Source organism: Amphiprion ocellaris, chromosome 1 (assembly GCF_022539595.1).
Source record: "Amphiprion ocellaris isolate individual 3 ecotype Okinawa chromosome 1, ASM2253959v1, whole genome shotgun sequence".
NCBI classification, from domain to species: domain Eukaryota; kingdom Metazoa; phylum Chordata; class Actinopteri; family Pomacentridae; genus Amphiprion; species Amphiprion ocellaris.
Genome location: NC_072766.1, coordinates 24,827,100 through 24,898,730, shown reverse-complemented (window position 1 = coordinate 24,898,730; position 71,631 = coordinate 24,827,100). Strand labels below are relative to the sequence as shown.

General features: G+C 39.5%; 4 protein-coding genes and 1 long non-coding RNA gene across 7 annotated transcripts in view; 4 read left to right on the top strand and 1 right to left on the bottom strand.

The window, feature by feature from the left end:
* Positions 1-821, top strand: part of LOC129349058 (uncharacterized) — a 1,325-nt gene extending 504 nt beyond the window's left edge. Inside the window, exons 1-2 of the long non-coding RNA XR_008601900.1 lie at positions 1-498; positions 601-821. The exon at positions 1-498 is cut by the window's left edge and continues 504 nt beyond it. This is a non-coding gene — a long non-coding RNA (uncharacterized LOC129349058). The remainder of the gene's footprint in view (positions 499-600) is intronic.
* An 11,329-nt stretch (positions 822-12,150) lies between these two features.
* On the top strand, positions 12,151-29,870 carry LOC111587413 (prepronociceptin-like). 2 transcript variants are annotated; one of them, XM_023297356.3, is made up of 3 exons: positions 12,151-12,290; positions 24,616-24,749; positions 28,112-29,870. In XM_023297356.3, the coding sequence occupies exons 2-3, from the start codon at positions 24,630-24,632 to the stop codon at positions 28,730-28,732; spliced, it is 741 nt and encodes a 246-aa protein (XP_023153124.1). In that variant the 5' UTR covers positions 12,151-12,290; positions 24,616-24,629; the 3' UTR covers positions 28,733-29,870. The 2 variants fall into 2 exon arrangements, with proteins under 2 accessions (XP_023153124.1, XP_054870132.1); XM_055014157.1 differs by having other exon boundaries at positions 12,165-12,290; positions 24,619-24,749.
* Positions 29,871-32,737: 2,867 nt separating this feature from the next.
* On the top strand, positions 32,738-45,444 carry pdpr (pyruvate dehydrogenase phosphatase regulatory subunit). Of its 2 annotated transcripts, none has more exons than XM_023297347.3 (18): positions 32,738-32,890; positions 33,556-33,835; positions 34,129-34,262; positions 34,784-34,865; positions 35,139-35,302; positions 35,494-35,615; positions 36,090-36,207; positions 36,583-36,732; positions 38,449-38,641; positions 38,869-38,993; positions 39,256-39,411; positions 40,034-40,167; positions 40,496-40,644; positions 40,730-40,842; positions 41,178-41,272; positions 41,382-41,471; positions 42,283-42,465; positions 43,137-45,444. In XM_023297347.3, exons 2-18 carry the CDS (start codon positions 33,573-33,575, stop codon positions 43,542-43,544), a joined length of 2,679 nt encoding a protein of 892 aa, XP_023153115.1. In that variant the 5' UTR covers positions 32,738-32,890; positions 33,556-33,572; the 3' UTR covers positions 43,545-45,444. The 2 variants fall into 2 exon arrangements, with proteins under 2 accessions (XP_023153115.1, XP_035798397.1); XM_035942504.2 differs by lacking the exon at positions 32,738-32,890 and adding an exon at positions 32,942-33,112.
* Positions 45,445-46,862: 1,418 nt separating this feature from the next.
* Positions 46,863-52,524, bottom strand: mrps11 (mitochondrial ribosomal protein S11). Its single transcript, XM_023297359.3, has 6 exons — positions 52,330-52,524; positions 52,040-52,135; positions 51,772-51,870; positions 49,479-49,608; positions 48,685-48,750; positions 46,863-47,050 (listed from the first exon to the last, which is right to left on the bottom strand). Exons 1-6 carry the CDS (start codon positions 52,416-52,418, stop codon positions 46,943-46,945), a joined length of 588 nt encoding a protein of 195 aa, XP_023153127.2. The 5' UTR covers positions 52,419-52,524; the 3' UTR covers positions 46,863-46,942.
* Positions 52,525-52,991: 467 nt separating this feature from the next.
* On the top strand, positions 52,992-58,357 carry mrpl46 (mitochondrial ribosomal protein L46). The gene is made up of 4 exons (XM_023297358.3): positions 52,992-53,267; positions 54,549-54,750; positions 55,160-55,330; positions 57,960-58,357. The coding sequence occupies exons 1-4, from the start codon at positions 53,007-53,009 to the stop codon at positions 58,202-58,204; spliced, it is 879 nt and encodes a 292-aa protein (XP_023153126.2). The 5' UTR covers positions 52,992-53,006; the 3' UTR covers positions 58,205-58,357.
* Positions 58,358-71,631: the final 13,274 nt, after the last annotated feature.

The window sequence follows — 71,631 nt, the reverse complement described above, 5'->3', positions numbered from 1 at the left end:
CTTGTGAACACATTCCGATACACTGGGTGGCGCTATTCACCTCTACGTTGGTTTGGATACTCAATAAAACAAAACTTTATTAGCAACTGCTAAAGACTCGGTCCTCTTTCCCAAATGTTGATACATGCGGTGCAAGACAAATTTTCCTTTAGCATTTCCTTTAGCATCTACTCGGCGCGCCACGGCTCGTCTCGGTTTAGTTGTTTTTCCATTACATTGAGAACCACCTCATCGTGGGTTGAGTCGTCATAGCACGGTGGCCCGAAAGTCCCTTACCGTCATTTCTGTGCGACACAAACGCAATGCAACAATGTACGTGGAGGCGATAGTACACCTGCTGCTCGGTCTGTGGCTTTCTGTCAGATTCAGAGTAATAGAAGAGTCGGAGAAAGCTGAGAGCGGCGAGTCGAAACACTCAGGAGACACACAGGAGAGTTTGGGAGGCGATGCAGCAGTATCAAGCCGAAGACGAGGATATGAACGAGACGACATATGAGGGTAAGCTAATGCTAGTTCGCTAGCTATCGTGTATCAGTCCTGTAATGGCTGCAGTTTGTCGCTATTAGGTATTAAAATATGTATGCTGTGTATGTGTTTCAGATGCTCTCTGATGAGACTTCATGGGATTTACCTGAAGCAGCAGCACATGAGCCTGCAGTGGCACAAGGTGTAGAGGAGGAGGGCAGAGATGTACAGGATGCACTGATGCACTACGTGTCATGCAAAGTTATTCTTCTTGTTATACTTGTGTTTTTCTGTCCCCGGACCGCTATTGTTTTCTTTAATGCAATTCTGACAATAAACTTTTGTAGATGTGTCTATGCTATTGTTTGTTTGTGAAGGTTAGCAAGATTAAATAAAAAATTAAACGCCAAAACATTAAAACAGCTGTTTTAAGAAAATTCCAGTTTGATAAATCAGTATTGCTTTGGTGTAATTCAGTCACCAGAATTATGAACCATAAAGGAGTCTGTGTTAAAACATGTTAAATCCCATTAAACATAAATGCATTATTAGGGAATATAGAATTGTTTGGTTCAGACTGTTGACTCTTTTCCTACCAGTATCTTAACAGACAAAATGAAAAGTTATGATGCAATCACATAAGTCACAAAATAGTTTATTAGTCAGCAGCAAAATCAAAACTATTTACAATGTGCAAAGTACAAACTGTGGTGGGCCTCTCCTACAGTGGAGGGCTAAAAGTAAAACTATATACAACTACAGGTGCTGGTCATATAATTAGAATATCATGAAAAAAGTTGTTCATTATTTCAGTAATTCCATTCAAAAAGTGAAACTTGTATATTATACTCATTCATTACACAGAGACTGATATATTTCAAATGTTTATTTCTCTTAACTTTGATGATTATACCTGAATACTAACAAAAATCTCAAATTTGGTATCTCTGAAAATTAGAATATTGTAGAAAGGTTCAATATTGAAGACACCTCTAATCAGCTAATTAACTCAAAACACCTGCAAAGGCCTTTAAATGGTCTCTCAGCCTAGTTCTGTAGGCTACACAATCATGGGAAGACTACTGACCTGACAGTTGTCCAAAAGACGAGCTTTTTCGTGATATTCTAATTATATGACCAGCACTTGTAAATCTATGGGAGGTGGACTCACTCACACTCGCCGGCTGCCCACCCAGCTACCCCAGCTGCCCCAGCACACCCAGGAATGACTGGTTGAAGGCAGTATTCTGGGCCATCTCCTCCCGCTGCAAGGCCGCTTCATTCTCTCTTGCCTCGCTGAGGAGCAATCAGATGTTCTCATCATGCTGGGCATGACTCCACTCCTCCTCAGCCTGCATCTCCACAAGTATGCTAGGAAGGTCCAATTTTCTGTGGCCCCCTTTCCTCTTGCCTAGACTAAAGACAGAAAAGTGATCAGAGTCAGCTTTAATGGCCAAGTAAGTACACAATATACACGGAATTTGGTTTCGGCTGTTGGTGTCATCCTAGGAATATGGAAGAGAATAATAAAAAATAAACAATAGAAAGAGGAACAGGGAGGAAAAAGAAATAGTAGTAAAATAGAACACAATATAAACAGAAATGTACAGCTAGACTGGAATGTATGAACACATTAGCAAAATGGTAATTGCTATAAACACAGTAGTGGTGATTTTTGTGTACAGGGCACTGTAGTCCAAATGTCCAGGGTGAGTGGGGTCTCTGATGATGTTTTCTGCCGTCTGTACTATGGGCTGTAGTCTGTTTCTGTCCTGCTGTGTGGTTGATCCAGAGGTGCACAGGACAGATCGGATGACTGCAGTGTAGAACTGGATCAACAGCTCATGTGGCAGGCCATGTCTCCTCAGCTGTCGTAGGAAATACATCCTCTGCTGAGCCTTTTTCAGGAGGTCCTGAGAGATTGTAGTCCCCAGGAGCTGGAAGGACTCCACAGCTATGATGTGATGTGTTTAGCCACCCGTCCATCCATTTTCAATCATGATCATGTCTTTGATACTTTAATAAACTTCTGGCACTCTTCGCTTTAACCAAAGCACAAGCAGTAACTGCTCCACCACAAACAAAAACGACGTGGTGTGAACTTCATTTCATCCTGTGCACATTTTGGAGTTGCTAAGAAGAGCTGTGTTTTCTCATTTTTATGTATATTTTCATTCAGTTTCACAGCTACCTAGTGACTATAAGAAGAATGGTTGCAATACTACACCGCACCAGAACGTAAATTAATTAGAGTGACTTACTTGTTAAATCAATGGAAAATAAATGCAGCTGCATGTGTTCTGTTCATGTGTCACTGTAGCTACATGTAGCTTTCATCAGGCGTTCCTGAGCTGGCTGCTGCACAGTTTGCATTTACACCTGCCTCAATTCTTGGTCATTGGTCTCGTTGTTCTGATCATGCTTGCAGGCATTTACACCTGTAGTAATAATAATAATGCGAAAATCAACCATGCTCTCTGTTTACCGTGTCTTACCGGTGATAAGACGTTGCTGTGACGTGTCGGTGTCCGAGCTGGTGCTGGAGAGGAGACAGGGCAGCCAGTAGGCTTCGCATGTGGAAAGGGATTCTTGAACAGAAATAAACACTCACTCTAAGTACAAGAAAAACACGGCATGCTGACTGAAGTATTAGCTTCTGAGAGCTAAACGTTAGAAACAGCAGCACGAAATACAAGCAGAGCACGGAGTTAGCGCCGATGGCTAACTAGCTATCTTATTGTCTGCTACAGGAGACAACGACGTTACTTTCTAAAAATACTTGTTTGCTTAAAAAAAGCTTGCCACCAATGGAATAAATGATGTATAAGTTTCTTGAAGTCACAAAACACTCACCGTCCTCGAACGTCTCCAACAATGCAGCGGCTGAGTCTCCCTCCTGTTGCTCGCCGGTGCGGTGCCAGTAAATAGCTTCCATTAAACCTCTTCCAACACCTCCTGGTTGACCCACGTCGGCCGTTGTGGTCCTGGGTGGACCGATAGTCACTTTTGAGCTTTTTCAGCTTCTCCCTACACTGCTTCTGTCCTCTTTATATACAGTCTACTGTATATGTGAGCGGCCATCCGCTCAGAGACCTCCTGATAAACTTTCTCCGTCCAGCTCTCTCTGTATTCTTTGGTCCGCCACCAAAGACAAAGTCTCGACCTCTTCATTCACCCACGGTACAGGTCTGGCTGTCACATTAAAATTATGAAGAACAGAGAGTTTCGTGAAGAGCAATGCACACCGTCGCTGTTTACAGTCATTTTTTAATGCAGGATTTTGTTTTCGTGCTGAAGTTGCTCTGTGTCGTCACTCCCTGCCCTATCAGTGGGCTGCACTATGTAAACGCCACATTATCGGCTCATCTCAGCTCGCTGGGAACCTCAGTCGAGAAGGTGCTGAAAATTAGTCCGTATGGAAACGCTCGCAAACAAAGATGAGACGAGCCGTACCGTGCCGAGTAGATGCTTGTGGAATCGCGGCTAAACAAAGACGAGCGGAGCCGTGCCGCGCCGAGTAGGTCCTAAAGGAAAAGCGCTCGACACTCCGAGCATCGCTGCAATTTGACAGGCTGGTAATCCACAAAGAACGTGATGTTCCAGAACTCCCCTCGGTATGCCAAACGCCCTGGTCCCTGTGTGTGCTCCTGTTGCACCCTGGTACCAGAAAACCGGCGGAGTACTTCCTCTAAATTTGCAGTCACTCTACGGTCAACATCTTGGTCGGAAAGTGCGGAAATAACTTCAACAACTTCAATAAATTCCTCTGCTTTACACGCTACATGCTCGCGGTCAGCAGGTCCTGCTTCCACATACTCTGCAAGGTCTAAAATATCTCTCACCAACTCTCTAGAAAGTTCACAGCGACTCTCCCTCTACACAGCCTCCATGTTTAGAAAGACTTCTACTTCCGGTTTCAAGGCAGACAAAAGCAGTGGATTAGACTAGATTCACGTTAGTCCCGCCCACGGACTTTGACGGGCGAGGTTGACAGATAAAATTAATTCATGATCCACTGCAACACAAGGACCATGAAATAATTAATTAAATCGTGAAATAATGAAATATGTTTTTTACTTAAAATAATTGTTATTTTAATAAATTAATGACATATTTAATAACACATTTATGTATTTAATTCCAATTTTAATTAATTAATGACATATTTAATTCAAATTTTAACTAATTAATGACATATTTAATTATTTAATGATATATTTATTTAATAACACATTTAATTATTTAATTCCAATTTTAATTAATTAATGACATATTTAATTCCAATTTTAATTAATTAATGAAATATTTAATTCCAATTTTAATTAATTAATGACATATTTAATTAATTATTTAATGATGTATTTATGTATTTAATTTTGGCACTTTTAGTCCTCCATAGGACTGCAATCATGATGTACATATATATATATATATATATATATATATATATATATATATATATATATATATATATATAAATATATATATAATTTAAGTCAAACAAAAAGCAGCGAGACAAGTTAACTCAAATGTAAAAAGACAAGTTAACTCAAATGTAAATCATAGCAGTGCTTTACATGATATTGTGTTCTTTCTTTTTTTTTGAAGCAGGCTAAAATTAGCATCTGTTGTGGTTCAGTCTAATTTACTGTTTAGCTCTCAGCCATTTCCCACAGGAAAAATGCTAACGAGTATTTAATTAATGACATTGATTTCATTTGATGGGGGAAATTTTTCTTCATGGATCAAACTCAGATCTCACTGTTCCTTTGTTTTTCCTTGTTTCTGTTACTCACATCTGTCTAGTGTTCTAGACAACTGTTATATGTACATCTGTAACCATTGTTGGAGGAACATTTCTTCATTGTGCAGTTTTGCTTGTTTAATGATCAATTCGATGCAGTCGGCTCTACAATACATCCTAATTGCTCATTTAGAATTTTGTGTCTCTTTTCCAATTGTCAAAACTCCAGAGTGTGTAATTATCAGGGGTGGGCACTCAATGAGGCGAGGCAAATAAGTCCTCAAATGGAGACCATCATTACTGTGGATGATCATATGATGCCGCTGAGGTTTATTTTCCTCATTTTGTCCGGTCTCTGAAGATGGAAGAGAGTGTAACTTTGAACTGAAGGAGATATGTATCTGATGACTCTGTCTCTGCTCTCATTATTACATACTATCTGCTGTCTGTTAATTTGATTTGTGTGTGAGCTGATTTCACATGATTTGATTGGAGCTAAGCTTGGCTGAGTTAAATCAAGTCAAATTATTTCATTCTTTCTGGCATTTTTCTGACAACCAAGCTAGCACCACTGCCCATCAGTGTTAATTACAGCACCGCTCATCATCTTTTTAAGACCAACTAGGGAACATTTATCATTCGCTTCACCGTGATTACTTCAAAAAGTAATTATGCCAGCACTGACGGGGCACTAAAAAGCATAGCCTTAGCAGTGAAGTCATGTCCCTAAACCACAGTGAACTTTAGGTGATCACAAATCACATTTGTCTGCATGGACAATTTTGCTTTCTTTTAAAAATAAATGGTAAGAGAATATTTTTTCAGTGGTTCTGACATTTTCCTAATGTTTGTTAAGTGCTTTGAAGTCCGTCATGATATGATGCAGCCTGTGAATACACTGGAGTGGACAGAAATGTTAGGCGAGTGGGCAGTGAACTTGTGACGTCTTGATTACGGGACAGTCATTTGGATTATTTGACCAAGCGGCTGTCTGTCCTCTGATGGCTATCTACTAATGAAGCACCGAGAAGAAGAGACAAACACAATAATGGCCTATTGACCTCCAGAGGACTGTCTTCACCGCTGCAGCAACCTCCGTCTTAACAACACTTTGCTGGTGTGATGGAAGTAACATTTTTGACTATACCTTTACCTTGTAATTTATGAGCAATTTTCTACAGAAATTTTTGACCTTTTTTCTGAAAGACTGCTATTTGCTTTCTTGCCAAGAGTAAGATGACACTATCGACAGCACTCTCGTCTGTCTCTTCAATATAAAGCTGAAGCCAAGTGACGGATCTCCATTCATCCATGATCTATACACCGCTTAATCCTTATTAGGGTCGCAGGGGGGTTGAAGTCTATCCCAGCTGACTTGGGGTGAAGCCAGGGGACACCCTGGACAGGTCACCAGTTTATCACAGGGCTACACATACAGACAAGCAAGCAAGTCTCACATTCACACCTACGGACAAATTAACCTGAACATGTTTTTGGATGGTGGGAGGAAGCCGGAGTGCCTGGAGAAAACCCACGCATGCACAGGGAGAACATGCAAACTCCATGCAGAAAGATCCCAGGCCCAGGCCGGGATGCGAACTGGGAACCTTCTAGCTGCAAGGCAACAGTGCTAACCACCAAGCCATTGTGCAGCCCGGATCCAGAAAATGAATTAATGAAAAATAAATACAATTCACGGATAGTGTCCTTTGGACACTTGAAGCAAAGTGAGGGCAGTGTAACATGCCTCTTTTATGTCACGGGTGCAGAAAAGCCTTCACTGAGAATACGCCTGTGCATCCTTACTCATAGCTCCTCCAGCAGCCTGGGATGTGAACCATGGACCTTCTAGCTGCAAGGAGACAGTGCTAACCACTGCACCACTGTGCAGCCCTAGTTCAAAATGAACAAAATCTGCATAACAAATGCTTAAAGTTTCCCAAATTAATTTGTTGTATCACATCTGTTTATTCCAAACAAAACTTGTGTCTAACTAACAAGATGTGGGTTTATGGGGGGCTATGAGAAAAAACTATTGTTTTCTAGGCAGCAGTAATATTCTGGAGCCCCCTTTGGCTGACAGGTTGAATCCATTCTTTTTGCTATGCTAACCTAAACTAACCCCCTCATGGCTCCAGCTTCATGTTTAACCAGCAGATATGAGAAAGGTGCTGACCTCATTCTCATCTTTCTCTTTGCAAGAGTGTTTCCCAGAATTTTAAACTGTTCCATCTCAAAAACAATAAGAGATTGTCTGTCCATCAGAAAGCTGAGCTTGCGTGTTGGTGTTTGTGTATAGATAGTGAAGTAGAAGACTCTCTGGAGTTTTTCAATCCCATCTCACAGAGCCTCTGTAGACTTTAGGAAGTCAAACATGATGGACACCACCTGCTGCAGGAAATGCTCATAACCGACGAGGTTGACATGATTCCTCAGGAGGAATGACCATTTGACAGAACCTATATTTTATATTTTAAAGGTTTAGTTCTTTCGCCTCACATTGAGAATATACAATTTACTACATACAACTGCAGTCACTGACACACAAGTTAGAAAACCTTTGATCACTGGAACTAATTGGAGTATTCCTGCAATTTTCAATTAGTCTAATTGCATGAGCACAGTTATAAAATGACCCACAAACACCAGAACTTTCTGTGCCTTTATGTCTGCAGCATAGCTTCACATGGAAAATAAGAGCCATAGGATTAGAAAAATCTGATTGTGAGTACTCACAAAGAAAAGAATGGAAAAAGAGAAGACCAACCAAGTGAAAATCAGTGGGAACACAGTTGCAGCACTAATCAGGTGGTATAGAAAGAGCCATCGTGCTACTTCACTAGTGGCTATTCCATCCTACAATCTAGCTCAGAAAAATAGAAAAGCTAGTGTTTCAGACTTGGCACAGTGGTTATGAATGGAAATCAGAGCTTCCGTGACAACTCAGACATGTGAAGGACATTGCATAACATTAACCTCTATGGGCGGCTCCCAAGAAAAAAACCTTGCTCGATCTTCATAACAAATTTTTTTCTAGAGAACATGAAAAGAATTCTGCAATTCTATAATTTTATTTAGAAGATGCTTTTGTCCAAAGCAATGCACATCCAAGAGTAGATACAACATAAGGAAAGATCTAGTCAGGAGAAAACAACCTGGATAAGTGCCATAAAACAAGTTCAAGTGTGATAATAGGACCTTGGTGCCTACTGGCAGTGTGAGAGGTAATAGGAATTTGCAGTCTGTCAAGTGCAAAGGTGTTCAGTGAAGAGCTGGGTTTTTAGTCTTTTCTTAATGACTGAGAGGGACTCTGCAGGTCAACTAGAAGTCTGATGAATACTTGATGCACATCATTTTATCAGATGAGAATAAAATAAACGTGTTCAGTCTTTGGACTATGGACATTCCTGTGACGATACCCACCTGTCAGTCATTGTTTCCTCACCCTTAATTCTGCATAACTTTAAGCCTTAATAGAATTAAATGAACTAGTTATATAAAATTCCATTTGTCATAAACAGGAATATTCTCAATGGACTCCAATTCTGTTTTTGGTCCAGGCTGTAAACATGTTTATTTTTGCTGTAACGTTAGGCCTTTTGCCATAGGGTTTATTGGGATGGACTCACCTTTAAAGCCAGCCATAAGTGACCTTTCAAGGAACTGCAGTATGTAGCATCTCCACACTGGTTGCATTTTTCAGCCCCAGGGGTGAATGCGGTGATGTGACAATGTATGAGTCCAAAAGGTATTTGAGAAACAATATTTATAGACATTAATACCTGTGGACATACCAAAATAACATCAGATAAGATGACTCCCAGTCTGCAGAAATTTGGCAGAAGAGGAATATTCCTGCATCATAACAATCCAAAGCACACGCCCAAAATCATACAAGATTTTTGCAGGAGGAAAAAAGTGACCTGGCAAAGTATATCACTTGATTTTTATTTTAAAGAGAGAGACACAGCAATGCAATTCCTTCAGCAAAGAGCAGCTGAAGAAATTTCAACAAAGAATTGACAAAATATAAGATTTGAATCTCAGTAATGAAAGGTGTTCTGACTTTCGTTGCAATGAGTTTCTGCTGTGGGGCCTGTAAGTATTAGCTTCTAATTTTACATAAGAACAACTACCAGTTCAACTCAGAAGTAATACAATTGCTGTAAGGTGATACAATTCTGCATCATTTGACATTTAGGTGAAATTGCACGTTGTATTTTATATATTGCAGCCACACATATAAATGGTTCCTTGTTTGTTTATGTTTTATTATTCCTGTCACCTGTGTGTTTCATTATGTTTCATCCTGCATCCAAAGGCATGGTCAAAGTAAAGTAACCCTAATCAGAGAGAAACAGTGCGCATCCTCCTGATAATGAAAGCCGGACAAACACGTAATAGGAAAGTCTCAAACACACGCCTGTCGTGATTCTTTTGTTTGCAGCTCTGAGTTTTGTTTGTGAGGAGAGTGACAGTAATGCAGTCCTGCCACTGCCTGAAGACAGGTTGGAGGACATCTGACTGTCACTCCCACATCATGGTGGAGGAGTGACAGCCAGATGTCCTCCAACCTTTCCTCAAAAAATATCAACCAATAAATATTACATGTTTGTCTGTCTGTATAAGGAGGTAACAGTACATTATGTACTGTACGAGTGAATTAACATGAGGAGTAATAACTACTGGAAGTGTAGCGATGAATAAACAGCTTAAAGCCACATTTAAATGAAACATTCAGCAGGGGTGTTATGTACTTTTTTTCTGTTCATGGATTTCTCTTTATTTTGAGCAACAAACCGTATGCTCACATTTTGAAGTGTGAGACAATGAAAGACCTCGTATTCTCCAGCCTCCTCCACTGTTACCTGTTGTATCTGTCAGCCATATAAATGGAAGCACATACAACCTTAAACCGTGTTGCCAAGTCACTTGACTACTGTGTAACAAACTTTGGCTTTCTGTAAGCAGTGTGGGTCGTGACTGGCTGATAGATGTTTTCCCCTCTGGGCTTAACATCGCTGTATGTGCTCATTGCTGAGACCTTTCACTACTACAAAACCCTTATCCTCAGCTCTTGTACACGACAGTCAGTACTCTGGAGAACGCTGAACAGATGACTTGGAAGCTACTGGGCTTGTCACATTCTTAGCTGTAATGGAGTGAGACAGAAGTCTTGTTAGCTTGTTAGCCTGTGGATATTACTCTTGATCCCCACTGCTGTTGTGGTTTTGATAAGTGCAGCTGTGGAAGAGGTATCCAGATCCTGTATATGAATACGGCAAGGTACAAATACTCTGTTACAGGTAAAAGTCCTGCATCAAAGTACATAGTGTACATAAGTGTTAACAGTAAAATATAGTTGCATTATTGAAGTAAAATTACTGGTTAAGTCCCTCTGACTGATATATTGTTATATATACAACATCAGATCATTAATAGTGAGGCATCAGTGTGTCAGCAGCAGGTGACTGTTGTAGAGACTGGAGCTGCTTAGAACTCCAGTTTTATATACTGGAGCAGCAGATAAATTGGAGGGGTCCAGAGGTGATGAATAGGAGAGAAAAGAAGAAAAAATAAAGTCCTAATACATTTTTTTAAAATATCCAATCTTTCTGACTTATTCTCTAATCTTGGATTTTGGTGACACATTGGATCATTTGAATATGTATTGGACTGAAACCATGAGAAAGGCTTCAAGGAATTACAATTTGGTGGAGCTGTTAACTCATAGACTTTAACAATTTGAGCCCAATTACACACCGATTTTTGTAAGAAGCCTAAAGGTTGAAAACCACTGGTTTAATCTTGACAGTGTGTTGTATTTTAAAAGCTTGTTATATTACCTGTTGTATCAAATACAACAGATAAGTACATAAATGTACTTCACTTTCTACTATTGGTGAAGTTATTCAGCTTCTCATTGTTAATAATTGAAGTACATATTTTATCCCCCTGCTGCTGTCATGAAACAGTTTGTCGAGTTTTGTGCGTTAAAGTTATAAAGCTGTAACTTCAGCGCATATCACAGAAATTTAGAAAACTACAGCTGAATATTTTAGTTGGATAATGAGCCTAATTGTTGCACCTAAACTAAATAGCAGAATACCATGTTGGTGTGACCTGAACTTTGTAGCCTGAAAGCAACACCAAAGTGTTGAAATGCTGAAAAAAGAGGTTTGAACTATTTCATTACTGGTCTAACATCCCACTGCCTACCAACTTGTGCTAACCCTAAATCTGAGCTCAGTTAAGCATGATTTCTTCGCGACAGTCACTTGTGGTCCCATACACAACTTGAACTGTGGAAATGTGACGCCTTCAGACTGTTTTCTTTTTTTTTTTTTTTTGCAAACAAGAGACATCATTTTCACAATTTTTAACACATTTATTACAACTTTTTTTGTGGAGAACACATTATACAACACGTTAATTAAAACAGTGTGTTTTTATGTAACAAACTACATATCTGGAAGGAAATTTGTAAACCACACCCTATTTTGAATGCACCAAATGCACCATTTTTAAAAAATCATTTTCTAAGTCTGCAAGTTACTTATAAGATTTGAATTTTTCCAGTATGAGGTTCATTATTGTTGTTTTGTCATGTACTTTAACCAGAAAAAGTACAAATCTGAATATTACCTAACAAAGCACAGCATCCCAATTTTAACATCTTCCTTCAAGTCTTCTCCTCTCTCCTGTCTGCTCCTCTACTCTTCTTCTCCCACTCTTCCTCTCCATCTCCCTCCCTCCTTTCTCCAGTTACTTTCTTCTTATTCGATCTCCAATATTTCTCTCCTAACTGCCCACCTCCCTCACTCCCTTCCCCATCCTCTACCTCCTCCTCCTTCTCGCTGTTTTCCATCCCTCTCTCTAATGAAAGAGGGATTTTTGGAAGAGAGAGAGAGAGAGAATAAGAGGAGGAGGTTGAAGTAGAGGGGTGGCTCCCTATAAGAGCAGCTGCCTCCAGCCTCCACGTAGCCAGAAAAACCACGCTGAGACTGAGGGAAGGAAACATACGCTGACAAACTACAACCTGCACCCGAGGGACCCCCTATTGGCACTGACAGTACCACAGGTAAGAAGACCCTGGGGAGTAGGATGAAGAACTAACTGCTTGACCTCTGACCTTTAACACAGAATTTTTCACCTTTGTGTTTTTGTTTTTTTTTAAATGAATAATTGCTTGGATTTCGGTCTAAGGAGGAGGGCACTTTTGCTACACTAGTTGTCTTTAATGCCAGTGATATTGCAGTGTCAGTTTGATTAAAGTAATCATGTAACCTGAGTTTAACAAAAACAACTATACAGAAGGTTGGAAAAAGAAAACCTGCCACGTTTAGATGTTTTTTGTTTGTTTGTTTGTTTGTTTGTTTGTTTGTTTGTTTGTTTTTTAGTGGCCCTTGTTAGGAATAATGCCTTACTATCAACAATCATTTTTTGTCTGGATCACTACTCCATCTTCCACAGCTGCTGGAGCGTCACAGGATAATCGTTGCTTTTACTGTTGCAGCGCTGTGACCTTCTGACCTTTGAGCTCCTTGGGACTGAGTGTTCTTAATGACGCCGATCAAAGATTTCGAGCTTAACCTATTGTTGACCTTGGTTGACAGACAGGCGGCTTAATGGCACATAGTGCTCTAATGCGGTGTCTTCAGGTCGTAGATTCTGCATTTATTGAATCCTCTAAAAGAGCAGCTACAGACCCAGAATGACCACAGTTCAATACCACTTGTCTGAGTGGGTTAAAAGGCAACACTGATGTACACAACAGACAGACAGCATGAGGTGAGGAGGTGCATCAGAAGACTGCACATTTGCTTGGTTTTGTAAGTGTGTTGGTATTTCACCATTAGGGAGAGAAAGGTCACGAATCGCTGGTCCCGATTAGTCATTAATCATCAAGGCCTGATTTACTTCTGCGCTCTAGTAGGTTCCATGAATGAAAAGAAGAGTCTTTACAGAAAGATGCTGTTTGTGTTTACACTGTAACACAGACAGAGTAAGGAAAGGTAAATTAGGTGAGTGAACGTAAGATTTTCAGAACTCATTCCGTCAGAAGGCTATTTTTAGAGGTCAAGAGGATACTATTTAAATGACAATTCCCTGTCAATTCATTTATTTGAAAAAAAAAACCCTGAAGTTAATTTAATATTAGATGAATACCATGCAATATGAGTGTTCATACAGAATCCCTTCATAGACTGACTTTCAGAAATCGACATTTTCACAGGCAATAAATGTGAATTAATCTTAGGCAGGCAGGTTTGTTGTTGATATTTCTAACCTGCCACCTATAATGAAAAAGCAATACCCAGTACATGAAGAGCGGTAAAGCATTAAAGGGAGTAATACGAATGGATTTTATTGATCACATATAAAGCATCTGGCCACATCTGGCTCATAGTTTTGCTGCAGACCTGTATGATCTTTATGAGCCTGAACCATCGGAAAGCTGGAGTAATGGACCGGAGTAAATGGGATTGATTTAAATGGTCAGATCTTTTATCAAATGACAGTTTGATAGATCATACCTTATTCATTATGATTTATTTAAAATGAAAACCATTACATTAAAGGTTAAAGCTTTTTATCACAGTTATAGTGCTTGTAGATGTAGTAGATGTAGTAGTAGCAGTCTACCTCTGATGTATTTCTGTTAGTATTTTTCTCCTTGTGCCTTCAGGCTTTTATGTGTAAAACTCATTACTAAGAGGTGCGTGCTCTTTTTAAAGCTGTCAAGAAACCTTTATGAAGTTAATAACAAACTTTAAAATGAGGTCTCAGTTTTGAAACTTTTTTTTTTTTTTTTACATTGAATAATTAACCTCATGTTTGTGTTTAGCCTCGGGCTCACTTTTCATTTGACCTTGACAGGAACTCCATCAACAAAGGCACTGTTCAAAATGGATTTTCTCAAGTCAGCTAATACAAACAGGCTTTTATCCATCAACTGTTTGTGATACCTGATGTTTGGAAGTGCAGGCAGCAGCTTATATTTATCTGAGGTTCTGGTATATCTCCAGCGAAGCAAGCGTAGATCTATAGATAGCGCTCAGGCTGAATTTTTAACTGATACAGAGAGAAGCTAGAAGCTGTTTTCTCAGCCTGCAACAGAACTGGGTGTCATATTTACTTCTGAATGGCTTAAATTATGTTTGGAAGTTTTTGCATTGGCTCAATAAAATAAGAGGCTAAATGGAGAGAATGGGAGCAGAGAAATTAAGCAAAGGTATGAATGCTTATTGTTTGAAACCTGAGGTGAATAATTTGAGAAGAAATTGAAGCTTCAATACATCGCCGATGTTAGGTAATTGGACTTCAATAATCACCAAGACCAATGTGTGCAAAATCCAATTGCTCCGTATCTTAGCTGAGCTTTGTCCATCCTGAAAGACATTTTCTTCTGCTGATGAGCATTCTTTGTTTGGTTTTGTTTTTCTTTTCTTTTTTTGTGGGCAATTTGACTTTGCTGCTGCAGGTAGCTGGACAAACACTGATGCGGTGACCATGACAGAAGACTGAGAGTTCAACACCTCTGTAGTAGAATTACAAACACAAAATGTTTGAAATATTTACTAGAATTTTTTAAACCATATCATGCATGTACCTCTGAGATGTAAAAGATAATATCTTCTTTCCATTTCACTCTAAGATTTGAACCTCATCTAACGAGTTTGAAACTAAAGTCTATTAGAAGGGACTAAAAAGCAACACGACAACACAAGCACTGTTTTGAGGAAAGAAAAGACTTCTATTTCTCTCTTTTTTTGGAGCATTTAAAAATCCCAGTTACTGTTCTTAACCTACGCTGCATGAAAATCTGTCACTGCCCATGTATAAGCAATTGCTACTAATTTGTTTGCTTTAATTTTTGCTTGTTTGGGGTAAATTAATGAAGAACTGTTAAGTCTTATGCATAGTTATTGCGACATACTGTCTGTTCACAAACAAATACAAACCCAAACAGCACAAAAAAATGCTAAAAAAAAAAAAAAGTGTTATGTTACCTAACCTACCTAACACCATCCACCAGTTTAACACTAACAAAAACCCTGAATGTACCAGGCATTAGGAACACTTTATTGAGTTGCAGCCCTGTTTTCACAGTCCACACCCCATGAAGCTCATTGCCTAAGAATCCCTTTTAATCCATCTCCCCTCACCTCTTCAGTATCATTTAATTTGTTGGCTCCCTCCACAACGCAGCACACCTCATTAGCTTCATGGATAAACTTCCTTGACCCCTGTAGACTATTCTCATTCAAAGATTAGATGGAGAAAATAGAGGGAGGAAAAGCAGTGCTGGATCACAGGTCACATGGTGTTGTTCTTTTGCACAGCTTTGAGGGCTGCACTGAATTGACAGCAAATGTATTCAGTTAATCCAACGATACAATGTTCCTACCACAGCAGGATCCTCATCCATCCTTTTATGCTGGGAGGATTTCATAGATCCTTCGTCATGTTTCTTTGCTGCTCCCAATGCTCCTCCTTTCCCCTCTGTTAAAACACCAACGGGGAGCTGATTCCTGTCAGATGCAGCTGCTTGAGGAAAAACGCCCTGGCCTTTCTTCCGGCTCCTTCATTTGTTGGTAATGAAGGAACGGAAAAATAATATATCTTTGACAGCCAAACTGGAAGTCAGGATTAGTGTCATTTAGATAAAATGTTCAAACTTACACACTGTCTTTCACACAAGGATGCATTACAAGAGATGGATATGGTGAGTTGAGCCAGTTTCTATTAGGACTGGGACTTTAACGTGGTCATTTCAATTAATTAATTACATAAATAATAATGTTTTTTAAAAAAATAACGTATTTAATCGCACCTTTCTCAGTTCCCTAATTTCTGGCACACCGGTAACACTGACGCACACTTCAGATGGACAAACCTTCAGTGATGTCACCCAAGTTTAAAGTCTGGCAATGCCATCTTGGCCATCTTGCCATTGCCTGACTTTGCCTTGCTAATCCTATAATGAGCAAAGAGGTGGAGCAATGGTCTCCTATGACTGTACCCACATGTCACTCAAAGCAGCGACACCATTTATTATGAATGACTTTAAACGCGAATATAATATAAACAAACAAGTTATACAAAAATGTTTCCTCCATGCATGTGTCATGCTGTAAAGTTGGCTATGTTTACCTGTGGATTTTTAAAGGGATTCATTCACTTTTGGATCCAGCCTTAAGTGGCCATTGAAAGAACTTGCGTTTTTTGCCACTTCCACATTGGCTTAATCTTTCATCTCTGTTTGTGTGGGTCAAGTGCTTTGAAAGCCCGACATCCACCTGAACCACCTCCTGTCAGCTGCAGCACTATTCATAAACCACTGTCTATGTGATGAATGTCATCCAATCAGTGGTTAAACTGACACAAAGCATAACAGTAAACAGAGTTGCCAAATATCGTGCTGCATGATAGAAGAACTTACCTAAAAAAATATTTCGCCAATTCACATAGGGGGATTTTAAGCTCACAAATTACAGACTTGTAAAAGTTTCTGAAAATGACAATATCTGTAGTTTGAGAAATACTTACACTGAATCAGTTATTTTAAAACCAGTTCTTCACAGTCTACATCTAGTTGAGCATGTAAGCACTCCAATTACGTACCAATACAAATGTAATTTAGGGACTACAGAGCTAGCAGTGAAGGAGGTAGCCATCTTTGGAATATTGCTTGAACACTACTATGCAAAATGTTGGAACACAGCTTTGTACAATCCGCATTTTATTTTCAGTGTGTCATGCAGTGTGGGAGGTAGACTAACCTGGTCCTGGTCTGGACTAGTTTGGGTGGTCTTGAGTACAAACTAAATGCAATGGAGCCCTTAGAGTTTTTATTACATCTGTGTGCATTTTGACTATGAGTGTGAAAATGTCTGCCCTTGTACTGTACTTGTACTTTGTTTTGTTTTTTTCAAAATATCACAACCCCACATCATCCATATTGTACAAATACAAGGAAGAAATGAAACAGGATGGACAAATAGAGGTTGAATATAGGCAGGATGGAATATAAAGAAATTACAGAGCATATGCTCATCTTAAATCATAAACAAAAAATCTAAATCTTGTGTGAACCCTCTTGTAAGTACGTGTATGTGTGAGCCTCGTCTTAACCATTAATCGACCTTAGGTAATTAGATGCATTGAGAAAGGAAATTGATTTAGCTTAGCGTGTCTGCCTGTAATGGCTTCGGCTGCCACATCACCTACAGTCTGATTGACTGGGAGCATCTTATAAAAAACACTACAGGTTTCTTCTAAATGCGTGTTGTGATGCGTGTCAAACGTTTTGTCAAAACGCCCACTCTGCAGACACATCTGGGAGCATCTGTGCTGCTGAAATGATCTATGAAAAGGAGACAACAAACAGGATCATAAGAAATAACACCTTTTGCTAATAATAAAGCAATTTTTTGAGTTTTTTCTTCCAGTTAACCCATGTTTTATTGATTAATAAGAAAGAAAGAAGTTTAGATAACAGATCTCTCCTGCTGGACAGTCACAAATCTATTTGTAGCATTTTAGGGCTGATTATTATCTTGAGATACAAATAAAGCACATACTGCTCTGGTACTAAAGGGCTAAATAAAGAGATGAAATCAGCCTCTTATTTTTTTTTTTTTGAAAAGGCTTTGTGTGTCGCTGATTTGACACGACTGATTTGACAACTCTTGGGCCAAAGGTGTTGTCTTGTTTTGTCTTAAGAAGCAAAGAGAAAGAGATAAGAAAGTGTATGACAGAGAAATGAGGGGAAAATACACCTGAGGTTGTAGGAAAGAGACTGAAAATGTATTAGTCTCAGAGGAAAGGAGCGGTGAGGACAGATGAATGAATAGGTAGATAGCGTATGTAGGAAGGAAAAATCAGTATAATGATTACATATTTTTATTCAACATGCTTGTAGCATAGATCTGCTGTCCTGAAATGTGTCAAATCAATGACCACTGCCATTTTGCCAGCTAGACATCAATATTACAGCAAAGAGCACAATGTATTTTGAGTGGGCCTGGGACAGGTTGTCAGTCAAAGTGACTGTCCTGACAGATGAAGGACTCTGGCTGCAGGCAGAAGACTAAGTAACGTTTAATTACCTGTCAAACTGACTCATCAACTAACAATACCAACATCATGAGTACACAGTAATTATTCAGTATTTGACTGTTTTCTTTAATATGCTTCTCCTCTCTCTTTTAATTATTGGAAGCTATTGTTCTTCTATTTAAGTCTTTAAAGAATACACATTTTAGTACTGGCTGTGAAGTATATTTTTGGCATTAACACTTGAGATAACCTTTAAATAATTACAGATTGAGAAAGGTGTAATAACAGCCATAAGTATGTACATTTTGTCCAAAAATACACATAGATGCATTGTATAGTTACATAATCAGCATATGTAATACAGAAGTATCCATAATAAAGAGGATAATGCTAATCCTACCTCCTGAAAAACATAATGAAAAAAACAAAACAAAAAAAATAAAATAAAATAAACGATCAAAAACCAAATGTGTAAATGAAGCAATGTCCATAAATGCAACACATTCTCACTTCCAGTTCATCACATATGGGTGCTTGGTTTCAACCCTTTGGGCACTGGACCAAAAAAAGTTCTGCTATGGAGAAGAAGTGGTGGATGACAACAAACGCTTTCATTTATGATACCGAGTTCGTGACTTCTCCAAACTCCTTGCGAATATAAATATAAGCATTTTTACTTCCACTATAAAGTTGGGCCTTTAAACATGGAGGTTTTTGAAGACTGACTTACTTTCTGAGTTATCCTTCAGTGGTCATTACAAGAGCTGCGGTTTTTGGTACATTTGCTGTCATTTTTCACCCTTGCCATACAGCTTAGGCACCAAACCCTCTTGGCTTGGTTTAGGAAAAGATTGTGGTTTGGGTTACAGTTTCACAATGTTAAGAAAATGTTCCAAGTAGTGGTGGGATGCAATTAAAAACATGAATCTAATTAATTATAGGCTTTGTAATTAATTAATCATGAATAATCACATTTTTGTCAAATAGCAATATTTGAAACAATATGCAATAAGTTTTTCAATTCAAATAAATTTTAGTTGATGACTGAATCGATGAATAGACATATATGTGAACTTAACAAAAATGTTTGTTTCATTTGTATTTATCTGTGCATTTTTTATCTGTCTACTACATTCACAGATTACTGCAAACTTAAAGAATATGGTGCATCGCCCCAGAGCTCATTTGCATAAACGAGTTTCATTTATACAAATGTGGTGCAGGGAGCGGAGGTCCGCCGCATCACGAAATTTTCGTTAAATGTCTAAACTAGCCATTATTGAACTAAAACAAGGACAGATTCAGCTTATTTCTCAACTCAAATGCTTTAAGAAATACATTTTGCTGAACAGTTTTTGTAATAAAAGACAAAGTTTGTGACCGAGCCACCATGTTGGTCTGATGTTTCTGCACTGAATGCGTCCTATGTATCTTCTTTGCCGCTGGCAAATAAACTTTTAGGTGCATTACCGCCACCTACTGGGCTGGAGTGTGCATCAGTGTTACCAGTGTGCCAGAAATGAGGGAACTGAGAAAGGTGCAATTGAATGTGTTATTTTTTTTAACGTGTTATTTTTTCTGTAATTAATCAATCATAATTAACGTGTTGAAGTCCCAGCCCTAGTTACAAGGCAAACGTTTCCCCTCTGCAACCCCTCTCTCCTTCATTTTCTTGGTGACAATTTCCACCACATCCACCAAAAGTGATTCATCAAAACTACATGCCATATAATTAAAGACAAATGCAAAAAAAGACTTTCCAGTAATGCGTCAAGTGATCTGGCCTCTTAAAAAAAAAAAAAAAAAAATTAAAATTGCTTAGCATGAGACAAGGTTGATAATTAAGTGAAATATCCAAATTAAATAGACATAAATATTATTGCACTCACTATAAGTCTATATTGCACATATGGATCAAATAGTTAAAAGTAAAATGGCTCGTATTTAATGGAATTAATACAATAAAAGGTGACAGGGTACGAACACATGGAAAGCTTGAGGCAACTGATTTCACAGAGTAAAAGTTAATTATCAGAATGTAAAATATATGAATTATCCCTCATTAGGTTTTCAATTCATTCACACGTGTATGCATATAAATACTCTTAGGAGCACGTCTGCACATGTTTACTGTCCTCAGTAATGTCCCTGTAAGACACTGAGAGCAGTTATTACTAGACATAAAGCTTAATGCAATCATATCATCAAAAGTTACAATTATTGGGCTGACTACAGTATGAAACACGTGAACTTGCGCAGCCTTACATTACTTAATACATCAGTTAGGGATTTTCTTTGTGTTCTTTCATGAGCACAACTACATCATGTCCAGAATTATAGAGTGAACACGAAGTAGGAAGTTACATCCGAGCAGAGGTAGTGACATGGTGCACTGATGGGAATTTGACAACATAGTGGTTATTACAAAAGTCACGCAGAAGTCTGCAGTTCAGCTCTAAAATATAAAAATGCACTCCAAGACAGATGCACACTTCTCTGTTCAACCAAGTGTGAATAATCCGGCTTTAAGTCGTGCTTCAACCTGGGAGTAATTTATTTTATATTTCCTGTTCTTGATGAGAAAATGGCAATAATGGAGGAAATAATGGTGGAAACAGTTGATAACAGTTTGAGAATTTCTGAGGGCTGTGCTTAGTGAGAGTTGTGTGTTACTGGATGACAAGACCACAAGTCAGACTAGAACTTACAGTAAAGCTCCTCTTGAACGATAACAGTACTTGTTAACAGCTGACTAGGTGTACTTTTTAGTGAGCAGTTTTAAGATGGTCGTGAAGTTCGCTGCTTTTTCCATTTCGAAAAGCTGTTACAGTTACACAAACAGATACCATCAAATACACACTGCTGACTCTATGCTGCTGTTCCCACAGTGACACTGCATGCTCTAACTTTTTGGTGTTCACTCTAAGGTTGAGAAATATTGAGACAGAGGTTTCCTTTCATCTGAAAGATGGTCTAAATCATCCTGTGCTAGACTGTGAGACCTCCATCAGCAGTGCCTCAGTGCAGCTCCACACAGTAATGATTTAATTAACTGGTTTATTTAGTGGTTAATTAGTTAATTAAAAGTAGAGTAATTGGGTTTTAACGGCTCTCAAGAGAACCTGGCAGACCTTAATATAAGACCACAGTGACGATCGGTTGTTGAGACACTTCATTTTACAGTGCCTTCAACAGCACAGAGTACTTTATAGACAAGGGAACAGAAAAATAGATAAAGACTGCTCTCAGAATACCTGAGTGTGCATATATGTAATATCCTGAGTTAGGACAGGAACAGCCGGTACGTAACGTTGCAACTGAAGTTGGTTGTTCCCTGTGTTCACAATCAGTTGTAGCACTGGGGCTGCTCCTTTAACCTTCAACGACAGCTGTTCAAACATGTTCCTGGGTTAACTTTGAATCTTGTTTCACAAAGTTAAGATTGTTATAAAAATCATTCTGACAGGATAGAGGACTGTCCTGAACTCTTGACCTAAACATCTGACACTTAGCAAAGAACTTTTAAACCTATAGGTCTTTTTTCAGAATGTTGACTTAGTGGTAGCAGCTCCTGGTCTTATTCAGATACATTCATGGTTCTTAGAGGATGAATATCACTGATTTTGGTTGGTATTCGTGACTCTGATGTATTTGCATTGTCTGGTCACACCTGAGTAGTGAACAGACGTGAAAATGTGATGGCTCCTTCATGCATCATCCTCCAGTTTTTAGAAGCCAAGTCAACAGAGTCAATGACAAGAAGATGGAGAATAAGCTTCGTTGTGGCCAAATGAAGGCACCCAAGCTGTTTGTCTACCATCTGCCAATTGAGTCCCACCCTTATATTCCTGCCTGAAATGTTCTTCTTTGTCCTTCTCTGACAAACCCATCCTCTTTCAGAACAAAGAAAACTTGACACGCAAGACATCTTTTCCACGCAAGTCTGATTAAATTTTATTAATTATGCAAGGTTACTGTTTTATGTGTAGGTAGGGATTGGAGTGGACTGTAGTGCCGTTACACTTTTATCAGTTTTTAATTACTCTGAATAAATTCCAAATTGCTAAGACATTATTAAAGTGTTTGAACCACAGATTAGTTTTACTTTCTGCAATGTCAGTTTAATGGATATTGACAACCTGCAGCTGCACGAGCAGTGTGTGTCAGTGCATTGTGGAGGTAAGGTGTGTGAACATATGTACGTATGTTTGTGTGCTGTGTAAGTGTGTGTGTGTCTATGTGTGCTGTGCATGTTTCGTGAGTTTGAGTATGTCTGCTTGTCAGCAAGAAACAATGACTCAGTTTGTTGCCAGAGGCATTAATTGAGGCATCAATTAAAAGAGTTAACGAGTTTGTTTAATGAGATGAAAACTCGGGTTGTGTTTCTGACGTCAGACTCACCAGACTGGGCTGTTCCTACCAAAATAAGGTCAAACCATTTTATTTCTGTTTCCTATGCTCACCGTTGTTTCATTTATTCCTGCTTTCCTTTTCACTTCATTCAGTTCTGTCATTTTCTCATCTTTAATTGTTCCCTCTTAATTATGAATCTGCCCTAAATGTCTATAAATGCCCTCATATTGTCTATATGATATGACAGAATAATGAGTGACTGGTAGAAGTCCTTAATAATGGTAATTGTACTTATGTAATATTAATCAAATGTGACCTTTATCTTTGTTAGCTATTATTGTGTCATTAATGACAAATGTTTGACTGGTGGTGGCTGGATGTATGTGTGGCTCATTACTGAAACAATCTTCACAGGAATATTCTCGTATTTTTATGAAATGTCTTTTCTTGCTTTCTCACCCAGAGTAAGATAAGAATTCTGTTTCCTTTTAGTTAGAAGAAGCAATAGGACATTCTTAGGCTAGTGTTCTACTTTGCACATTTCTGAAAATCCTAGATAAATAAAAAATAAATCGTGTCATCAGATGGTGTACAAAAACTCTGTGTGGATGTCACCTGTCACTATGCTACAAAGGCACAACCTACACATGGGAATACATAGACGCCAACTTACTGTACCTTGCTGGAACACACCCTCCAAGGAGACGCCTAGCAGACTAGAAAGTAGCATTAAAAGAACATACCTTGGTTATGCTCCATTGTGCAACCACAAGGGAGTATAGTCAAGCTATAAGGGTCTAAAGCTTAGATTAGCATAAAGGCCAATTCATAGTTTCTATACTGATGCAGATTTTAAAAGCAGGCAGTGGACAGCAGCTCTATTCATACTACAATAGGTATACATCACTTTGCTGTGGGGTCGTATTACCCCATCATTATCATGATGTACAATAAAAGTGTCGATGATGGAGGATCTCCTTGTACAGTCTCTTTTCATAACAAGCATTTGTTTGAAGCATTATTTGTTTCCCTGATACATGTACAGCTGCCGTAAATGCAGTGTGGCCAGTCCATGTGGTCACACATTTATGTCACGTGTACCCTTTTCAGATAGACACATGCCAAAAGAATGAATTGGCCTTAAAGATTTAGCACTAGGAAACAGCTTGCCAAGCTCTGTCAAATGTGCCCGCTAAAATCTAAAATAATATATTTTATTTAATTTTATGAATGTCTTACATAATGAAATTAATGTCATGTATGAAATAACAAGGAAAAAAGTGGCACAAATGTACTGGTTCATTTTTACTACTCTTTTAACGCAATTTCTGCCACAGCAAGCTGATGTTTTCTCAGACAAAGCTTTAAAAATGCACGGTACACTACTTGCTGAGCAGCAAATGGCAGGCAGGCACAGTTAGGAACTCACAGGTGAGCACAGTGGCACATTTAAGAGCCAGATTTTTCCCTCAGGAGATAGTGGAGAACACAGTGGAGACAAAAAACAAAGAGAAACGAGAGTTAATATTAAAGTTTGCTCCGAAACTGCTACAGTAAAGGCTCTGTAAGAAGTTCATCCCATCAGCTTAAAATGCAGTGATATTTCAGTGATGTGTCCACATATAGACAATGTCACTGTGGCTTGTAGACCAGCATCACCTACCAAGTCCTGCTCTCGTAAATTAAGCATGTCACACTGAACAATCCCATATGATGTTTGGATGTATTGGTGGATGCCATACGTATTAAGACACAACATATAAAGACACTTTGCTTTCATGCCAAACGAAAAGTCTGTTTCATTTGAGTTTATTTCTGCCAGTGTCTTATAAATCTACTTTAATTTGAGCAAACATTCACAGACCAGTCACACATCAACATACATAGCTGGATACTAGTGAATTATAGAGGGGTAAGAGAATTTATACAGTGGCTGTATCGAACAGTTGGACTGAACCTGTGTGTTTTGTGTGTCCTGTGTCGTGCAGCAGACGGTGGGACCATGAAGACTGTGGTGGCTCTGCTGTTGCTCTGCCTGTGTAATCCAGCACAGAGTGACTGTCAGGCTGACTGCCTGTCCTGCAGCAACATCCTGCCCAAACAGCTCAGTTTCAACACCATGGTGAGGAGTCTGCACACATGCACACGCACGCACGCACACACACACACACACACACACACACACACACTACAGATTGTAAGCCTCTACACAAAGTCACGAAAATGGACCACAGTAAATACAAAAGTTAAAAGTTGAATTAGGAATGTTGTAATAGATGTAAACGTTAAAATTATTTCTTTTAACCACGGAATCCCATTTAGCTGCTTCAATTTCAGTGTTGAGATCATGATGGCTCATTGCTCCACTGTCATTTTTACGTTTATCAGTAAAAAAAATCTTAAAAAGTACTTTTCCTGCTATGACAAGTCAAAATGTCTTCTATAAAAAGGCCAAAAGTGACTGTCTTTTTGCACATTTATAATCTCAGTCTCAAGGAACTTGGAGCAAAAGTGATTTTTCAAAGAAATTAAGGAAAATAAAATCGCTCTGAAATATTGAGAAGCAAACATTTCATTCAGACAAAACTAGACTGCAATCTCATGAATAATCAAACTCACACTGAACACAGTCTCTCCACTGGGACTCTTTTCATTTGGTGATAAAATAATTGGAAACTCCTCAACCCACCCTCCTCTATTCAACCCGTCCTCTGAACTGCTGCTTCACTGTCTCTGACTCAACAAATTACCCTTTTGGCATTTGAAATTTAATTTGTTGTGGCTAATTGATTCCTGGGGATAAATGTGTGTTTCTCTTCTCCGTGCTGTTGCCTTGAGGTTGTTTCTGTCTGGTTAATGGCATGTCTGCATCCCTGACATTTTTGCAGCAACTAGAAGAAGTGCAGATGGCTTAAAACATAAACTATGAACTGGTGGTGTTAGGCACTTAGGTCACAGTGGTATTCCAAAGGGACCTCAAGTGAGCCTGCTGAATTGGGCTCTTTAAAGACATCTACTGACTTACCGCCCCCTTCTTGGAATGAATGCCTCCTTGGGTTATTTTAATTTCTAGTCTCTTTTATCTCTCCTTCCTAGATGAAAAGCATTTTACATGTAAATCAATAAGGGACTAGAGCTTCCATAATTAGCCTGCGTCATGGAAACAGCAACTGATGCGTTGAAAGCAATGTAGTATTTCATGCACTGTGACAATCCACAGAAATATACATTTTTCCTAAACAAAAACAAGAAAACAAGGTAGTGTTAGAGCCTCTATATTGATGTAAGGATCAGGGGCAGGTGAGTGGTAGTAAAGAATAGGGTTAGAGTAGGCTTCAATGTCAATGTAATGTGCTCTGAAGTGATGGAAGCATGACTGCACACACATACACACTCACACAAAATAACCATTAAAAAACCATTGAAGTGGAAGATACAGGTGATAAACAAGCTAGAGATGTAATCAGTCTCCTTTTGTAATGTTGATTTTGGCATAAGGATTTTCCACTCAAGCAGCCCTGTCAAATCAAAAGCTTTTCAGAACCCTATAGCATGTGTTTAAGGCACTCTGCATTTGATGGAGAAAAAGTATTTTCAGGTGTACAGAAATAATTACGACTTTGTTTGGCTACATAATATGTTTATCTACTTCCCCTGCTCTATTTATCAGTTATATTTGCAAAGGTTTTCAAACATGGACATTAGACTCAATCCTAATATATTTTAATCCATGGCTCTAAAAGCATACAAAAAGCAATGTAGCAGAATCCGAATAATTTTAATAATCCATTAGGGAGATTGCTGAGATTCTGGGTGTCTCAAAAGCTCCATTAGTTCACAGCACTACTCAAAACAAGTGTGTCAAAAAGCAAATTTGAAAAAGTTGAAATACGTAGCAAAACAAGTAAGCACAACAGTAGCGGGTTGCACGTATTGTTATGAAACTAGTAGTAAGTCTGGGAGTCTACAGCGGTGCTCCAGGCTAGGCTTTAGAACTGCCAGCAGACTGCCACTCCTACCGCTGGAGAAAAAAGTGTCATCATATACAAGATGATGAGAAAATGACTTTTCTTCTTCCTTGATCTATTAACATTATGACATCCATAAATGCATTTGTCTAATGCATTTATGGGCTGCACAGTAGCTTGGTGGATAGCACTGTCGTCTTGCAGTTAGAAGATCCCCAGCCTGGGCCTGGGATCTTTCTGCATGGAATTTACATGTTCTCCCTGTGCATGCATGGGCTTTCTCCGGGTACTCTGACTTCCTCCCACAGTCCAAAAACATGCTGAGGTTAATTAGTAATTCTAAACTGTCCGTAGGTGTGAGTGTGCTTGTTTGTGGTGACCTGTCCAGGCTGTCCCCTGCCTTCACATGAAGTCAGCTGGGAGAGGTTCCAGCCTATAGATACTTTTAATTCACATTTTTACAAGTTATTCGGATTTTTGCTTGTCCTATTATTCTTCAATTCCAGAGGGCAGGATGTTTCTGAAAACAGGTAAAAGTTAGAATCAACCACAAATAAGACATTTAATTTCCTTGGAGCACCATACCAAATTCAACAGACACAAAAGCCTCGAGGCACAAGAGACAGTTCTAAATACTCTATGGAATGACTATGCTGTGCAAACAAACTACATATAAGAAATTCTTAATAAACCTCAGAAGGACAAAATAAGCAATGACTAATTAAACATTTTTTAAATACATTTATCCATATATTTAGTAAATCTAATAAATATATTTGCTGATAAACAGAGATCTTTCTGTAGACTATGTACATTGAAAGGTTTGCATTTTTGCAGAAACAATAATAGGTATGATGGATGGATGGATGGATGGATGGATGGATGGATGATGGATGGATGGATGGATGGATGGATGGATGGATGGATGGATGGATGAATGGATGGATGGATGCATTTATGGTCTCAGTCACTAGTTTCAAGTCTCCTTCAATTTAAGAAGATGTTCACTTAGGAAATTATGGCCCCATTTAGGATAAATGACAAAGCAGGGTATGTTTTAGTTTGGTGTTACCTGGTGATTGATGGATTGCTACCGTATCTGCATGCATAGTGTCTCAGTCAGATCCACCCCTTGCTCATTACGTCTGGCCTCAATAGACCAAGGAGCTGATGGGCAAATGCCAAACTAAGTCCAATCAATGGTTGATCAGACAACATGTCCATCTTTTACATACAGTCTATGTTATGTTATCATACACGTGTTTAGAAGATAAAATTTTCACAATCTTAGGTAAGTGTGTCAGAACATCTGTTAATTATTGATTTTGAGAGGAACATGAATGTGTAGACAGCATTTCATTGCAATCTGTCAAATACGTTTATAGCATTATCAACAATACCATTCCTAGAGCCAGCTGTCCATCCTGAGGTCTGTCTATTATATGATGTTAGCAAATTTATCTGAAATGACTTTAGAAAGATAATGAAGAGAATCTTTTGTCTTTGCCTCTGCCAGGTGTGTCTCCTTGAGTGCGAAGGTAACGTTTCTCCATCCTTCTCCTGGGATTTCTGTCATAAAGCGCTGTCATCTCCCCTTTCTTCGCTCAGTGATACCATGCGGAAAAGATCTCAGGAGGAGGTGGAGGCCCTGTTTCCTGAGCAGGATGAGAACATGGAGGAACGTCTGTTGCTGCCTGTTGCACTACAGAGGTTTGATCATGTGACCCGGGCACTCGGCGTGGACGACAGGGATCTAGGTGGCAAGGGCAGTCAGCCGAACACTGCCTACAATTCCCAGAATGCCCTATCTCTTGAAGATGAGTATGAGGATGAGGAGGCAAGGCAGGAGGGAGGGGATGCTGACATGGTTGCAAGAGGACAAGGTGACGAAGGGCTGAGTGTCTCCAAGAGGTTTGGCGGCTTCATCAAAGGGAGGCATGACTACAGGAAACTGATGTCCCCGGGAAGGTCATACCAGAAGCGGTATGGTGGCTTCATCGGCATTCGAAAATCAGCCCGCAAGTGGAACAACCAAAAACGTTTCAGTGAATTCCTGAAGCAGTATCTGGGGATGAGCACTCGAGCCACTGAGTTCAACAGCCTGTCAGAAGACCTCACCCAACAAAATGACGTTTAGTGGAGTGCACCTTTAAACCACTGCCATAAAACTATTTCCTGATGTGTTTTCATTGATCTTGTTTTGTATTCCAATTACTGCCATGTCAAAGTAACTTGTGTTATCAAAGCTGATTTATTGAATTTAAGTAAATTACCAAAAATTAGGCCTCTAGTCTATGACTCCAGTTGGAGGTCTTGTTGTCCCAAGACATGAGAATGGTTGTTTCTGTTTTCAGTCTCATGTGTTTACATTAATTCTCGTCCAGTTTGATCCTCCAGTGGAGGTATTAGAAAATTTGCCTCCCGTGAAGCCCATTGTTGAGACTTCCCATTCTGCGCCCCCTTGTGGGATGCACGTTTGATTAGTCGCCCAAAACTTTATCCTCATGACCTTTAAAGGAAACTCTTTCTGGTAATTATGGGTAGCCATATGAATGATACAACAGGATATATTTTACTCTTAAATGCAATCTGCCAGATAAATCAACAATGGAAGTTATTATTTGTGTTCCTTGTATGATATTATTTGATTTTTACCAAATAAGTCTGTGCTCAGCCATGTATGAAAATCTTACATTTTACACATCTTACAATCCTTTTTTTCTTTTGGGGGGTATCCATACTTGTTGAAAATATTTAAGATTCTCTCTCTTTATTATACCACCATCAGTTGGCAAAGAACATAACTTGGCTTCTGTTAAAGAATAATATCAGTGTTTTTTTCATATTCTGGCTTCATGGTGAGGGTAGTATCAGCAGTAATGTAAAGTATACTGTATGTGATTTGTGGTAAATAAATGAAAACTTGTAAAAACAGCCAAAACCGTTGATTTATCACTGTGCCAAAACACAGCTGACACAGGGCTACTTGGGCTAATTTCAATAGATGGTGAATTAAAAGATTACAGAGCACTTAACAGTCATCCATATATGTTACTGATCATCTGCCAAACTCGTGATATAAAAGTGAGTATCATCTATGACTGGCTCTTGTCTCCAGATGCCAGATTCCTCTATGTACAAACAATATTTGGGTCTTTGAACTGTACTGATGTGAAATGTTTTTGTTGCCCATAATGAGGAATTGTAAATAGCTTAATTTAAACATTTCAATAAATATAGTTTACTATTTCCTTCGTGGCTTGTCATGCAGCAAATGATTCTGTGTCTTGAGGTGTTTTCTTCTCAGTATAGTAAAGCCAGTAATGGCAGCTTTTAAGTTATTTTAGATTTATATAGTAACTGCTTTGGCTCATTTTTGTCCTTCCAATGAAGCTCTGAAATACTTTTCAGTGTTGGTAGTCCATTAACAAATGCTTTGGTTTTTCTTTTCGAACTTGAGATGCACTCAAGAGGTGTTCGGACCTCTGATAAGGCCAATACCCTGTCGTGCTTTTTTAAAGACAATGATCCCGATCCTCTCCTAAATTTAACAAATTCTTCCTTTGCCCGTGCTCTACATCTATACCAAGTTTCATGAAAATTGGCCTGGCTGTTTTTATACAGTCCTGGAGAATTATAGAATGCAAACATAAGGTTTTTGGAGGAGGTGATAAAAAAAAAAAAATTGAAGGCCTAAAAATTAAAGCTCAATTTATTATACTTAGACTATACTTAAATACTTTTAAAACATAGCCTATGAGTTACTGCAGTTACTTTAGTTATTATTAACAGCAGGACTGTCAGTGTTTCCTAAATCATGGATTAAATGCAAATAATGACAATACTACTACTACTACTACTACTACTAATAATAATAATAAGTACATAAAAGAATTCCCACAAAATGAAAATGTTCTGGTTTCTTCCTAATTCTCATTATCTTGATAGTTGGATTTAGTTTGACACATCTGACTCATGAATACGGCAAGGATGAATGATATCAAGATTGTGGTACAGCATTTAAAAAATGACAGAAAATTCAGTTGCAACATATCTTTCCAAAAACAGAGCTGTACCTAGTCTTCCCTCACACAGACTGGATAAACCTCTCAAGAGAATTATGCCACCATACATTTACACTACCTGTTCCTTTCTCAAGCACATAAAATTGAAACTGGCAGAGAATGCTGGGCCCTTGGATAAGCAGAGAAAAACTCTATTTTAAATTAGAATGTAGCTGTAAAATAAAATGCATGTCCCCCAGCAGAGTTCAATTGCCTGCTTATGGTGTTAACTTCTTTATTGCATCAGCATTTCTTGTTTTTGTGGATAAAGATGAGTTGGGGCGTTCATCGCTTTAAGTTTTAATAAAGTACACCAGCAGCTACAGAAGCATATAGAAATAACTGGATCTACAAACTACAAAGCAGTGACAGCAAGCTTTTGGCTCCCCTTAGTGGTAACTCCCTGTTGTTACAAGAGATCAGATTTCACTGTAAGTGCTTCATGATCACTATGAATGTTAACAACTATTAGCTGGACCACCTAACATGAAGAAATGACTAGGACGACCGAGAATTTTTCATTTTTTAATTTTTTTTACAAGCACTGAAGTCTACACTAAACCCATCAGAACACGTTTAGCCATCTAATGCTGCAGATGTCACTTAAGCATGATTAAGCCAGAAGACTGTTCTCATCCCAACATGCAAAATAACACTAGTGACAAAAATGCTCTTAGGTGTATCTATGTGTACAATATGTTTAATCTTTAACCCCTGATTTGAATAATTTTCCAGAGATTAAAGAGACAGACAGCAATATACACTGATCTGCCACAATATTATGACCACTGACAGGTGAAAGGAATAAGATCAATCATCTTGCTTAATGCAATGTTCTCCTGGGAAACCTTGAGTCCCGACATTCATGTGGATGTTTGACACGTACTACCCACCTAAACATTGCAGGTCTAGCAACCCCCCACCCCTCCCTTGGTAACAGCAGGTTTTGATGCCAGTCGTCACCCTAAGCAGGACAATGCACCCCAACATACCACAAAAACTGCTCAGGAGTGGCCCGGATGAACACACGACAGAGCTAAGGTGTTCATCCAGGTTCCACACTCCCCAGATCCAAATCTTACTGAGCATCTGCAGGATGTGCTAGGATAAGCCTGATCTAGGTAGGTCCCACCCTGTAACCCACAGGACCCACAGAATTCACTGCCACCATCTTTGTGCCACAGGACATCCCCAGAGGTCCTGTGTCCATGCCCCACTGGGTCAGAGGAGTTTTAGCAGCATAAAGGAGACCAACACAATATTAGGCAGGTGGTCATAATGTTATGCCTGATTGGTGTATTTCATCATACAAAGCCTACTGTTCTCCAATTGATCTTCAAGCTTACGCTTGATTATTCCGAATGCTTTGTCCACTTGAAACTGAGACTTTTGGCCACTTTGTGACCAAACAGTACCAGTTACTGAATCTCAACCCAATGCTGCTCAGTGGCTACATCAGAAAGATTTGGGGGAAATATGTTATTGTGATTTTACTGACAGCTGTTTTAAATGTGATTTGGTTTGCACAAACATTTTCTATGTCATGCTTCAGTTCACTGAGTCATAGATTTAAAACATGTGATCTTACATTACCACATGAAACACCATAAAAAGTATATCTTTCAAAAAAGGAGGACAGCATGAATTAGAAAAATCACTGACAGGACTTTATAAATCCTGCCTTAATGCCAGTTAGGTAAAGTTGGCAATATCTTGCCAACTTTACCTAACTGTTAAAGCCTGCTATTTCAAGATGAATTGAGGCGAAATTGGAAATAAAATATGCACAAGATCACTGAGATGATCTAACAGTAAATGCAGCACAGTGCAACCACATATAGAATAGTTTCCTTGAATCAAGTTGTGGAAATGTGAGTGAAAAATTAAGGTGCTCAGTAAAATTCCAAAGAAATTCCAAAGCAAACACAAATGAAGCAGCTTAACAGCTGCTTCTTATGAGGAACCAAATCCAAATCGTTAACGAACTTTTTTTAAGGAGGCCAATAAATAATTAACACGCAATTGCCTGCTAGTTGACTTATTGCTGCGTTAAATCCAGACTGTCACAGGCTGCGGAGCTTCATTTTGAAGGTTGAGAGCGGACGCGCTTCTTGTTATTGAGGCTAGTTTGACATTGATTCTGACTGCTGCACCCAAACACGTTCATACTGCTGTCACTGCTGTTTACTTTAGTTGTCCAAATACCAATCCGACTAGACTCGGCTGGCTGGGTGAGTTTTCAGTAGTTGTGAACAGTTCATGGAACTGTAAAGAAGCAGGTTGTCAACAGGGTTGTCGTTTAGCTGCATAGTTAGCAAAGTAATCAACATTAGCTAGCTCTTCGATAGCCGTAGCTATGCCATGTAGCTACCGTCACTGCTAACGCCAACTTTAACCGACACGAAACACCTGAAATGTCACGCAGCTTTATACGTAACTTTGCTAATCTACAGGTCAGTCAAGACTCTTTACTCTGTAAGCTAAAGTTTCAGGTTTATTTACAAAGCTACCAACGGACCGCAAGCTAAAGCTAGCTGTGCCGCTAAGGGTATAGTGTAGCGATGCTTTAGAGCTAACAATAGTCTATAACAGAATTGTGACACTTGAAGGACTTCTGCAAGTTAACATTGTCGCTTTCTCCAGCCCCGTGTGCGTTATAATGTTTGTTATTGTATGTAATGTCGACTTGCGTTAGTTAAGCTGTATACAACAACTTCAATGGCATTCAGTCTTCTAAAATGTGCATCTAAATTAGGAACAGCAGTGCATCTTCGTGTAACCTTAGAGAAGTTAGATAGTGACAGTTGCAGTATTGACAGTTTAACCAATTTTATAGTAATCTGTAATTCTGAAATACTTGACAACTATATGAGACTGTGTGTTTGTGTGCATGTAGTTGCAGAAAACACAGCTATGTGCAGCTGTGTGCGGAGCTCCAGGGCTCTGTCCCCTGTCCTGCTCCCCAGGCTGCTGCTTCCCCAGACGGGGTTCAGAGTGGCCAGCAGGGGCCTCTGGACCTCCCCCCAATGTTTGGCTGTCAGCGGAGACTCCCAGCTGCTCCCTCTGCCCAGCCAGGCCCGGGTTGTGATCTGTGGAGGAGGTGTTGTGGGAACATCAGTGGCCTACCACCTGGCCAAACTAGGCTGGACTGATATTGTGCTACTTGAGCAGGGCAGGTGAGATAAACGTCTGTAACGTTTCACTTGTTGGGAATGTTGCAAGGTCTGCATGCATCAGCGTGGCCTTCCACTTAATGAGCTAAAGTTAAGCCTTATTTTGTCTTACTGACTTGGCCAAGAGAGAGACTGAGTACTGTAAAGGTCAGTCATTCCTGCTGTGATCACCCTGGACCGCTGGTATTAGTGTTAGGGTGGAGGCAGGTTGGAGAACATTACAGGGTCATAATGGATCTATAAAGAGAACTGTTCCATTATAAATTGTTTTGCTAATGCTACTGTATTCCAATCAGACTTGGTGCAGGAACAACCAGACTCTGTGCTGGCATTGTCAGCGTGGCCAAACCTATTTCCATTGAGTGTCAAATGGCCAACTACTCCAACAGTCTTTACCAGCAGCTGGAGGAGGAGACGGGGGTTAAAACAGGTCAGAAACTGTGTCGTAACTTTACTTATATTTACTTAACCACATGCTATTCATGAAGAGAAAGGTTTATTATATATATTGTAACTAATGTTATCATCTGTGTATTACCAGTAAATTACTGTACACAGTTCCTAAACACATATGGCCAAGTGCTCTTTTATTTATTTATTATTCTATTTAAGTACCTTGTGTCATTTTTTTCTCCCTAGTGTATAGCTTATAAAGTGTGTATAAAACACAGCATACTCTTCGTATTATATCTTAGTGCAGTAGTTTTTACAGCAATGCAGCTGAAACTCTTCCATTCTTCCATGAGGTGTACACTATTAGCCATTTTAAGTCCAATATATCATTTGTTGTTCTTTAGCATAACACTAACTGTATGTTTCTTTTTGTCTCTCAAAGTTAGAATCACCATGCTAATGTCCCCTTTATAATATGAGCACAGAGGAGGCTTGACTAGTTTGAGTCCCACTGAGCCAGTAATATGTGTTTTGGTGTATGTGTGCTATGTGTTGCAGGTTATGTGAAGACAGGGTCTTTGTGTCTGGCGCAAAATCAGGATCGCTTCATCTCCCTTAAGCGCTTGGCCTCAAGACTCAAGTAAGGCTGCAAGTTAATCTTTAGTAGAAATACCTTTGGCAGTCTCTACAGTTTGGCAGAGTCTTTGTGGGTATGGGAAGGAAATATAAACTTTGTGAATGAATGATGGCACCAGTGAGTTGCGCAAGCATATAAACAACACAAATGATCTGTTTACTTTTACTCAATGCTGTTGTTTATTTCTGGTACAAAATCAAATCTGCACTTGATTGAACTGTGCGGTCCTGTTTGCTGATCAAAAAGAGAAACTTTAACCTTTTGCTTCTTTCTCAGGGTAATGGGAATCAGCTGTAACATCATTAAACCTAAAGAGGTGGCCAAACTTCACCCTCTAGTTAACATTCACGACCTGGTGGGGGCGCTCCACCTACCTGGAGATGCTGTGGTGTCTCCACCTGAAGTTAACCATGCCCTGGCTGTGGCTGCTGCTGGACAAGGTAACTTAAACTCACCACTTTGCTTTGATAGCTATTTAATAGAAGATTTCAGACAAAGTGGTTGACGGGCAGCTCTAACCTTTTTACTGTTCTTGATTGTCATCTCCTCCCTGTGTCCTTCCTTTTCTAATATTTTTCTTCCTCTTCCTCTTCCTTCTCCTTTATTTACCTTTATTTCTTGCCCTGTCCAGGGGTTCAGATCCTGGAGCGAACCACTGTTCAGCAGGTTCTGGTAGAGAAGGGTCACGTCATGGCTGTGGAGACTGACCGTGGCTCCATTGAGTGTGAATATTTTGTCAACTGTGCTGGACAGGTAAACCTTAGAGTGGGATTATGTTATACAAGTTGTGGCAATTCCAAGTACCAGCTTAAGTTTGGGAATTTGTGAGGGAAAAATCTCTATTTCTGTGATAATATAATGTAGTGGTGGCGCAACGGTTAAGTCTCTGGACTATTAATCAGAAGGTCAGTGATTCAGAATTTCCCCTCATGGGATTAATAAGGAATAATAAAATAAAAAAAATAACATAAATGTTGGCCTGAGTAAACAGGCTGTGAGGACTTACAGGACAGGCTGCAGTGTTTCTTATAGGAAATTAGGTGTGTACCATTTCCTATGACTTTAATGGGATGAACTGTCAGTTTAGTGGGATTTGGTACATGGTGTATTAGTCCCTTGTTTTGAATTTAAGTCCCTACAATTGTGCATTTTAATTGGTGGGTCGGTACAGTCAAATTATCTAGGTGAAAGAAATTGATGTATTTCCGCTGTCTGTTTCTCCTCCAGTGGGCTTATGAGCTGGGCCAAGCTAGTGAGATCAAGGTTTCGGTTCCTCTTCATGGCTGCGAACACTTCTACCTCCTCACCAAACCTCTCCAAGAGCCACTTTCACCAAACACACCAGGTTTCATATCAAACACTCAGAAAACATAGCTTCTTTTGCCATAGATGTTAACACCAGTCACAGGCAGAGTGTTTTGCAAGTTACAAATAATATCTGTGACAGAGAAGATACTATTTTTGATTGTTTTCTTAGCAAAATGACTGATAGAGGAACTTATTTCACAGTATATTACTGCAACAGGCATCTCCCAACGTCTCCCCAAGTCTTTTCTTTCAGTCCTTTAGTCAGAAGACTAGACTCTTTTATATTTTGAAATTGATAATATGAAACATGGAAAATAAATATTGTTTAAGTTTTTTTTCATGTTACATGTTAAATGAGATTACAAACAAGACCAGAGAAGGTGGTTTATCTCGGAATGTTTCTGATCTACAGTGGTGGTCGATATGGACGGCAGGATATATGCACGGCCGTGGCAGGGAGGCCTTCTGTCAGGAGGCTTTGAGAAGAACCCTAAACCCATCTTCACTGAGGGCCGCAATCAGCTGGAGATCCAGAATATGCAGGAGGACTGGGATCACTTCGGTAAAGGAGGGTTGGATGAGAAAGAGGGAGGAGAGGTGGCTTTAAATTATTATTGTAAAAAGGAACAGTTGTGTGTTGGTGTTTCCTGGGCATTTTGCTGATAATAATTTTGGAATTTTTTCAGCAGCTCAATTTAATTAGAGAGAAAAAGACTGTCATCATCAAAACTCATTGAATCTTGGGTTCTAGTTTTAATGTCTCTGAAATAGTAATTTAATGTATGGAGTCACCATTTTAAACTTCTTTTCAGCTGTTGCTTGGAGATAAATTAATTAAAATAAGGCAAACAGATCACTCAACCCACTCAGATGTCAATAATGTAGAACAAATACAATGTGTATTTAGTGTCTTGAATAAGTAAAGTGAGAGAAGTCATTTATTGAAACATTTCCTGTTGCATCTGCAAAAGAAACTCACTTACAGTGCAAGCGCATTTTTTATTTTTTTGATGAGGGAAGAAATTAGAATTGAGGTGTAATATTCTGCAGTACTGATAAAATATGTAGCAGCAGTTACAGAGCACATCTTATAATGTCATAGTTTTGTAGTAAGACTGTCTATTTTTAGGCCACTCTCTTTTTGGCCGACGCAAGTGGTATTGACCCTGCACACCTCTCTGCACACATGTAAACACATACGCACCTGTCTTTTGGCCATGGAGTTTTTTTCATACAGCTTGACAGACTGTCACAAGCCAACCCTGAATGACACTGATGTGCAGGCCTAGCTGACCTCTGTCACAGGTTGCTTTGCAGTTCCAACTATTTTTCACACATTCATTGTTTTAGATTCTAAAAGCTGTGCTAAAAATAAATTGTCTATCCTTAGTGCATATGAAAGAAAATATTTGACTGAACCCCAGTTCGCTGCAACAATTAGTCAATGAATCAGTCTGAGGATTATTTTTCTGTCTGACAGAAAAATAATCAGTATTTATTAGTTTATCTTTTATTAAAATAATTAAAAATAAATAAATGGGAAAGAAATCTGTCATTACAGCTTGTGATAATTTGCTGCTCCTTTTTTTCATTTGTATTAAACTGAGTTTCTTCAGATTTTTGAGTGTTAAAACACTTGAAGATGTTGCCTTGGCTTTTGGAAGTTAACAATTTATAAAGCAAATGATGAATTTATTTTACAAGAAAGTATATCAGCAGATCAATTCATAATTTAAAAAATATTTATTTGTAGCCCTAGTGAAGTCTTAAAAGTTTGCCCTTTTATCGTGTTGGGTCACAGGTCAGCTGTTAGGTCAAGAAAACAGTTATAGCTGTTATGTTTTGCATTTTGATATCAGTGAGTGATAGAAGAGTAGAGTCCATCACATCTTTCACATTTTTACGTGTTTGCTACTGAGTCAGCTTTTATGTTGGAATAACATACTGTAGTGTTGATGGAACAACATGGGAAAAGGGTGCAGTTCTTGCTTTAAATGGCTTTTGGTAGGTGGGGGTTTTGCAAAAGGCAATTAAAAGCAAAGTCAGGTGTTTTTGTTTCTCAGCAGTGTAGGAGGCTGTAGTGAATGACAAGAGTACAAGTAGCAGCATTTATTTATTTTTTTTGTGGAGGAAAGCTGAATTGTGGTGTGGTTTGTTCATGTTAATTACTGCATATAATAGCATTCAAAATGCTATACATGGATGTGGAGGTACTATGTACCTTTTAGAGCATCTCTCAATAGAGAATGTGTAGCAACCTGTTTTCTTCTACCTTCAGAGCCAATGCTCAGTGCCCTGCTGAGGAGAATGCCAGGTCTTGAGTCAGCTGAGATCCATCAGTTGGTCAACTGTCCGGAGTCCTTCACCCCTGACATGCGCTGTCTGATGGGGGAGACACCGGGTGTGTCAGGCTACTATGTGCTTGCAGGCATGAACTCCTCGGGCCTGGCCTTCGCAGGAGGAGCTGGCAAGTAAGTGTGACTCAAAGTGTATTTTGCCTACAGCACACATCAGGAAAAACATTACCAGATGGTTTAGAAAGCTAGACTGCACTTTATTTTTCACCTGAATACATTATTTAGAAGGTTGACATAAAATCATTCAGGCACAATTCATTAATTGTAATGATCAGCACTGAACATGCTTTGATTGCATTACAATGAAAAATAAATGACCCATTGTGTGGTTTGGTATTCAGGTACCTGGCAGAGTGGATGTCCTATGGCTACCCCACTGCCAATGTCTGGCCACTGGACATAAAACGCTTTGGCAACTTGCAGAGCAGTCGAACTTTCCTGCGACACAGAGTGATGGAAGTCATGCGTGAGTAGTGAAGTGTTTACAGATGATATGGTGGGTGATGAGTCAATACTTTCAACAAGACAAATGCTATACGGTCATCTGGGCCTCAATGTACTGTTTAAATAGAAAATAAATGATGAATAACATCGAAAAGAAAAATACTGAAAACCGCTGTTCAACTCTCTTATATGCTACAGGTGACAGGTGCTTACAGTGATGTGTAGTGTCTTTCCCTGCATTGTTCTAGAGTCTGTTATTTAAATGTGTGTTTTTCCTTGTCCAGCACTGCTGTATGAACTGAAGGTTCCTCGGTGGGACTTTCAGACTGGGCGTCAGCTGAGGACCAGTCCTCTGTATGACCGTCTGGACACCCAGGGGGCTCGATGGATGGAGAAACATGGATTTGAAAGGCCCAAATATTTTGTTCCTCCAGGAAAAGGTATGGTTCACTGAGCAGCAACACAATATTCTTTTTGTTTGAAGGCATCAGTGAGCCTGAAGAATGAAAAATGTTTAATTAAAGTCATTAATAACACAGTTTTCAAATGCAGTGAAAGTCTGCAACTGATGCAATTCATTGTATGCTCAGGTCACACTTTAAAATTCTTGGTAATGTCTGTTACAATCATTTCCTACTGTGGCTCATTAGAAGTTGAGTTTTTTTTATAATTAAACAAACAGAAATGATGTTTGTCTTGATTGTCTGATAAATTGTTTCCCCTGATGGAAAAGTCTACAAATGAGTGAAATGCTGTTCAGTTTAAACCCTTTATATGTTTTGGCACTTTTGTCACATTAATATCAGTGACTTGTTTTCCTCTGATTTCCCAAAATTTCTATAAATAAGCTGGCTTTTATGACTTTCATCAAGCAGGTGATTTCACAAAAAAATTGTACTCTATTTTGTTATTGTTTGAAATCAGAAATTTCAAGTCTGAAATTCTGAAACAAGCAGAGGTTTCAAGGGATTTCCAGAGCTATTTGCAGATTTGACAATAGGCAGTGGAAAATTGTCCAGTGAATGAAATGACCTGGTTTCATTGATTTGTTTATCTTTGCAGATCTGCTATCTCTGGACCAGAGTAAAACCTTCTACAAGCCAGACTGGTTTGACATTGTTGGAGCAGAAGTGAAATGCTGCAAAGAGGCGGTCTGTGTCATTGACATGTCCTCCTTCACCAAATTTGAACTGACTGTGAGTCATGATGCACTATGGACAGCTTATAATTAACACTGGGTTACATAGAGCAAAAGCTGCACTACCCTCTGTGGATTCAGACTTATGAGTTTGAAAGGTTCATCTGGTCTCTCCCAGTCAGTGATGACAGCATGTGTTATCCATCAGTTTTGTGTCTATTTGTACTAAAACAATAAAACATTTTTGATTTTATGCAATTCTTTGTCATCTGGCAACCACTGATGCAGCAGGAATGTATTCATTCCTTTTAAAGGAATGATTAGTAATTAATCCTCTGTGTTTAAGTGATTTAAATTTAATCTTGTGGTCTGTCCTAATGCCTCAGTCAACAGGGGACCAGGCTTTGGAGCTGCTGCAACACCTGTGTGCCAATGACCTAGATGTTCCTGTTGGACACATCGTCCACACTGGCATGCTGAATGAGAGGGGAGGCTATGAGAACGACTGCAGTGTGGTTCGCCTCAGCAAGAACAGGTTTGAAACACCTGTACAATATTACTGCAGACATTTAGTTTCTAATGACTCTTTAAAATAACTCACATTTTTCTTGGCTCTCCAGCTTCTTCATCGTCTCTCCGACTGACCAGCAGGTCCACTGTTGGTCCTGGATAAAGAAACACATGCCCAATGACCCACACCTCCACCTAGAGGATGTCAGTTGGAAGTACACAGGTAAGCACACAGCGCCATTACTGAGCTCCAGCAGAGATGTCACCCTCTAATGTCCACACAGCATTTAAGGGTGGAAGCCAAGCACAAAAAATACACCCACTCTCTCAGCAAAATCAGACACCAAGGGGACCACGTGAACGGGAGTCTGGTTAATTACATGTCCAAAGTGTGATTTGTATAATTGTAACTAGTAACACTGGGCCTACATTCTGTTTACATACCAAATAAAACATCAACTAAGGGTATCTCAGTGTCTCAGGCCTATTTTTTAGGAACTTGTAGGGTGAAAATACCTAAGTGTTGTTTTGGTTATAACTCTGATGTTTTACCCATAGCTTTAAATCTAATTGGACCACGTGCAATGGATGTTCTGGCTGAGCTGTCATATGTTTCCATGACCCCTGACCACTTCCCCTCCATGTTCTGTAAGGTAGGAAAGGCTAGCTGCAACAAAGTCGACGGCTGACTTTTGTTCTTTGTTTGTCCTTCTCCTCACATTGCCAAGAGCAGTAACTGACCATGTCTGTGTGTGTTTACAGGAGATGAGTGTGGGCTATGCCAATGGGATCAGAGTGATGAGTATGACCCACACTGGAGAACCAGGTTTCATGCTCTACATCCCAATAGAGGTACAGCCTGCACACACACAAATTAGCCTAGTCACTATTCCACAGGATGGTTGCTAACATCGTTCCTAACCCTAGAATGCATACCTTTGGTTGTTAACAACTCTGAACTACATGCTGTTGTTCATTCATATTTTTAATTCAACTCCCTGCTGTTCCTCAAACTATTTGTCATCAACAATGTATTAGCGTGAAAATATCAAATGATAAAATATGTATTTAAAGAACGTATAAGTGTGAGATAATCTTTATTTTTAATAACAGTATGCTGAACGGAAATAATGCAGGGAATTTTTGTCATTTTTAATGGTGTCTCGCTGTACCAAAGCTTAAGCTTTTACACATGATGCAGAACTGTGTCTCTTTGTATTATTGTCATCATAATATGATACCGCTGCAGCTGGGTTTAGTTCAGAACAGCATTGTCTTTAATATTGGAGAGTTTTAGTGACTCTGTGACTCAGTGATAGCTGCTCTGCAAATGAAGGTGTACCAGCCTGCTTATTATGAGGAATCAATTTTTGTATCATTCATGAATCACTTCATTTAAAAGCAGAAACAGTGCATGAGAATGGATAAGCAGTCAAAATATGTCAAGCTGAGATCCTGACAGAAGTTAAGGCTAATGAGGGAGTCGCATAGAATTGCCCCAACTACCTCTACCTTGCTATAAGTGGAAAGGTATGTTGTTTTCCAGGATATACAATTTGGGAAGCCGGAGGATGTGGGGTGAATGAAAAGAGGTGCCTAAAAGTCTAAAAGTCATTCAGATTGTCCAGCATGTAACATGGGTATGTTCTTCATCTCCTGACAGTACGCGCTGCATGTGTACAACGAAGTCATGTCAGTGGGTCAGAAGTATGGCATTCGGAATGCAGGGTACTACGCACTGAGGAGCCTACGCATAGAGAAATTCTTTGCCTTCTGGGGGCAGGACCTCGACGCCTTCACAACCCCGCTGGAGTGTGGACGAGAGTTCAGGGTCAAGTTTGACAAGGTGTGTTGCCTGTTCAGCTTTGTAACCACATAAAATCTGATCTCAACCTGGATGGAGACGTAACATGATGATTTTGGTGAAGCGGCACTTCAGCAATGTTGGTGCATCATATTCCAGTCTGATCCATTTTCACACAATGGCTCCCAATCAAATGTAAATAGAAAATGCTTTGTCTAAATTTATACTTTATCTTTCTTGCTTTAAAATGGTTGGAAGATGAGAGAGGAATATTAGGATAATAATATGTACAACACCATCTGCTTTGCAAAAAAACCCCTTCAACATCTGGGTTGTAGTCTCTGCCAGCAAGTGGAGAAGTCACCAGGCTACACCTGCAGGCACAACAGGTGGCACTGTAAGCCAACCATGGTAAACTTTACTTTAAGTCTCATTTTGAAAACATGGAAACATCAGGTGTGCTGCTGCTTTCAGCCATAATGTCACAGCGCAGTATTAATGAACAGACAGTTTAACACTGGCTTCACAGACTGTTTTCAGATGAGCTCTCTTGAGCTTTTAGAAAAATGTGTGAAATTGAAAGGCATTTTTTCCTGTTCTTCTGTATTCAGCCTAATAGAGCTATCCAGTATAAGCCCATGCTCCACAGCTGGTGCTTCCTTTTATTCATCTTTGACTTCTCATCCTCTCTCCTATCTTCCATTTTCCATCAGGACACAGATTTTCTTGGTCGCGAGGCATTGCTGCAGCAGCGCCAGGACGGTGCATCTCGACGGTTCGTCATGCTGGTTCTAGATGACCACGACACTGAGCTGGACCTGTGGCCATGGTGGGGTGAGCCCATCTACCGTAACAGTCTGCTGGCTGGGACGACTACCAGCAGCGCCTACAGCTACACTCTGGAGCGCCATGTCTGCCTGGGCTTCGTGTCTCCACCTCCAAGCCCCGAGGGGCTTCCCACACCCATCACTCCTGACTTCATCAACCGTGGGGACTACGAGGTCGACATCGCTGGCCAGCGTTACCCAGCCAAAGCCAAACTCTACCCCTTCAGCTCACTCTTCACCCAACAAAAGCGCCGCAAGGACGACATGGAGCTCAGCAACCTCCAGGGGAAGTGATGCACAGTACAAGAAAACCTTCCTCGTGACACTCCTTCAGCTCACCAAATCCACTCCTGCTCTTACCTCGCAGTGCCAACATTTCTTTCCTGTTATTGCTCCTAATGAGAGGGCTGTATGCACAATCACTCGTCTCACTAATATTTAATTTCCATGTTGCATCTCCCTCTTTCAAAGTGCAATATTTAAGATTCACCAAATGCTTGAATTATATCAAATACAGAGCTCCTTTCTCTTTATATTCTGCAGTTGTTTTCCAGCTGTGCCCTGCTTCACCTTCAAACACAGTCCACATAGTCTCATGGCTGCTTTACTGACAGTCCATGGTCAAGTGCCTTTGTCAAGGCAAGATCAACACTAGCTGTTGAGGACTACTTACTTTGTTCACTTTAACGCATCCAGGAGGAATTTTAACAGGCAATCTTCTGCATTTGTGTTCTGGACATTGTAAAGCTTCCATGCTGCACTGCACACTCCACTGTCTGGATGAATCAAAGAACCTTCATTACTGATGTGCAGATGCTTACACAGTCAGTGTAGTTGTTGACTGTTGTCAGTCTACAAACTGTAAGTTTGCTGCTGTACAGAATATGAGCGATGTGATGGAAAGAATGATGTGGCTAATTCAGATATTTTATACTTCCCACTACTTTATACCTGACTGCGAAGGAAAACATCCTTTTCAGGCAAGGGAGAAAGGTCCAGAGAGCATCAAGAAGCCTGAAATAATTAGTATACCTGTGTTGTGTGTGACGCCAATCACTCCTCTTCCAGTCGTGTTTAAAAGGCTTCCCAGGCTTTCCCAAAAGCCCCAAAGTAAAGCAAAACAGCTTGTTTTTCCCTCGGAAATGTCTTCATCACCATTTGTAAGCTGCTCTTGTGTTTTTGCTGTGTGTGGAGCTCGTGGTAATGTATTTACAGTAATATAACCTGACCTGTTATTTATGTTTTGTGGTCGTTTTGAGATATCGTTGCACTTTTGATGCTCAAGTTTAGTTTTACTAATATTTTGTTGAATGTGTGGCTGATGGTAGGTGAACTATAGTGAGGGAAAATAGGAAGGGAGAGGAAATCTGCAACTGGAGATGTAATCCCTGACTTTTTTGGAGTCCATGATATCTTACATTGGTTATTTGAGCCTGTTTGATCCAGAGTTTAGATGTTTGTGTAAAGAAAGAACTTGACTCCGATTTGAAATAAAACTATGTATTTTTGTATAGCTAGTGTGTATAAAATCTCTATTTTCAGTACTGCACTTTTTTCTATATCAGTTCTGAGTGACATCAGCTACATTAATTATTAGTTAACTCCTGCAGCTGTTCTCCTGCTCGTGCATCATTTCAAGCATTTTCCAGATTTTCCTGCACATGTAAATAACAATTATCAGCAGCAACAGGTGCATGAATGTACATCTTAAAGTAATTTTTCTATCCTGCCACATTCAGAGGTCTGGCAGAGCTACAGAGCAGCAGGTCTGGAGCTGGAAGGTATTTAGTGTCACTCAAAGACACTTTGGCAACAGTGCAGATATGAAAAGTAAAGGTCAGTTACAGAGACAGATGAAAGTTAACTTCCTCACACTTGTGAAGTAGTCCACACCTATTTATTTAGCATGTTTCTAATAATCAATGCTAAATCTGAGAGAAGATTGATTGCAAGATTTTGTCATTTCCTGTAGTTATTAGTATATTTTGATAAATTGCACTATATGAATGCAGATCACTTAGTCAGTCTCACTCCTAGTTGTAATTTAAAAAAATGTTTTAAGTGACTACGTTTGGTGGAGAGTAGAAAATGAAATGTGGTTATTGTTCTCAGTTTCTTTGTAATTTATGTGGTTGGAAAATGACAGATTTGTTCTTCCAATTATTTGCTGTTTTAATACAAGATATATTTACCAGCTTTTTGGAAAATCCTTTTGAACTCCATACCCTTAGCAGATGGTTTGTCTGAAGCACTTTTACCTCTGAGAGCTAAATAGCGTGTCTTTCAGTTTGGATATTGCAGCTGCCATGTGGACGCAGCAAAACTATAGAAAGCCTCATCAACATCTCTGGCTTGTACTACATAAGCGTACAGATTTAGTGTACAGATCACATTGTCGAGGAGCCAGTCTTAACAGCAGGACAGTAAAAGTGCAATTGTGTTAATTTTACAGCATGACTGCTACTGTGTTTAAATAGATGCAGTACAGTGGCTATGAGTCTACCACTCAGACGTTGCTAGTAAAGGGCTAACTTTCTTCATGTCATCTTTGTGAAAAGGTGTTAATATCAAATGAAGCAACTGTATTGTGAGAGGCAGCATTTGGAGTCTTTGTATCACAGCAGTCTGGATTTAGTCAGTTTCAGTTTTGTTACTGTATAGCCCATGAAGTCTGATGTCTGAAGCACAGTGCCCAGTTTATGTGGGACCACATTTTAGACTTTTCATTTCTACAATTTAGGGTCACTTTTCTCCTGTCATTATCATATCAATAAGGTTGTGTTAAAGTTATGATACATTTCTAAAAGAGCAGTAGATTCTGTGTGAAGACTTCATAAACATGATCACATGACCTTGTTAGTCATTTCAGTTGTTGGAATTTATTTTATCTGTCCACTAACTTCATAGAAACTTGTGTGGTAAAAAGGGAAGCGGTCACAATTATTTGATCTAATTGAAGGCCATCTGTATGGGGTCACAGGCTTTCTAGACAAGTCTGAAACTGGAATTTCACTATTTATCTGCAGTTCAAAGGTTTAAAAATGTCACAATTTAAATATCTCATCCAAAAGGTTTTAAAACATACAGTAAGACATACAAAATGGGAGTCTGTCTCAGTATTCAGACACAAAGGCACTCTAACTGGATAGTGGTTTAGTGCATGCTTGTTTCCATTTTAACACTTCTTATACTGATCTGTCAATGGCAACTTTTCCCGCAGAGCTTTACATGGACGTATGTATACCATGTTAAAGAGATGTTTGGCTGTCTAATGTGCTGAAATTAAAATATATAAAGAGAACTTTGTTCATACAAGAAGTTGATCTTGCTTAATGTGTTCACTCCAGACATGTGCAAGTTCAGTGATGTAGTAAAGTCAGGATCAAGGGTGCAAACCCCATGGCTACCACCTAAGTACAGCTGTTTTTTCTTCCCATGCAGAGCTGCTTCTGTGCTGTGTGCAAACATCAGTCTACTAATGAATATCTGAGTGCCAGTAGTGAGACTGAAAGTTCAACAGTGGCAGCAGAGGACTGAGACACCTGTTCTCTGTTCATTAATAACCCCATCTGTAATCATTTTCCCAAAATGCATGATGTAAGGTCACCACGGTTACACAAGAAAACACTTTATTAGCATATTACAACACGCTACAGTATTCTCCTGTTGTAGCGCATTCTGGCACCCTGAGGTCAGATCCTTCTGGCTTTGCGAGGGCGGCATCCGTTGTGTGGCACAGGGGTGTTGTCAGTGATCGATACCACCTCCAGGCCGCCCATCGTCAGGCCTTTGATTGCAGACTACACAACAGACAAAAACACATTAATTCATTAAGAAAGCTAATGGGAACACATCAAGATGTCTGTGGCTTTTTAAACACCCTTAAATTAAGCTCATTATGAAAAGTGAAATTAATTAGAGGCTGCTTCTTCAAGCAGTGACGGGTTTACTGGTGCTGAACGCCCACTATTAGATCAATACAGAACAAGGTCAGCAGTACAAGATACACGACAAGTTTCACTTTCATCAAATCCACTAATCCTTTCATACAGTCATGTGGAAAAATAATTACATCCCGTGGAAATTAACTTCATCCAACAACTTTAAACGGACAAGCATTTGATCCTCTGTCAAACACTGTATTTATAAAGGTGGTAAACTCAAACAAATAACTTGTAGTCCTTGTCATAATTTAGATTTAAAAAATGATCAGTCGCATGGAATAACTCAGTGTGCTTGTATAGATTCACCTTCAGTTCCATTAAATTAGAATCGGGTTCCAGATTGAGTGTCAATAATTAGAACTTCCTTAGTGAATGTAGCTGTGAAATAGAGACATAGGAGATTTTTTGGAATAATGTGCTCTGGACAGACAGATCAGAGCTGTATAACTACAGTAACAGTAGACATGGTGGAGACATGGTGCAGACCAAAAACATCAATGTTACGGTTAGAGGTTGCTTTGGTGACTCAGGGACTGGACAGCCTGCAGTCACTGATTCAGCTGACTGACTTCAGTTGAAGTTGAAGTGGACATTTTAACAGGACAATGACGCAGTGCACACAAGTAAATTCACAAAGGAGTGACTCATGAAGAAAAAAATGGAGGTTTATGGAAGGGCTTTGTCAAAGCCCAGATTTGAGTGCCACTGAAATGTTGTGGGGAGATTTGAAAGAAGACCCTCAAAAATCTTGCAACTGAAGAAAACCTGCCGGAGGAGTGTTCAAAAAAATTAAGTAAATCATTGCCAGAGACTGATGGACAATAATGCAAAAACATGTAGCTTCTGAAGCCACACTACTTACTGTTTCCACACAAGACTACTACAAGTGTTTGCTGAATAAACTACTGAAAAAGCATATTTTCCTTTTGGTGTAGTTGAAGTGTATTCATTCATTCATTCATTCATTCCTTCCTTCATTCCTTCATTCATTCATTCATTCATTCATTCATTCATTCCATCCATCCGATTTATATATGTTGAAGTGTTAGTTGGGGTCAATTAATACTGATGTACTTGTTTTTGTAATGGCTGTATGCTTGATTGTAAATCAAATGAAGGAGCAATTCTGCATATGAAATAACCAAGAAAAAAGTTTGAGTGGAGTGTGGTGTTATCAATAAATGGGCACTTTGAGTAGAGCTGAAACAGTCGATCTATTACTGTGCAATCAATCCTCAAGTCATTCATCAAGCAAAAACTGCCAAGAACTTGCTGGTTCCCGATTTTTAAAAGTCGCACTTTAATCTCTCGAGTCTGTTGATTAAATCTCCTTGGATTTTAGACAGAACAAGTAATTGGAAGACTGGGAACCCCTTGTTGACTAAATAGTAAACTACAGAAATAGACTATAAATATAAAACACAGTAGTTGTAACAGCAACAACAAGGTTACAACGAGGTTAGATAATAACTTTTAAAATAACTACTCACCAGACGTCCAGGACCGAGACCTTTGACCACAACACGGACAAACGTGACTCCCTTTGCTGTGGCTTTCTGTTCAGAAAATGAGACACGCAGAAGATTAAATTCTGAAAAGTCTGACACACTTGACAATTTGTTAGTTAAGCAGGTATTTATAGAGAAAAGCATCAGATTACTAGATAATTCAGTTAATTGCTAGCTGTAGCATTCTTATTTATCAGAATGCTACAGAAACTCTCTTAATTAACAGAGTTTAACAAGCGTTACTTTCAAGGATTTCCAGCCTTCGTCTACCAAGAGAACAAGAGACGAAGCTTGTATTAATGTTATTATCATCTTTTTATTTTAGCTGTAGCCAAAACTACAACATCTGAGAACAGATCATTTGTCTGAATCTCACAGTTGGCTTTTCTAGTATAAAGACCGTTGTAGCACTGTGATAAAACTTGAATTCTCTGCTGTGTTTACCTCAAAGAAAACAACTGTCTGACCTTAACTCTGTTAGCCAGCAGCCTACAAAGTCTAAATTAGCTTTTTAATGCCAAATGCTCCACTCGGTCAAAGTCCTTAGAGAAGGCAGTTTATTTACAACAAACATTTAATATTCATGAAATAAGTGTTGCTACACAGCAGCTGTAGAGTCTTGACTAATTTTATTTTAATTACAACAATGTTCTGCAGAGATAGCAAGGCCTTGCTGTGAGGGAGACCTTGTATTGTAGTAGTCCTGTGTTCCTGACAAGACAACGGCCCCGCTGTCTGACAGGAGGCGTCAGAGTAACATGTTGTGGAGAACGTACCGCAGCAGCAGAGATGCCTGCAGTCTGAGCAGCGATGGGCGTCGACTTCTTGGTGTGCTTGAATCCTTCTGTGCCGCAGGACGTCCTCACCAAAGACTGACCCGTGCAGTCTGTTAGCTGGATGTGTGTGCTGTTACAGGAAAGAGCAACTTACTGGGTCACTCTCCACAATGTCCATAATTCTTGTTTTGTTTTAACACAGTTACACTGATGTTAGACATTGAAGACAAATTTTACGCAATTCTGCCACCTTGCTAAAGATAATCTGAGGGACTCTGTTGTTTGTGCCAGCTTCCCACAAATCAGTTACTGTCCATCAACCATCCATCCATTATCTATACACCGCTTAATCCTCAAGGGTTGCATGGGGGGCTGGAGCCTATCCCAGTTGACTTGAAGGTAGGGGACACTATCACAGGGCTACATATAGAAAGAAACAATTACACTCACATTCACACCTACAGACAATTTAGAATTATCAATTAATCTCAGCATGTTTTTGGACTGTGGGAGGAAGCCAGAGTACCTGGAGAAAACCCATGCATGCACGAGGAGAACATGTAAACTCCATGCAGAAAGATCCCAGGCCCAGGCTGGGACACGAACCCGGGATGTTCTAGCTGCATGGCGACAGTGCTAACCACCAAGCCACTGTGTAGGCCCCCACCAACCAAATTTATTAACTTGAAAAATGTGTCTCTGTTTATTTTCCCATGGTTAATTAATACCAACTACAAACCAAGGCAGAAAATCCAATTTCATTGTCTGTCCTCTGATTACTTTCATCTGTTCCTACTTGAAATAACAGATGGAAGTTTCAATCCGCTCCCTAAAAAACAGGCATCACAGTTTCTTAATACAGGGTGGGTCAGAAGTTTCCATACATAGGAAAATGTATAATGTGTATTTTTTTTATGTTTAAGATACTCTAGAAGATGCGCTTGATGTTATCTTTGGGGGCACTTGAAGGCCATGATGTATCAGGTGAAGATACGAGACATAAATCATCACAAGGAACGTGTCACCAATGCCATTACAAGCAGAATTTCAGCTGTGCTAATGCAAGTTCATCAACAGTGGAAAACACGTATTAATATGTGTTTTCAAAACAATGGTAATCACATAGAGCACATTATATAAATAAAAACGGTTGTCCAACATAAAATGTTTATTTTTCCTATGTATGGAAACTTATGGCCCACCTTGTACAACCAGAACCATATGACGTGTCTGAGATTAGACATAGGTATAACTATAGTAACAAAAGCACATGAACAGATCTTGAATGTCTACTGGACAAGATTGCATGTAATGTTTGACTAAATGCTATCCATTCTTTTTAACTTTGGGGAATAAGGATTTGCTCTTCCAGCACATGGAATTTCTATTCCAGCACAGATGTTATTAAAAAACCATGTACACTTTATTGAAAATGGTAATGGCATGACAAAGAGTGGGGTCATAAATAAGAAATAACAAGTCACAGACTAATAGCACATCTGCAACGCACAGAATTAATGGGGCTGCCACTGCTGCTTGTGGAATGTTGTGCCATTCTTTCTGATTTTTTTTCTTTTTGGAAAAAGGATCACATTGTTGGACACGTCCATCCAGAGCACCATGTAGTAGATCATCAGTCGTACCATATGATCTTGAACAATTTCACAGGGAGTGGTCGAGTTGTCCCTGGCTACAGGCCGAACTAACATGCTGCATCCAGCCAACTACTCGCCCTCATCTTTCCCTTGTTGTCTTTAGCACTGTGTAATTTGAATAAAGCTGCATTTTAAGGTGGCTTTTTATATTCACTGGTCAAATGAGTGTCATTGTAATAGTCATGCTATCTGATGATTGTATTTTAAAACCACACCAGGCTAAAGTATAAAACCTGGATTCATTTAGTGGTCAGGAATTTCTCACTGCGAGTGTGAATGTAGACTGGTAACCTGTACAGGTGTCCCCTGCCTTCACCCTAATTCAGCTGGGATAGACTAAAACCCCTCGTGACCCTAATGAGGATTAAGTGGTGTATAGATAATGGATGGATGGCTGGAATTTCTCACCAGTTCAATAGTTTCGAAATGTACGCACAATTAGCTAATTTTAACTATTTTACTACAATTGAAATAAGAGTTTTTTTGTTCTCAAAGTCAGAAAAGACGGTCATTTGTATGCTATGTTTACATTTTTATTGAGCACAGCATAAAAGTAACCAAGAAGCACTTACAAATTTTATATTGTCATAATAGTCTAATTTGTTTGTTTTACCCTCGCACGTGCAGTTCACACTTACTTGTTGTATGTGGCTTTAATGTGAAGGATGGGTAACTCTTCAAACTTCTTCCCACCCCATCTCAGTGGACTGTCCTGACCAGGCATGGGAGGGAAAGAGCTGAGGGATCAAAACTACGATTAATAGCACATCACATAACTGGAGGAAGCAACAATAGAAACAATGATAATTAAAAAAAAAGAAAGATACACACTCGGTTTATCAGTAATCTGCTGTCAGTAAACAGTGAAATATGATATGTAGAAGTACATGTGTGGTGCTGACTGACCTGAAGTCTTTCCCAGAGTCTGCTTTGGATTCTGCAGTCTTCTGAAATTTGACAGCACTGCTACATAATGTCCTCTGAAGCCCACTGCTTCCATAGCTACACACGAATAAATTCATTAACACCATCTCCATAAACCAGCCCAGTCTGTCTGCTAGCTAAAGAGAATTTCTTGCTTTTATTATTGTTATCTGCACATTATGAAGCGCTGTAGTGAACTGCACGTTGCAACACTGACTTTATCAGAAATAGCCGCTAGCTAACAGGTAGGCTAGTAGACCATAAACACTTACAGAGAGATTCCGTTTGTATTCAGAGAAGCAGCCACTTGTCGGCATACGGTGTTGACAGAACTAACTAACTTACAACTGAATTTATACATTTTACATATAATTATATACACACTTGCAGTCAGAAACTGAACAAGTTTACGCACAACAAATGTGACATTGAAGATGCTGCGAATCCGGACCACACCACTAAAATATCGAGGGGCGGAAAGTCTTGTTAACATTTATATTACTGTAACATACACCAGCGGCATTTATGAATTGCACTAAAACGTGAGATTTAAATTTCATAAATAACATTCATTCAGGTAATGCAAATACTGCCAAATTCCTGTCTTGTTTGTTTTAACTTTAATAAAATGATGACTCCCAATTTTTAGCCGAATAGATCGTTCGTTTTTCCGCACAGAATTGTGGGTAGAGCTGCTTTCAAATACCTCGGAACCCCTCGAAAATATGAGACTTTCACGGTGAATACTCTCTTGAACCCCTCAATCAATAACCTATTTCCTTCGTGATTCATAGAAATAAACCATTATATTTTACTTAAATCTCTAGTGGGAATGATTTGTTCTGTATTTGAGTAGGAAATAAAGTTGAAAATCCTGCTTCCAGCTTATGCATGAGTTGCCGCTGGTGTGAGCATTTTTCTGTATGTACGCTGAATGTAGCACCAGAAAATGGCTGCGCCCTGTGGAAGGATGGCGAGTCGGCCTCTCTTCCAGTTGCTCTCTTGTTTTAACAGGACGGCGGTCGGGAACGCGGGGATCCGTCAGTTTTCCACTGCTTCTGTTTGTCGAGCGACTTTACAGGCCAAAAGTGTGACGGAAAGAGCGAGTTCTCCGTGGACTCTGATGGCCGCCGTGTGTCTGCAGAGGCTGCCGGTGATTTCAGCGGACTGCAATCCTATAGAGCAGCAGTTCAAAGACATGATACTCCAGGTGCGTTTGTGTGGAGTGAAACTGGTGTAGGCTGTGTAGAGAGCAGCAAAACATGGTGATGATTTAAGGAAATAATGTCACAGAGTTGAGTGTTAAACAGAAATCTATGAACCGAAGGAATATCGTCTAATATTGGGTCTTACTTTGTAGGGATGAATATGCTTCATCCCTACAGTCTGTAAAAGTCTGTACAAGGGGCTTTACCCTAATTACACACATTTTAATTGATAAACACATACACATGCAATTCTTTATTTACATCTAAAAAATATTTGCATGTTTATGCTGGCTGCACACCTGTAAATGACAATATGAACTCTCTGACTTGCTAAAAAATAATAAAATAAATCAACAACAGTGTTTACACGTTAACATTCAACTGTTGGCTTCAAATGGAGGTGGCTGTGTTGTTGAAATCCATCTGAAAGCAACAAATGACCATAGACAAATAGTTCTGAAAACTGATTGTGTTGGATGGTTAGATGTCAGTGTGGTGGCATACCCCAAACCACTTCTGGGCTATTTTGTTATTACACCATGTCCCAAAAGTCTGTTCTCCCCACTGGACAACAGGTTTTGATTCTTTGTCACCAGAATGGGTTACACCTAATCAATCAAGTACTGTTTGGTTGCTTGTCTGTCAGGTCCCAGTATATAAATTTCTTGCTTGACCAAAACACTCACAACCAAGTTTTGGTTGCCTGAAAGACTAAAAAAAAGGAAAGGGAAAAAGTGAAAGGGGAAAATACTGGTTATGGAATAAGTTGATATTGCATATTCAGTCTTTGGACTTTGTTTTTCTGGGGAGAATGAACTTTTGGGGCACGGTGTAGTACTATGACAGAAGAATAAGTTTCAAGAATGATACCACCTTATTGAGACAAAAGTTGAGATAAAGTGTGAAGTGTGAGTTTTAGCCTCTAAAACATATGAGGTGTAAACCTTTAATTTTACGATGGCATTTTCCTTTTAAAGGATCAAATGTGCAATGGAAAAAAACTCCCTTCTCCACAAACAAATTGTGTTCTTTTTTTACTTTGGCCATTTGTACCAAGGGGATAGTTGATTCAAATGTTTATTGATTATATATAGTAAGGTGTGTGATTAAGAGGCAGTTGAACGTCAGTCAGAAGTCAGAAACTGCTCCTTTGAACAAAGCTAGTTATCTTAATGTTCCGTTGGGTTTGGTTGCGGATAAATGGTTGCTGTCAGCCATATTGCTGCTTCACAACAAACAGATGACACTTAGAAGCAATGCGACCCACTCTGAATTGATTTCAGATGGAGCTGGAGAAAAGCGTGCTGTCGGACCACGAGCTGCAGCTGCTGGAGGATGCTGAGAGGATGAGGCGTAAGCAGGCAGACGACTATGACTCAGATGAAGAGGAGGGCCGCGACGGGCAGGAGATCATGTTGGCTCAGGACTTAGAAGATGCCTGGGAGCAGAAGTTGAAGAGCTTCCAACCAGCACCGAGGGCCAGAGGTCAGTTTAGGAACTGGACAAAATGTTTGACTCGTGGGGAAAACAACATCTGAAGACAATATGAAACAATATGGACAACAATAATATGAAATCATAATCAATTGTCATTGTGCCTGATGAAATGTGTGTAGTTTTATGTGTGTATTATAATATTCACCCTTTTGTCTTGCTCCAATCATCAACTAAGTTAAAAAGAATGGAAAAGAAAATTACATTATCTTAAATTACCAAGGAGGGAAGAGACTTTGATGCATTTTTTTTTTCTTCTTCTTAATGTTCAGTTAATCTATTTGCTCCAGAACTCTCAATTTGCATTTTACTCCCTGTGCCATTTTACAAGTGTGTGTAAGTTTTGCAGACATTGCTGTTGTGAAGCAGCTGACGGTCGTTTCTAATGTCTGTTGTTTAGCCGACGTAGATAAGGACCTGACCTCAGCACAGCGCTGCCTGGCCGAAACGCTGGTTCTGTTAGCTGAGCAGCAGGTGGGTAAGGAGAAGCTGTGGCTGCTGCCTCAGACTCAGTGGCAGGAGGGAGAAACGCTGCGACAGACGGCTGAGAGAGCCCTCGACTCCCTGCCAGGTAATGTCTCTTTTTACTGTCACAAAGTTTCTGAGTTAACAGCTTTTTAAGGCACATAGGTGTCTATAAACTAACTCAACAATACCATTTGTTATACTTAAATAGGACTATAACTAACCATCCTATCCTGTCATTCGTAAAGGACAAAAATAACCACTAAAATGGCTGCCAGTTAATTTTCTGTCAATCTGCTCATTGATTCGTCGTTGCAGCTCTGAATGAAATTACTTTATGGAAAGTAAAAGTCAAATAGTGTTATAGCTGCGGTTTCATGTGACAAAAAATTTAAAGCATTTACGTTTTTAATTTTATGTAGTTATACTTTGATATTTTAAAGTTTTCACAGTTTTTTTTGATACTGTATTGTTATTGATAATATCAATCGGAGCCAATGTTGAAATCCCATATACAGAGGGTGTAACAAAAGTGTCGCATTCTTATGTAAAGAAGCTGATTTTACTAAATGCAGTTTATGAATTTGAAAACATAGCAGGGAGTGGAGACACATGACATTAACTCTGTATTAAGGCATTCTTGTTCTTTTCTATTATTGTTGTTGTTGTCACTGTAGTTATTCTAAATTCTTAATTAACATTTATACTTCCAGGCCATAAATTTATGGTCAGTTGTAGCCTTTTTTTTGTGCCTTATCAACTTGATAGCTCTGCAGCTAGTTACAGGTTTAGTTCAGAGCAGCATTTTTTGAGATATGAATATTTTGATGACAACAAAAGGCTCTAGCATACCTCAGGCTGCTGGAAATGAGGAATTAGTGTTTGTGCCATTCTTGAATCAGACATCGCACAACAGCATTACATCAGATATACACTAACAGTCAAAAGTTTGGACACATCTTCTCATTTAATGGTTTTTCTCTATTTTCATGGCTATTTACATTGTAGATTCTCACTGATGGCATCAAAACTATGAATGAACACGTCTGAAGCTCATGGAGAGAATGCCAAGAGTGTGCAAAGCAGTAATCAATGCAAAGGATGGCTATTTTGAAGAATCTAAAATCTAAAACATGTTTTGACTTATTTCACTTTTTTTTTTTGTTTATTACATAATTCCATATGTGTTCATTCATTGTTTTGATGCCTTCAGTGAGAATCTACAATGTAAATAGTCATGAATATAAAGAAAAACATCAAATGAAAAGGTGTGTCCAAACTTTTGACTGGTAGTGTGTGTCCAAGTAGAGGTCCCAAGGTAAAATAGAACTGACAAGGGAAATGTCATGTAAGCTACCATAGCTCAACCTGCTGGTGTAAATGTACAAGAAGCTCTTCAGGATAAATTTCCAACTTGGTAGGATCTCACGTGCTCGCACACTTCTGGAAAACGCAGTCTTTCAGCTACTGTTGTGGCTAGAAATTGTGCATGTGGACATTCTTGGAATTTGACAGTGTTTAGAAGTCATTCTAAATCCAGCATGCCTTAAACTCTGCATGTCCACTAAGTATTGTTGACCATACAACCAGCAGCTGGACTAATGGACTAATGTAGATTAATGTTAAATGCACTATGTGTTGATATTTTCCCAACATGGGATGCAGCCATTGGTAAAGGCTCTATTTAAGGTATTATTCATATCCTAAATGACAACTTGTTACAGGTTTCATTAGTGTCTACACGCCCCATTTGCTGGATTCTTACTGTATCCATATTCTAATCTCTGTTGTTAAAATGGCCCAGTTTTATTCTAAGGATCATTAAAGTTTGATATGATCATCTCTAAAATAGCACTGTAGCACTTAAAGAACAATCATCTATATTATGCACAACAAGAGGGTTAAATACCCTCTTAAATCTCCATCTACCAACTCATTTACAGCTTTTTAGACCAATCATTTCCTAGTCGTTGACCCTAAGCTGTCACCCCCACTTAGACCTCCACTGATATCAGCTGTAGATAGGGCTCAGTTTCAGAGACTGGAAATAATAAGCAGATGGTTGGAAGAAAGTTAAGGGTCAGAGGTTGAAACTGGCATTTGGTAGCACAAATGTTTCCAGTGACCCAATAATGATCCTTCACATTAAAGATATTAACTGTGGAGCTGGGCAGATTCTTTGCATGCAACTGAACGAAGCATCTAAGCCTCAAAGAATTAAAATAAAAATCCACTGACGGACTTTGTTAAACCATTTCACGGCGTTGCCCATGAACTAATAATGTGCCAGCTCCATCAATCACTCCTCATTAAGGCTTTCCACTTGACATTAACGTGCCCCATTTGGTGGAGGGTGTTATTTAAAGTATCTTACAGGAGCAGGAGTTGATCCATTTTTATAATAAGCTGGACTCAGTGGGAACTGAAGCTCTAACATGGTCATGTTGGTGCGTCACGCTGCATGTTGAGCCAGCTGGGACTGTGGGGATTTACATGACATGAGACTAGATTAAAAAGTGTGTTGTTGTCGCAGCAGAAGATGAGAAGCTGAGCACGAGGGTGATATAACACTTTAATTAGAGAAGTCAGACACTGATAATCCTGAAGAATTCAACGAAATACAGCTGCAGCTTCAGAAAAGGAATTGAGCTGCATTAAGTTAAGAACAAATTTGCTTTCACTCATCCTTTGTCTCCACCTGAATGAACTCGATGCTGTTCTCTCACCTGCTGCAGCTGGTTACAAGGCGACTTTTCTCGGCAACGCCCCCTGCGGAGTGTACAAGTACAAACTGCCTAAAGCCATTCGGACAGAGAACACAGTCGGGACAAAGGTGTTCTTCTTCAAAGCCATTCTGTCAGACAGCGCTCCTCCCAAAGCCCCAAAGGCTCCTTTGCTGTGGTTGACGAAGAGTGAGCTACAGCGATACCTGAAGCCAGCGTACATGATGAAGGTCGACCGTTTCGTCCTCGGTGTGTGACACCTAAACTCACACAAGGGACGCTGACTTACAGAACAATATTTATGAGGCCCAGAAAGTTACCTTTGGTGCTTATCTGTCATATTCTATCATAAAATGTCATTCATTGAGATATGTATGTTTCATTATATAAATAAATTGTTTTTCCATTCATATTGTGGTAGAATCGACCAAGCAATATCTACAGCGGTGAGTGTAAAACATCTAAGAAATGGACTTAAGTTTGCTCGAAATGTTGACCTATGAGTTCACAAAACTTTCTAAAAAGCTACACCTAAACACAAGCAGCTCTTTAGTCTTGTCCAAAATTTTAATATGGGGGCTACAATCATGTTATGTTTACCCATAGAGCCCTCCCTCAGGCACTGAATCAGCCATTAGCAGGCCTCCAGAGGTGATGCGTTGCATCAGTGATCACAGCTTGATACAAACTCTCGGCATTATTCGGACTTGTATCATTCATTGTATCCAACATTCAGTATGTTGACGATCACGCTGTACTTCAGAAACAGGAGGATGTAGAAACAATTTGAAGTAACAACTCTAATCCTGGTTATTTAAGAGTTTTAAGAAAACAGACTGCATGTTTCATTACAAATGTATATATTTAGAGTACGTAGTGCTGTTCGACTTCCAGACTCGCCACAGTCAGCGATTAGATGTTGCACTGCTTCGCCTCCAGGGGACTAATCTTTTCATTATAACATTGACTTTTATATTTTATTTTTTCATTTTTTTATCCAGCTTCACTCAGCTGCTCCCTATTTTGACTTCTGGTTTTAACCATACTGATATGGAACATTAGGTTATTATCCCTGTGTGATTCTGACACCATTCTGTTCATTATTCATATATAGCATTATTGCTGCTCCTGCAGATACACACAGTCACATTTTCACTACTAGAAACTGTATTTTAAGATATCTTTGGCTTTGACTGTTCTGGTCAAACGAGATCTAAAAATCCTTAAATAGTGCAAGTGGTCGTTTTAACATTTATGAGGTATAAAGAATATGTGTTGTAGATATCTGTAATTTAATTCTTCCTAGTCAAAGTGAATATGTTAGATATCCTTAATTATATTTTTGCAAGGACAAACCACTTCTCTTTTTGCCATTCATTTGTGTTGAGCTTCTTGTTTCAGATATCCACAATTTCTTTTTTCTGATTTTTTTTCCGCTGTATTACACGAGCTATAAACACGGATCGTAAATGGTATTGGGGAATAATGGTATGTTTGCCCATATGGTGTGCATCTGAACCTCTCAGTTATCGTATCCCCTCTACAATTTCAAACGTGGATCTGTTTAACATTCTCTTTCAGAAAAAAAGTCTTGGAGAGAGACTGATTACTTACACCATTCTGCCACAATACTGAAACCACCGACCAGTTATTTAAATAATGCTGATCATCTTGGAACATCACAAAGACCTTGAGGCATTGATGGGCCTCCAAACTCCCCAGATCTTAATCTGATTTAACATCTATGGAATGAGAGGGAAGCAAGCCTGATCCACAGAAGACCCACTTTGCATCTCACAGAACCCAAAGGATCTGCTGTTTCCTGGTGCCAGGCACCACTGGACACCTCCAGAGCTCCGGTGTCCATGTCTTGACCGATCAGAGCTGCTTTGGTGGCACAAGGAGGACCTACATAGTATTACGCTGGTGGTTTTAATGTTGTGGCTGACAAGTTTATAAAAGACAGACATAGAGACTACAAAGAATATAGATACCTATTGAATGTTGAGTAATACAATCAAAGTCAGAGACATTTTTTTTGACTACAGTTTGGATATCTTTAAATACCATTCAGATTTGTAAGAGTATAATCTTGACTCTGGATACTGGATACCCTATATATAGCTGTTGATAGTCACTGAACACTTAAATGTTAAATCAGGACCTTATCTGCCTGTCAACCTATATCTGAAATGACACTTTTACTACCTACTGTGTATTTTTGACATTCTAAATTATATTTTGTCCATTTTTGATATCTGACATTAAATTATGAATAGTAACAATTAAATTTTAGATATCTGAAATGGGAGTTTTTTGGGAGCGAATTCAATTACAGATAGTCAGAGTGAACATCCGAAATGAAATTGTGGATATCTGCAACTGAAAGCCCAACACACACGAATAGCAAAAGTGGCGTCATTTGTCCGAGGAAGATTGACATGGATATCTGAGATGTTCATTTTGACTAGGAAGAATTGAGTTAAGGATGTCTGCAATACGTATCCGTTCTAGCTATTAAATGCTAAAATGGCTTGCCATAGACCAGGTGGCCAAGCAGACTGACGTCCAGAGCCAGGAGCGGCTGGAGGAGAGAGGAGGCTGCTGGTTGTCACATGGCCAGGAAGTCGCAGAGCAGTGCGCCTCAGGCCTTGAGGAAAGTCCACCCGCTCACCGCAGACTGACAGCCAGACGGTGCCCATCTCTCCTGGTGCTATTTTATGCATGGCACTGTGCTCTGGAAGCCCCAGGATACCTGCCATTTCAGCTTTGAGAATATTTATGAAGAAGTGCATTTGCTCAGACTGGAGTGATGCCTATGGTGCTATAATATTTTGTGTAATATGGTATTTGTATCAGTGTACATCTGTTGCTGTGTGGCCTCAACAGGATTTAGACAGTCATTATGCTCACCGTCTCATTTCATGCTATTTGGTGCACTAAATGTAAAGTGAAGCTCTGCCTCAACTCCTTGTAGGACCACAGCCTGTCCTCTACTGGTAGCCACATTTGTTACTGTTTGCTAAGCTTTACCCACAGAGCCCGTATATATTTAATGTGTTCTCTTCAGTGTTTTATCAGTGGGAATGCTAAAATATGTGTGTAGTGTATACCTGCATTTAAAGGCCAAATAATAATAATTTTGCAGTTTCATTCCAATGGGTAATGAGGTTCTTTTCTTTTCAGTCATGCATAACTTGATAGAGTTGGATTTTTGCATTTTGTGCAAATTTGATTTCCCTATACTCCTAAAAAATATGGAAGGTATGCAGCTGCTTCCTCAGCTGCTGATTTCTTCCTGCCTTAAGAGACCTCTGCAGCAGTATTTTCACTCTTTTAAGAATGCCAGCTTTTCTTAATTGTGAGAGTAAAAGTAAAAGCAGGTAGGAGTGACCAGCAGATGGCTGTTTTACCACATGGATGGATATATTGACTGATTGGTAGCCATAATCATGACAAGGTGAGAATCACGCTGTGGTGCAGCCACAATGTGACACCACAAGATGACTTATGCTGCTTTAGATTCAAGGAGGTCGACAACTGAACATCCCCAATTCCAAGCTTATAGCTTTCCATGACTCACTATGCCACATGTAAACAATCAACCATGAACATATGAATATGTGCACCATCACCGGAGCCCAATTGGATACATCAGCAAAACAGATGGAGATGAATGACAGATACAAGAATAGAATAGAAAAGAATGGAATTGAACAGAATATCCTTTATTGGTCCCACAAGGGGAAATTTGCAATATCAAAGCAGCAAAGCGACAGTAAGACAAATTAAGAGAACATATCTATAAATTAAAGACATACAATAGATACAGTATAAATAATAAAAACTGAAGAACACACGCACCATACGTTTCAGACATGTTAGTTACCATTACAGCCTAAATGATACACCTTTCGTGAACACTGCCATATTGAAGGATGTCACAGTTTTTCAATAAAGTTGGGTTGCATGAGAGTCGAAAATGTCTGACCTCTCAGGTGAATTGAACACAGCATTAGTACCTGAGTGAGTGTGTTTTTGAGCAGAAAGAATTGTAGTTTTAAAGTTGCCACTGAAGAGTCACACTTTATTCAAAGTTGCTGTAGTTGAGGGCCCTGTCCAAGGCCACTTCTTGGTTGTGATCAGCTGTCATTCATAAATCCAGTAGGATGTTTTCAGTTTTAACAAATCAGCTTGTAGATAAAATGGCCCTGAAAACTGAACACTGAATGCTGTTGCTGCTGTTTTTAGTGCGCACTTGATGCTGAACTGTGTGGGCCTGTCAGAGCTGCTGGAGATAAACTGTTGAGCTTCCAACAGCAGCAGCCAGGCTTATCCTGACTAACAGTAGATGGCAGTATTTGCACACCAGCCACAGAGGGGCACTGTGTGAAGCAGTGTAATTAGGCCTGTGTAGTGACCTCAGAGGGGGACTGCAGAGAGAGCCTTTCTGATCAGCTTGGCTTCTTCTTACACATACTGAAAATATCCATCATATCAGGCTAATGTTCCTTTGGAAGAGCTACAATAATTCGTCTTAAGTAAGAGCATTCTGATGTTCCCGACCCATTCTCTGCCTGCAGTCAGCCTGTTCTTTCTATTTGTGTCTGCTAGGACGAGGAGTTATTAATGTTGTAGACATTGGCATTAGATTTTTCCATCTTTATTTTCAGGGTTTGTTGAAAGCCTGCGGCCCAATCTGTTTGCGAGATTGACTGAGTGCAATGCAGCCCCACTTTGTCAGTTGAGATGTGAGATGGGAAGGTCAGGGCAAGCTAAAAATGGCCATTTCTAAATGTTGGACAATTTGTTTTGCACACAGAACCAGAGCTTAGTGTTCTGAAGCGCGGACAAGTGCCTGCTGCTGCCAGCCTGTCCGGTTGTGGTACCTGATGTCAAATCAAGGTAATCACAGGTACAAAAAGAGTAACAGTGACAGCTTTCATCTCCAAGGGGATTCTGATGAAAGCATCTTTACTCCGTTTGTAGTGAAAGGGTCATGGAGGTTAGAGAAACTGGCTTGAGATCTAAAGGTTGAATCCTGAAACCATCATGGAGCTGTAAGTGACCAAATAAGTATTTACCCTCCCTGGAAAAAATAATATCAAGGTGCCCTTGAGTAAGGAGCTGAACCTCTATTTGTTCTTGTGGAACTGCTCAGTGCATAGCAGAGGACTAGTTGTTGGGAAGCTCGTGTTGGAAATGAACTCTGAATCCAGAATAGATAGAGATTAAAGGGCCATTCCACCAATTATACCTGTCAAACCTAATTTTCTAACTATATGGGGGCTGGAGGCAGCAAAGCTTGTGAAAACAGTTGTACAATTTCTTCAAAGCTTTGGGGGATCTCAAATCTCATAATATAACCTCTGGTGATTTGTTTAGAGAGGCGCTAACTGTAAGAGGTTATCAAGTAGCATTATGAGAAGTGTGGGACCAAAAGTCAGGACATCTCAGTTTCTGCTGCTTTGATTTTGATCATTGTTTTTCACGTGTCTCTTGTGAGTGCCCCAACTTTACTGAAGCACAACACTAAACCTCAAGAGTACTTTAAAGGGGCACTCCATGGTTTTCATGTTAGACTCGGTTAATAAGTCACGAGGAGTGCTACTCAGTTGCATAATAGGCTCCATGTCTCTTGAGAAACTTGGTCAAGACTCCAAAAATAACCCTGATAATGTCATTTGAAATGGTCCAACTAAAAATTAGAAGTGATAGACCTTATAGAAAGTTTATGGCTATAAGTCTGTATATCTTAGGCTCTGTCACTTGAATTTTGACCAATCTTTCTAAAATCTGTCACACGGGTTCCCCAGCTTTATGGAACTATACAACTAAGTCTCATGTGTGCAACTTAAAAAGTTTTAACAAAAAATCTTTTTCCAAAGAAGGCATTCTCTCTTGGTTAGTTAAAAGCATACTTCAAATATGTAGTATTACACTTTCTAAAATTCAGAAACCAACCACCAGAGACTTTTAGTTCTTACTGTGGATCACCATATCCTACATTTCCTACAAAACCACTCAATAGAAATATTTTGGTAGACTTTCCTTGTCTGGCAAATGCCACAGACCTTGTACAAAAGGTGGATGTAGTGATTGTGACATCAGTCCTTGGTTTGTGGGCTACCGTTGTGGTGCTTTGACTTCAGCATTTGATCATCAATATATTGCTCTTTGAAACTGGATGTGGCAAACAAGTGGTGGACAGTACTGGAGAACCTGAAGACACTACGCACACTGATAGGGTCGGGACTTCTCAATCACAAGATAGTACCGCCTTAAAGCATACTCTGTTTTATTGCCTATTTGAATATAAATGTGACCATAATTTACATAATTAACATCATGTTGTATTCAAAAACTCTCAAACCTAGTGTCTCAAACCATAAACTCATTAGGAAAATGTTTAATGGGGTAGAAAATCGAATGAAAACTGGAGAAATAATCTTATAGATTTGTATACAACCATCCATCAATCCATGATGTATACACCACTTAATCCTCATTAGGGTCGCACAGGGGCTGCAGTCTATCCCAGCTGACTTAGGGCAAAGGCAGGGGACACCCTGGAAAGGTCACCAGTCTATCACAGGGCTACATATAGAGACAAACAATCACACTCACATTCACACCCATGGACAATTTAGAATTACCAATTAACTTCAGCATGTTTTTGGACTGTGAGAGGAAGCCGGAGAATTCAGAGAAAACCCACAGGGAGTACATGCAAACTCCATGCAGAAAGATCCCAGGACCAGGCCAGGATGCAAACCGGGGGTCTTCTAGTTGCAAGGCAACAGCGCAAACTACTGAGCCCGCTGTGCAGCCCGGTATAAAACCAGACTTCTTCTTACAAGCAGAGGTGTCGCCCCCTGCTGGCCTGCTGAAAAAAAAATGCAGATTTAAGGCACTTCAATGTTGGCCTCACTGTTTCAGACCTGGAAACTATGTCCACCATTTATGTATAATCTATGATAAATGCCCCATTTTTTTAACCTCCTCGTGCTGTTTGGAATATAAGCTTTTGTTGTAATTCTTAACCCAGTAAGCCCAGTCTGATGACCAAAAAGACAGGACCAGGGTTACTATAGAAAAGTCTCTCTGGATGCACAGAAGACTTCATACAACTGTGAGGAGCTGGGCTGAGTAGCGCTCTAGTTTACACCTTAAAAGACCGCAGACATTAACTATCTTTTATGTATAATGTAGATACACAACACTACTGTTCAAAAGTTTGGGGTGACTTAGAAATGTCCTTATTTCTTTTCAATGAAGACATTATATTAATCAGAAATACAATCTGGAAACAACAGATTTTTAATGGAATATCTCCATAGGGGTACAGAGGCCCATTTTCAGCAACCATCACTCCTGTATTCTAATGTTACATTGTGTTAGCTAATCATGTTGAAAGGCTACTTGATGATTAGAAAACCCTTCTGCAATTATGTTAGCGCATAAATTAAAGTATGAGTTTTCATGGAAAACATGAAGTTGTCTGGGTGACCCCAAACTTTTGAATAGTAATGTATGTAGATGCCAGAACACCTGGGCAAGTACAGCCAGGCAGAGGCAAAAAATCACTACTTAACTCCAGTAAAGAAGCTCTCCTCCTCTTCCTGCTAGAGGATAGCCCACAGTTTACCTTTCATCCAGTTTCATGGCATGATAGCACCAGCAGGATAACAAATATCAAAGAAAGCTCTCGCAGTTTTTTTCACCACTGGAAAGGGTAAAGAGAGACGATAAATGCAGAGGATGAGTTGCGCATCTCAGGGGCAGCTGGTGGCTGCTTTTCAACCCCTGCTGCTGCTGCTTTGCAAACCATTGCACAGAGAGCAAGTTACTACTGCCGCTACACTGTAACACTCGCACTGGCCTCGTTCTCACCGGATTTCAAACTGATTTTAAAGCAGCCACAGAATTTTTAACCTTATTCTTGTGATCCTTTGAAGTTCAATGCACAGAGCGAAGCAGTGCCAGGCTGAGGGGCTCAGTGCCATTGGGGTGACCTGATCTATAAATAGTGCATTCACTTGTGGCACTGTTGGGCATTATCGGAGTAAAGCGTCTTTATAATTGTATACTCTATCTCTTCAGTGACACCCATGTTAAACTGGATCTTACATTATGCTTACATATGGCACAGCAGTTCTTATTTAAATAACTATGAAAAAACTGTAAAAAAAAAAAAATCTGTGCAGATAAAATGTTCTCTGGCAGGAGTTTAGCAGGGCCGTGAAAATGGGCTCAGAGCAATAGAGCACACAGTGAAACTTTGCCACGCTCAGTTGTCAGTGTCATCTGTAGTTAGAAATGATTCCTGGCTCCAGAAGACAGCAAACATCTGTAGAAAACAGGGCAGCTCTGGAGTCAACCTGACTTAGTGAGAATAAAGGGTAGCTCCACATCTCCTCTCACATAAAAAATACAGCAACCCTCCCACCCTCTGCACTGTGTTTACACACTGCAGCTTTTTTTTTATGCAAATCTCTTATGACTGAGTGGGATGTAAGCAGGCCAGTCGTTCACAGCAGCTTACCAAAATATTTGATAAAGAAGCTTATTAAGATGCTTTATGTAACACACAATAAAGGCACAGAAATATGCAGGTAAAGGAGCGTGGCTTTGAGCAAGCTTCTGCATCCCAGACCACCTTAAGCGTCTTAACCACTGCCCTCCTTAGTTCCACTCTCCCAGCATGCAGTTCTACCAGCACCGCACTGTATTTCTTACCCTTAATCATTCAGTGACACTCAGCTAAGCACGCACACTTTCAGCCCCATCCCGCTTTGCCTTTAAACAGCTGCACACACTGAAACAGACGTCTGCTGAGGGAGTTTTTTGTTAACCACCATTAGAGTGCATTCCATCAACACTGGTCCTGCAACCTGAGCACCTAAGCATCTTACCAGATAGTGCAAACAGTGGCAAAAGTGTATAAGGAGATATATAAAGATAAATAAACTACACAAACCACTCCAGAAGAGCATAAGCTGGTTACCATACTGTGAACAATCCATTTGTACAAACAAGCACAGCATTCTGTATTCTACAGAAATATGCTTGTATCAAACAAAAAATCTACCAGCTGAAAAGAAGGAATGACCTGACAGCATTTCTTGAAGCAAGTATACAAAAATATGGCCAGTGCAAAACAAATACTGACCTCAAAACTTGCAATAGAAGATAAGGAAAGAAAATCCATGAAGTTACACAAAGGAGAGCTGAAAAATAGATCTTGTTTAAAAACCGAAGCCCCTAAAAATGTGATGTGAATTTTTTCTTGATAACATTAAATATTCCAATCCAAGTCAAAAGTAATTATTTTCTTTATTAATAAAAGATTTAGTCTGTGTTTCATCTGGTCTGTGTTGGGGAAGTTTGACTGGATTTGACTGACAGTAAATTGTTGCACAGATGTGCATGACATCAGCCACTTCAGAACAATGGGAAGAGCAGACAAAAAGACCAATATCTAAATCTCTCATGTAGCTATAACTTTAGCAGAAAATGTTATGCTCATATAGGTACCCATTACATATAGCATGAAGCTGTTTAATTATATTTTTCATGGCCTTTAGTTGCCTAAATACATAATATTTTTGACTATTCTATTCTATATCGAAGCAAGCATGCTAGACCCTACCACCCCAGCACCTAAGAGCCCACTATTTCTGCCCCAGCAGCCAGTTTTATAGCCTCAAAACACAATATTTCTACCAACAGGAGCAGATGCTTGCAACTGTGGCACTATTTGGAAAATATGCAACAAATGCACTACCTGCTGCACTGTATCTGTGAGTGAGAGCATCTTTAGTCTACCATCCATCATGTCAGAGGGACATCAACAGGGGCAGGCTGACAGATAAACAAACAAAAAAAGTATTTTGAGGCGACCCATTGCTCTCACTAGGGTCGGTCCTATCACTGAGTTGTGATTTCTCTCTATCCATTGTCTAGGAAAGCAGCTTCATCTCCAGTTCCAAGCAGACAATCAACGTAGAGTATATTTTTCTGGATGTAAAAGGTGCAGTGTCATTTGAGGAGCATTAGGCTGAAAGGGTGTGACGCTGGTCGCTGTTTCCATGTATATTTGAATAAAACACTGAAGCTCTGTTTGCTTCTTTGTTCATGGTAATCAGCTCAACGTTCTCCAATAATACATTGCAAACACACTTTAGAATGCAACATAAACATAACTGTTTGAATGGTTTGATAGTGGGAACCTATCTTTCTATAAAGAAGGTTTACACCCATCAGCCACAACATTAAAACCACTGACTGATGAAGTGTATAACATTGGTCATCTCAAAACAATGAAATGTTCTGCAGGGAAACCTTTGGTCCTTCAAGCAGATGTTACTTGGAGATGTACCACCCACCTAAACACTGTTGTAGACCAAGCACACCCCTTCATGGCCCTTACCCAACACCAGGAGCCTCTCAAGGTAGGATAATATGCTCCACCACACCCACAATTTCTCAGGAATGGCTCAAGGAATACAACAAGGAACACCCAGCCTCCAAACTTTGCAGGTCCCAATTTATTTAACTAACCATCCATAGAATGCATCGGAACAAATCCAATCCAAATTGCCAATGACCACTCGCATTCAGGTATAATAAGAATAGCTGGCAGAAAGAATGAATAAACTACATGTGAGTCAACAGTGCTTGATTTGGGTTGAGGTGGTTTGCATTCAGAGACAATAAAAAGTTGATATAATTCTGTTGTAGCTAAGCTGATATAGTTCTGCAAGATCAGATATTTTTGCTGAGAAAATACCTTGTCAGTGAACATATTACTGATATGTTTAGTATTATTGTTAGTAGTCATTATGTCAGGAGAGACAACAGAATCTGTTGCAGTGTTGTGACTCAGTCTGCCCTCCAAAGGCCAGTGATGATCAGGCAGCTTTGTCAAACATGTAGTCAAAAATCAATTCTGGATCAAAAGCTGGAGTCATCAAAAAGTTCTCAAAACAGAGTCTTCAACCAGTCTTCAGATCTGATGTGAATAAAGTTTATTCAATAGATAGGCTGTAAGAACAAACATGAGCAAAATCTTGAGATTTTAGCTGACTATAAAAAGCATTACATCATCTTATATACCTATGCAAACTTCTTCCAAACACCCCTCTTCCATTCTGGAAAGTCAAAACCCATCATCTTAAGACCCAATCAGGATGTATATGATGTAATTGTATGAAAATTTTAACCACCTCCTCTTTTTCATTTCTGCTTTCTTGGCATTATTTCTGCTTAGCTCAGCGTGACCTTGGTTTCAACTCACGAGTGCAGATGAAAAGAGGGCATGCACTTCCGGTCTTATGCCTTATATAGGCTCCATTGGCTTCTGTTGGCTGGCCGCTTTCCACAGGATCATTTCGTGTTTGCATAAATTCAGCTGAGATGTTAGGTGTTCCAATCTTATCACTGTTTGTTCTAAAATCTGATTTACACGTTCTATTCATCTAATTTTATCATTTGTTCAATCTTAAAATGCCACAACAGCTGCTTACTTTTATATTAAGAACCAGTTGAATGTTTCAGCACACCTACTCACTCAAGAGTTGTTTTTTTTCCTTTAATTGTTTTAAAGTGTAGAGCAAAACCGAAGACATGAAAACAATAAAGTAACACAGATGGAATTGTGTATTAAGAATATATTTCATATTTTACATTCCTCAAAGTTTCCACTGTTTGTCTTGATGACAGCTTTGGACACAGCTGTGCAGAGGTAATGTTGCTGTACAACAAATAGTCCTATTCAACCACTGCGGCACGAACAGTACATCATTAGTTTAAAACATGTAGGTCAGTCAATACAAGAAAAATCACAGGCTTTAAAAGTTTCTTCAAGTGAAGTCGCAAAAACCACTGAATGCTGTGATGAGACTGGCCCAGGAAATAAACACTAAGAGAAGAGTTCCTTCCACTGCAGAGCATGAGTTCATCAGAGTTAGCAGTACTTCAGACTAGAGCCCACATCAGTGCTTCCCAGAGTTCAAGCAGCAGACACATCTCATCATCAGCTGGGTGGAGGAGACTGTGGGAATCAGGCCTTCATAGTGGAACTGCTGCAAAGTCGCCACAGCTGATGGAGGACAGGAAGAAGAAGACACCTCTTTGAAACAAAAGACCAGTATAAATCTGAACTTTGGTTTGATGAGTCCTAAACTGTGAATTTTTTGGTGAGACACACTAAAATAAATGGATAGCATTTGACTTGGTGGTTCCCACCGTGAAGCATTAAAAAGGAGCTCTAATGGTGTCACCCAGGGAGATTTATTCAGAATTCAAGGCAACACTTAATCAGCAAGGCTACCACAACATCTTAGAATGACACACCACCCCATTTAGTTTGTGCTTAGTGGCGTCATTATTTGCTTTTCAACAGTACAGTGACTCAAAACACACCTCCTCTGTAAGGGCTGTTTGACCAAGAAGCAGAGTGATGGAGTGCTGCATCAAATGACCTGACCTCAACAATTAACCATCTAAACCCAACTGACAGATCCATCATTATGATACGAGAGGTCCCTGACTGGTCTGGTGAGTATGAAATGATGTGAATCATATCCTGTGGCCTTCTTAGTCGCCACATCTCAACTCCACTGAACACCTATAGGAGATTTGGGACCAATGTGTTAGACAGACTCTCCACCACCATCATCAAAACACCAAATGAGGGACTCTCTTTCAGAAAAATGCTCTTCATCTGGCAGGGTTTCATAGACTTGGAGAATCAGTGCCAAAGTGTATTGAAGCTGTTCTGGCAGCACATGGCGACCCAACACCTTCCTAAGATACTTTATTCTGGTTTTCTGTCACCTCTCTGTAAATAGTATAAGGCCTAAGATCAGTCATAGATGACATTTTTTGAACCATATTTCTTTAACCTATGAAGTGCATATTTTTTCACCTGGGTAAGCATAATGTTAGAAAATGTAAATGTGTGAATTTATGCATGAATACAAATTTATGAGTGATGATTTATATGCGACAGAGTTAGTGCACTGTGATGCTGTGACTTTAGTTGAAGCAATGCATTAAATCATCAAATTAAATGTTTCATATTTCACTTTTGGCTGTTCCTGCTTTGTGTAAGTCCAGCTTGAGTGAGTCTGCATGTATTAGGAAAGAGCGAGAGATTGTGTGTGATGTTATGGAGATGGAACAGTTGGAGATGGCAGACGCTCCTCCTGCTTCCTCTAGTCTTCACTCTGCAGGAGGAAGCTTCAGTCCTCCACACCTCCATCTCTCCTTCCTTGTCGCCTTCCTCCCTTCTCATCCCTCCATCCAAAGCTGTGTCTGTGTCACTTATTTGCATTATGAATTCTGTTTCTGTCGATTTTGTAAACCCTGCATATGTCATGTCACTTATATTTTTATGTATTTTACACCATTCGTACATTTGAACAACCAATAAACATTTGAATAACTGGATGGTTGAATATGTATATGGCAGGATTTCATAATCATTTTTATAAACTTGTTATTTATTTGTTCCTTCTGTTATTTATTCTCTTCTTCCAGAAACCCATGTAACCCTTCTCCCCTCACCCCTCCCTGCCTCACTCCCTCCAGCACACACACAGATCCGTTCATACTGTGTCTGGCAGGCAGACCTCCGGCCTGCAGGGCAAGTCCTCCTCCCCTCATCCGACTGTCTGGA

Bases quoted from the DNA above. Each gene is read 5' to 3' on its own strand.
- mrps11 (XM_023297359.3), bottom strand. From the start codon at position 52,418: ATGTATAAATTCAGTTGTAAGTTAGTTAGTTCTGTCAACACCGTATGC. The intron at 51,871-52,039 runs GTCAGTCAGCAC...TTGATCCCTCAG, and splicing joins GACTCTGGGAAAGACTTCAG to CTCTTTCCCTCCCATGCCTG. The intron at 48,751-49,478 runs GTACGTTCTCCA...TTTTCTGAACAG, and splicing joins CAGGCATCTCTGCTGCTGCG to AAAGCCACAGCAAAGGGAGT.
- LOC111587413 (XM_023297356.3), top strand. From the start codon at position 24,630: ATGAAGACTGTGGTGGCTCTGCTGTTGCTCTGCCTGTGTAATCCAGCA. The intron at 24,750-28,111 runs GTGAGGAGTCTG...TGCCTCTGCCAG, and splicing joins AGCTCAGTTTCAACACCATG to GTGTGTCTCCTTGAGTGCGA.
- mrpl46 (XM_023297358.3), top strand. From the start codon at position 53,007: ATGGCTGCGCCCTGTGGAAGGATGGCGAGTCGGCCTCTCTTCCAGTTG. The intron at 53,268-54,548 runs GTGCGTTTGTGT...AATTGATTTCAG, and splicing joins TCAAAGACATGATACTCCAG to ATGGAGCTGGAGAAAAGCGT. The intron at 55,331-57,959 runs GTAATGTCTCTT...CACCTGCTGCAG, and splicing joins AGCCCTCGACTCCCTGCCAG to CTGGTTACAAGGCGACTTTT.
- pdpr (XM_023297347.3), top strand. From the start codon at position 33,573: ATGTGCAGCTGTGTGCGGAGCTCCAGGGCTCTGTCCCCTGTCCTGCTC. The intron at 38,994-39,255 runs GTGAGTAGTGAA...TTCCTTGTCCAG, and splicing joins CAGAGTGATGGAAGTCATGC to CACTGCTGTATGAACTGAAG. The intron at 41,472-42,282 runs GTACAGCCTGCA...ATCTCCTGACAG, and splicing joins TGCTCTACATCCCAATAGAG to TACGCGCTGCATGTGTACAA.